The sequence below is a fragment of the Cornus florida genome, unplaced genomic scaffold, assembly GCF_030987335.1.
Source record: "Cornus florida cultivar Cherokee Brave unplaced genomic scaffold, ASM3098733v1 CherokeeBrave_3.0.0_Hap2_Chr05, whole genome shotgun sequence".
Lineage (NCBI taxonomy): Eukaryota > Viridiplantae > Streptophyta > Magnoliopsida > Cornales > Cornaceae > Cornus > Cornus florida.
In genome coordinates this window covers 97,595,507-97,667,595 of record NW_026775575.1, presented here as the reverse complement: position 1 = coordinate 97,667,595, position 72,089 = coordinate 97,595,507, and the positions used below count along the sequence as shown (strand labels likewise).

The window sequence follows — 72,089 nt, the reverse complement described above, 5'->3', positions numbered from 1 at the left end:
TTCTGGCAAAAAGTTTAGATCATATTTTAGAAAATGTTTGTCGGGGGCATGTGGGGCAGGGAAATGCATGCACTTAGCGATGAATTATGAGATGCTTTAAGAGACTCGACACCAACGTCGTCGATAAAAAAAATAGAGTGCCAAAGGATAAAGAAATCCTTTAAAACACAATATTATTCGAAAAGTCACAAGGTGGTATGCAACCCATTACAAATAACATATATTCCACATTCCTTTATGCAGCCTCCCTTAACTTTAGGATTTTCCTCCATATTGCTAGCTACTATTTCAGGGCTTTAGGTGTGCCACTCATAGGTATTTGTCTCACCTATTTGTAAAATAAAGGTAACAAATTGATATGAGGTATTTTATTGGATGAACATAACAATAAGGAGGTATAGCAGTCAATATTCATCATTCAACTAATTAATAATGTCAACAAGATGAAATAAATAATCTTATATATCATTAAAGATAAATCTTCCTCAAAAATGTTTCAACTTTTCAAAATTAAAGACAAACAATTGACAAGAATATTATGTTTATCATATAACCATAAATTCTCTCTTAAATCATAATTTTAAAATTTCAAGACAGGTCTTCTAAGACTCCTTGTGCAAGCAGATTACCAATGAACTTGTCAAGCTTCCTGGAGAAAAGGAGAAACCTGATGGCCGCTTGTAGGATTCACATATGAAAGATAAGCAAAACCCCCTATCAGGTAAGTTCAGATAAATCTTCATTCTTTTAGACTTAAAAAAAATATTGGAATGAGCACAACCATTCAGTAAAAAAAATATGTTATAGATCTATAAATACAATAAGATAGAATATTTGATACGTCTTTATAATTGTAAGAGCATTTGTTATATACATAAATAAAGTACCAATTATAACAAAAAATTATTAATAGAGCAAAGTAAATTAATTAATCATGGACATATAAAATGCAAAAAATATAAAAAATAAAAAAATTCGATCATTCTCCGGCAGATCGCCGACCTCCAACTAATTTTCAAAATAATTTATTTCAACCGACATCCACTTCTTCATATTTTCATCCGGTTATATATGTCTAGCACACACAATCCTTTTATAAATATTCCACAATTAAAACAACTTTCACAAAATAAAAATTTGTACCATAATATAACCAAGCATGAGAGAATATACATTGTCAACTAAAATTTTCATCATATAGCACGTGAGTATTTATCTTAATATATCAAATACTACTAAAGTGGGTTAGATATACTATCGATCTCTCTATAAGTCAACTCAAGTACTCTTTTTCGTCTAAAAATTACCTCTTCTATATAACAATAGTAAACACTTGCATAAGAAAATTCAATTGCATGAGATTTGGAGATGAACAATACACTACATAGATAAATTACGATTGTTGGTGAAAAACAAAAGTAAAAATACAAACAAATAAATAACTATCATATATATATATATATATGTATATATGTATATACACTTAAAATCAATTCAGAACACTAATATAAATGTGTGTTCATCTCTATTCTTTCTTTCTTCCTTTTTTTATTTTTTTTAATTACCCCAAAAAAAAAAAAAAAAAAAAAAATAGAGATGAACATTACTTAATTAATCCATTAACCAAAAAGGAGGAGGTATACAACCCATTACTAAGTGGAAGATTGAATTTGGCATGAACATTACTACCTTTAGAAGTTTTCTCCATTGCTAGCTACTATTTCAGGGCTTTAGTACACAATATATATATATATATATCGTTTTTTGATGAAAACATAAAAGTAATTATGCGAGTCCGTGATTGATGATAATAGTAGTGTTGATGGTAGTTCGTGATGATGTGAGGAGATCATTCCACGTTTGTCAGGGGTGCTAAGATCAGAAGCTGAGTGAAGCTCCAAGCTAGCACAAGGAATTCTCCGTAGAGGGGATTGAGAGAGAGAAGGCAGATTTGTTTAACACCCTATAGTAGCTCGAGCTCTAGAAGACCATTCTCTATGATTATGGTTGTGCCTTTGTATTTTCAACCTCTCTAAATGGTGAGAGTTAAGCCTTATTTATACTATTTTCATTTGGGTAAGGACCCTTAGTCATAAGAGCTAACTCCCTCTTTATCCAATGGTCGTTTTACTTAGGTAAGGACCATTGGTTACGATTGTTGCTCCTTCTTTATCCAATAGTAATTATGTGAGATATATAATTAGTGTATTATGTGGTCTCTTTTACTCGAGCTCAGCTATTGGGTATTAAACATTCTTTCCCCTTTGTGTAAACCTCAAAGTGAGGTGATTCCTTAAAACTCAGCCACCTAACCACTGATACTCAGATTCCCGCAACTGAAGATAGGGAAAGAGCCTTTCTCGGGATTCCGCCTTCTCGGCCCCGCGAGCTCTATTCTATCTCTGCGTCTCGAGGTCCTTACAGTTAAAGGGAGCTCAAGAGAAAAATGCCCGAGGTTACGCCTACATGAAGCAACCTCGGAAAAGAAGGAATGAGGGGGCCCATCCGACTGGAGCGGGGCGCGTCCACAGGAGAGGAAGGGTAGCGACCCCTTCCTCGGCCAGTGAGCTTAGTTATAGGACGAGTAGCTCGAGGATACTTGGTCCTTTCAGGAGCACGCCATATAAGTACTGGTCGGGTGTGCTTATTTTCAGAGATGGTGCAACTCAAGCAAACGTCGTGGCACGTATATCAACATTTTGCCCCCCTGCTCGAGGTGGCGAGGAAGGTGCTCGAGGCTGCGAGGAAGGTGCTCGAGGCTGCGAGGAGGGAGCTCGAGCAAAAGACTGAGGTAGAGAAGGGAATTCTTTAAAGATATAAGTGAGCTAATTGAGTTCCCTACGAAAGTATGAGAATGATCTCATTGAGGAAAGCTTATAAAATAGATGAGTTTACAAAGGTAAGCTAAATGAACTCTTTAAAGAAGTATGGAAATGAACTCATCGAGGAGGGTTCATAAGAGGGACAAGTTTTGTCTAACAGAAATGAATTTGCCAAGGAAGTCAAATTTGAGGAGATGAGCTTTCTCGAGGAGAGCTTATCAGAGATAGGCGTTTTACAAAAGCGAGTCATATAAAAGTGAGGAGATTTACACAAAGGGCGAGTTGATCAAAAGAAATGCTCTAAATTAACTTTATGAAAATGAGCTCATAAAGGGAAGCTCTCTAGAGGAAGGAGTCTTGTAGAGGGCGAGATGACTAAGAGGAATGCTCTTAATAAATTATCTTTATGAAGATGAGCTTGTTAGAGAACTCAACTTTGTGAAGAAATGAACTTATTGAGAGGAATTCGTAAAGAAGTCAGTTTTTGTAAATGAGGTAAAACGAATGGAACTCGATAGAGTGGTCAGCTTCATGAAGAATGGGTTAATCGAAGGGAGCTCCCCAGGGAGCTAGTTTTGTAAATGTGAGTTAACCGAGGGGAGCTCAGTGGAAAAATTGATCAGTTTATAAATGTGAGCTAAACGAGGGGAGTTCAATAGAAAAGTCAGTTTCATAAATGGAAGCTAGCCGAGGGGAGCTCGGTAAAAAGGTTAGCTTCATAAATGTGAGCTATCAGAGTGGAGCTCAGTAGAAAGATCAGCTTAATAAATGTGAGCTATCAGAGGGGAGCTCAGTAAAAAGATCAGTTTCATAGATGTAAGCTAACCAAGGGGAGCTCAATAGAAAAGTCAGTTTCATAAATGTGAGCTAACCTAACTTTGCGTTTCGAGGTCCTTATAGTTAAAGGGAGCTCGAGAGAAAAATGCCCGAGGTTACACCGTAGGAAGCAACCTCGGAAAAGAGGGGAGGAGGGGCCCATCCGACTGGAGCTGGGCGCGTCCACAGGAGAGGAAGGGTAGCGACCCCTTCCTCGGCCACTGAGTTCAGTTATAGGACGAGTAGCTCGAGGATACTTGGTCCTTTCAGGAGCACGTCAGATAAGTACTGGCCAAATGTGCTTATTTTCAGAGATTGTGCCCCTTGAGCAGACGTTGTAGCACTTATATCAACAATGATGAAACTTTCATGCTTAACAAACCAGGACTTGTGCATTGGAGTTCGGACACTACTATCACTACCACCATGGAATAGGCAATGGCAGAGCTCCTCCGCAACCCAAGCATCCTGGCTAAGGCCAAACATGAACTAGCTGAAACTATCGGATTGGAACGGACCGTCCAAGAGCAAGACCTCCCGCAACTTCCCTACCTCGAAGCCATTGTTAAAGAAACAATGCGGCTCCACCCAACAGCACCTCTTCTCCTCCCTCATCGTGCCGAGACAGACGTAGAGGTATGAGGCTATACCATTCCTAGACACACCCAAGTGCTGGTGAACTACTGGTCCATTGCACGGGACACTACTTATTGGGACGAGCCAACCCGGTTTGTGCCGGAGAGGTTCCTGGGCTCGGACATGGATTTTCAAGGGCGGGACTTCTCTTTCATACCGTTTGGCACAGGTCGCCGGATTCGCTCTGTTTTGGGTCTTGCTGTTAGGATGGTGAACTTGTTGTTGGCTTCACTTCTTCCCCAGTTTGATTGGAAGCTTCCTGGTGGGATGGTACCTGAGGAGATGGACATGAGGGACAAATTTGGAGTTGCTCTCCAGAAGGCTGATCCGCTGGTTGCCATTCCTGTTATCGTAGCTTGAAGCTTGAATGTATTTAGTTGTAATCTTGTGTCATCCTATCAGTCGCAATAAAACAGGTGTGCTTGCTGTGTGACAGTGAAGGGCATGATTTTGTTTTATTTAGTCTGTAATAATTTATAATAAAAAATGTTGTGAAAAATATATATATATATATATATATATATATATATGTATTATATATATATATATATATGTATTAGGGACATGAAGGATCCTTTGACCTTCAGAAAAAGAAAAGAAAAAGCATCCTTTGACTACATCTTTTTATTCTGCATTTTTTATTTTGTATAAACTATAAGGAAAATATACTTCGACCGATTAATTAAGCAGAATCAACTTACGTGGCTGTCCACGTGGCAATTTAGTTTGGCAACTTTCCTTCCCCCCTCTCTCTCTTTCTCTCTCTAATATCTCACTCACCCCACCCAAATTCGGCGAGAAGATGCGGGTGAAGTGATGAAGGCGGCGAGCATAAACCTCATCCTCGGCACCGATCCTTTAAAAATTGTTTGTTGACATCGCCGTGAAGAAAAGGGTGACGTGTGTTGGCTTCTTCATCATCAAATTTTTTTTTCTTTGATATCGGGAAATTAATTCATCGATCTTTTGTTCTTAGTCGGTGTTTTGCCGTGGTCTGTAGTTGTGAGTTGTCACTCTGTTGTTCTCCTCTTCGTCGCGAGTCACCGGCTTTGCTGCGATTGATGCTTGTAAATATCGTTTTCCCAAGAGCAGAGAAGACAACTTGGGCGAGGTTAGTAAACCCAAGTTGATCGGTGACTCCGTCTATGACCAGATCGGGAAGCGACATGATCGGCAACAAGCAAGTCTGAAAGAAAGACCATGAAGCATGTATGGTAATTATTTCGTTGCACATTATTTCATTAATATATATATATATATATATATATATATATATATATATATATATATATAGATTGAATTATTTTTTTTAAAAAATGGTATTTACTTACATTACATTATATTGGTTCTTTAAAAAAAAATGTTTATATGATGTCGAACAAACTACCTAATTGTATAAATTTCAATGGGATTATTCCAGAAAATTGGATCATCACATCAGGGACGCCGATATTTTAATCAAGTTCGGAGTCCTCCACGACGACGCCGTTCTGAGATCATCGTCGGGTTCGCCATTGCGGATTCTTCATTGATTGGTAGTGCGTGCACCTACGCACCACCACCGACGAGGAGGTTCTGTCTTTTGTCCCCGGTAAGCACAGACGATCTCGACGAGCTCTCTTTCTCTTTGCACTGTTATTGTTAGTATTCGTCTTTAGTTTCCCGACGATTGAAGTATCAGATTCCGGAAACAATCAAATAAACAAAACTCACTTAACTATTTTTGGGGTCTCAAAATCCTGTGGGTCAAATATTTTTAGAATTCAAGTTCGATCACCGCTCATTGGTTTCTTTATGCTGTTCATTTTCTCTAGATTTTCTTCTAGTGTTAGTTTTATCTATTATAACCGCAATTCATTCAATTGTCTATACATTTGTGGATTCAAAGTTGTCCTGCTTCGTCAGAATTTGAAGAAGAATAGTACGAAAGAAAAGAAAGAAAGAATAGAGCTTCTGTTATTTTCTCTTGATTCCAATCTGTGTCTATGTGTTTGTGAAACCGTTCTATGTTGGGCTTGTGCTGTGTCCACTGTGTGTGTTTTCTATTTACAAATATTGGGAAAAAATATATTGAGAGTATGTGTAATGCTACTTTTGCTTGTGATTGCTGATACCTTGATAGGCTTAAGGATCTCGATAGCGCAGCCATGGATGGGGTATGTGAATTTCATAAAGATTATGATATTAAATATGTTACTACTTTCCACTTATCAAAAAAAAAAAAAAAAATGTTACTACTTTCCTACTTTGTCATTACTATTGCTTTTTTGTTCTGTATACATGAAAAATGTCACTACATGCTTGATCCGTGGTGAGCATGAGTATAGTGTCAAATTTTCTTAAAAACAGAAGGTTTGATACTTTGAGATGTTGATAAAGTTTCCAAAGATTGTTTGTTGCAACTATTTTTAGATGGTTTATGTTTTATACTACTAAGCCAAAGAGGCCAGAAGTGAACAAGTATGGTTTATGTTATATACAAGACTTGTGTTATGCTGAGTATGTTGGTTATGTGTTGCGAATTGTTGGTTAACCTTTCAACATGTGTCAGCTAAGTGTTCAAAACTAATTATATTTGTTTTAAAATTTGGACATGTTCACAATATGTTTAACACGTTACCTTTGGAGAAGTGAACCGGTATGGTTTTTGGAGTGTACGCGAAGTGTTGGAGTCTGTCATAGACGTAACACGTTACCTTCTCAGAAGTGTCTGTGTTTATTAAATGCAAACTAATCTTCCTTTTCTTATTGGTGCATCATCACATTAGGTCTACATTGTATATGCTTATACCACCTAAGCCTACTTTCTCTTTTTTTATCATTTTTAAGTGTCATTCTGTATTTTATTACATCACTTTTCTCATTTTCAGCAACATGGATACGTTGTTTTTGTTTCTTTTGGCAGTACCTAATATTCTGCTATCTAATGATTGACGTATTGAGTTTTTTTTTTTCTAATGCTTGATATTCATTATTATGTAGTAGTATGCACTAGCATGTCTCCATTTTGTCCAACCTGCCCCATTCCTACTAGTTATATCATTGTCTCTCTCCCCATATTTTTGTGCTATAGATCCTAAATATCATGGAAGGTTATTTTGAGCAATCCTTTTATCCTAAATTTTTATAGCCATATTATTAGTTTCTAAGTCTGTTTAAAATTTACATTCTGTATATTCCGTCTTAATCTCACTAATTTTTAAGCCTTTAGCTTCTAATATCTTTCTCTATTTTCTAATTTTATTGCCGTGGCATCCTCAAGTATCCAATAATAATATATCATACTGTCATAGGTAAACTTGTACCATACGCCAGCAGGACAGCCAAGAATGATGTGATGATCAATATTTTGATTAATTCTGATTAGTGATTACATAACCCCAAAAGTCAACTCATTATAAATTAGTATAGGAAGATGAGGACATTCTTAATTTTAATAATAAGAATAACAAATCAAACTTCAGTGATAACTTCAAAATTGTTTAACAAGACCGAGTCTCCGAAGTCTCTTTAGTCATACAAATGCCTGCAGTTCACAGCCTAGAAATATTCTCACCCGCAGGACTGCCAAGAATGATGTGAGAATCATTATTTTACATAAACCAAAAGGTCAACTCTTGTAAATTAGTATAGCAAGATAAGGGCATTCATAAATTTAATAATAAAAATAATAACAAATCAAATTACAGTGATAACCTCAAAAAATTGTTTAAAAGACAATGGAGTCTCCCAAGTCGCTTTAGTCGCACACATACAAGCATGACACACAGCCTAGCACGCTAGGCAGTTGAGAGTAGAGTGATGGATTTCTTGAGCTTTCTACTGTGTTTTCTGTTCACCTGGACTCTGGTTCAAACCCTGCTATCAATTGGAAGGGGAAGTAAAACAAGTGCAAGAAGGCTACCACCGGGACCGGCATCATTGCCGATTATCGGAAACCTCCTCAAACTGGGAAATGAACCACACAAGTCCTTAGCAGAGCTCCCCAAAACTCACGGTCCTATCATGACTTTGAGACTAGGCCAAATAACCAGGGTTGTCATTTCTTCATCAACCATGGCAAGAGAAATCCTTCAAAAGCAAGACCTCTGCTTTTCCAATCGATTCATCCCAAACGCACTTCAAGCCCACAACCAGTGCCAGTTGTCAGTGATTTGGCTACCCGTTTCGACTCGCTGGCGGAATTTCCGTAACATCTTGAACTCGCATATATTTTCAGGTCAAAGACTGGACGCTAAGCAACAGCTATGGAATCAGAAAGTTGAAGAGCTCATCGCCTACATCAACAAGAGTTGCCAGGCAGGAGTTGCAGTAGATATAGGACGAGCGGCTTTCAGAACAACACTTAATCTTTTGTCAAATACCATGTTTTCTGAAGATTTGACTGACACAAGCTGTGACACGGCACAAGAATTTAAGGAACTAGTATGGAGTATCATGGAAGAGGCTGGTAAACCCAATCTGGTGGATTACTTCCCTATGCTTAGGAAGATTGATCCACAAGGTATAAGGCGTCGAATGACGATTCATTTTGGGAAGATGATTGGGCTTTTCAATCGTATGATCAACGAAAGATTGGAGTTGAGGAGACTGCAAGGTTGGATCACAAGAAATGATGTGTTAGATACTCTTCTCAATATCAGTGAATCTGACCCTGACGAGATTGATCGAGTTCACATTGAACGGATGTTGGTGGTATGTAAACTAAATCAGTCTGCAGTTGCTTTAATCTTGTTAGCTAATCTATATAAAGATTTGTTCTGTCATTGAATTTATATGTCCATTATAACTCTTAGGAGGGTGACCATGTCAATATATATGTAACGACTTCCTGACATATGTAGAAATGTTTCATTAGTAAGTAAAGTTTCCTGCTTACACAAACTATTTTACAGGATCTATTTATCGCAGGAACAGATACAACTTCAAGCACATTGGAATGGGCAATGGCAGAGATGCTACGCAACCCAGAGACACTGTTGAAAGCCAAAGCTGAGCTTGATCAGATCCTTGGAAAATGCAGCCTGGTAGAAGAATCAGACATTGCAAGTCTGCCATACTTGCAAGCTATCGTGAAAGAAACCCTCAGGCTACACCCACCAGCGCCGTTCTTAATCCCTCACAAAGTTGATGCCAATGTTGAAGTATGTGGTTACACAGTACCAAAGGATGCACAAGTGCTAGTAAATGCATGGGCTATCGGCCGCGATCCAAGCATATGGACAAACCCAAACTCACTTATGCCTGAGAGGTTCTTGGGGACAGAAATTGATGTCTGAGGCCATGATTTTGAACTAATTCCTTTTGGCGGTGGACGAAGAATATGTCCTGGATTGCCACTAGCGATAAGGATGGTTCACTTGATGTTGGGTTCACTCAAACTCATTTGACTGGAAGCTTGAAGATGGCATTTCTCCGGAGGACATGGAAATGGAGGAGAAGTTTGGCATCACCTTACGGAAGGCTCAACCTCTGCGTGCTGTCCCTGTTCATGTGTAAAAAATATTGCATGGATATTCAGGGGGAAGGAAAAAACAAAAAAAAAAAAAAAGAAAAAGAAGAAAGAAATTGCATGGGTCCCACACAGGAGGTATGGGTCCCATTTTCAAGGGCAAGTTTGGCTCGGTTGTGGTCTTAAATGTTCTCTCTATGGAATACGCAACTCATGAATCAATCAGATCATATTTCAGAAGTTTATCATGAGTTACTAGATGCACTATCTTAGGGCTTTTAGTACACCAAATACTTACTTTCTTTGATGAAAAAATTATTTGGCATAAACTTCACAATCCAAGTGGTAGTCACGATCGCTTGGTTCCATGTGCATAAGTTGATGATACCAAGACCTCCTTTAGATCTCAGGTTGCCAACCTCGTCAAATTATTGAACAGATAAAAAATGACTACACATTCGATTGTTAGATGACACCCTGCACTGTAAGTTTTGTCCACACGGAACCCCGCGTCATGGACTCCTATTTTTCTAAAAATGTATAAATATATTCCCTATGACTTTATGGTGAAATTTAGAATAAAATAATTTTGATATTTCAATTTTACCCTTTAATCCCTTCAATTTTGCCCTTCTCACATAACCACCACCACAATCACCCCTACAAACGCCACCACCTGGTGGCTGCCGAGTAGAATTTCATTATATTATCCCATTAGCTAAAACCCTAAAACATCAAAATCAGCTGGTAATTCGCATTACTGATGCAATCTAACAATTTACATAACATAATAACTCCGAAACTGAAACTAAACAATCTCTTAATATTCAATAAAATCTCTCCCTTAAGAAACTCAAACTGTAAATTCCATACGTTTCCAATAGCACAATTTTTGCCTAATTCAAACTCACAAAAGCAGCCTTACATTGAATCTATACATCTCTCAATTAAAACTTCAACATTCATGGTAGAAAGATTACTGATCCAATTTTTTTGGCTCATGAGCATTTGAGGGGGTATCACAAGGACTCTACACCAGCTAGATGTGCTATCAAGATTGATTTGAGGAAGGAATTTGATTCAGTTAAATGGGACTTCATCCTAAACTGCCTCAAACTTCTCAAATTTCCAGACAAATTCATCTCTCTCATCAATGCAAGTATCTCATCACCATCCTTCACCATTGCTCTTAATGGTGAATTCCAAGGCTTTTTCAGAGGCAATAGAGGCTCTCACCATTTCTCTTTGTTATAGTAATGGATGCATTGTCTCTAATTATCAAGAATTTTGTTGAGAAGGTACATATCTTCAAGTACCACTGGAGATGTGGTGCCCTAAAAATCACCCTTCTTTCTTATGCTGATGATTTAATGCTGTTTTGCCATGGAGACATCTCTTCTGTTTCAGTTCTCAAATGTGCTCTTGATCACTTTTGCTCAATGTCTGGTCTTGAGATCAATTTCTCCAAAAATTATGTTTTCCTCTCTGGAGTTGATCCACAAACTGAAGATGCTATTACATGTTTACTTGGTATTGGGTTGACAACTCTACCAGTAAAGTATCTTGGGGTCCCATTGATCTCCACCAACTTAAAATCCATACATTGCAACCTTTTGATTAAGAAGATAATTCAGAGTCTCACATTGGTCATCAAGGTCATTGTCTTATGCAGGGAGGCTTCAACTCATCAAAGCAATTCTTGTTTCAACCTAAATTTACTAGTCCAACATTTTCACACTGCCAAAATCAGTTATCAATGAGCTAAATGCCAATTTTAGATCCTTTCTTTGGTCTGGTCCGGAAATGAAGACTTCAGGAGCCAAAGTTGCTTGGAGCAAAGTTTGCAGGTCCAAAGAGTCAAGTGGTCTAGGTATGTATTCCTAACCTGGAATTAGCTAACAAAGCAGGAATTTTGAGATTCATATGGGAACTACAAACAAATAACTTAAGCAGACTATGGATCAGGTGGTGCAATACTCACCTGATTAAGTGCAGGAATTTGTGGACTTTGAGCATTCCTCATCAATGTTCTTGGAGCTGGAGAAAGATTCTTCAACTCAGGCACCCAGCTAGACTACTCATCAAGCACATCATTGGAGATGGCAATGGAACCTCATTTTGGTGGGACAATTGGGCTCCAGGTGGTCCTCTCTGCACTAGATTTCCAAATGCACTGCTTGATGAAGCAGGATGCAATTTTGACACCAGAGTCCAGTTTTTCATTGCAAACTCTATCTGGTTCTTTCCACCAGTTCTAACATCCTCAATCCCCTGAGCTGAGATTGCTGCCTCCTCCATACCCTGCTAGAAGTGACAAGAAGTTATGGACTGCATCACCCTCTGGTCTCTACAACTTAAAGCTCACAACCTCGCATCTTGCAGGTCATTCAACTCCATTAATACATTGGCATGATCTGGTATGGAACTCACCTACAATTCCATGCATGAAGTTTAATTTTTGGCTTGCAGTTTAATCCAGGCTTCCAACTTTGGATAGATGTCTCCATATGTAAACCTTTGTGCTCTTTGCCACTCCCATCAAGAATCACATGAGCATTTGTTCTTTAACTGTTGCTTTGTCTCCCCCATCTGGAATTTTATCAAAGATAAAGGTCACTTTTGCAACTCTATCACAAATTGGGGAAACCTAATCACATGGTCCAGCTTAAGATGGAAATCAAATTCTGTTTCCAACTTACTCCGCAAAGTCTGTCTTTCTTCAATGGTGTATCACACACGGGAAGAGAGAAACGACCGGATCTTCAAAGGGGAAGAAGTGTTCACAGAGGGCTGTGCTTAACCGAATCTGTTCCACCATTACTTCAATTCTGAAATTGAGTTTCCTCAAGGATTGCTCCACCTCAAGAAGAATCCTACACGAATGGAACCTGTCTCCTTCTTCTTGCCGTCCGCAGCCAACACCTCCAGACTAAGGAATCGCCGGTCTTCCACCGGAATCGCATCTTGTTCACCCGAATGGAGAACTAATAACCTAAATTAACGGCCAACCATTCGGTTGTTATGGTTATTTGTTCAATTCTAACGTGTTGGGCTCGGCCCTTGTTGCCTCTGGGCTTGTATTGTGACCAAATCGGGATGTTTGGCCAAAGGCCCACCTTTTGTAATTATCCGAGCCAAAAAAAAAACAAAAAAACTTCACATGCTAACTTGTTTGATCTGTTAGCAGAATGCTGTAAGGCAGATTTATGTTTCCACTTCTGGATATAGTTTGAGAGAAAGGCTGACACATTACTATCACATGCTAACTTGTTTGATCTGTTAGCACTTGCAGGTACTGTCCCCACTTCACACCCTCATTTTCTATGGTCCAAAATCCTCACATCTCAATTATTTCATTTCAATGTCAAGCTTATGCCTATTAATTGACTTTTTCCTGCTCTCTATCTCCTCTTATAAATACTATTTATTTTTTTATTTTTATTTTTTGATTAGGTAATTACTCACACATACATCATAAATTGTTTACTACAAAACTAGAATTGCTATCACGACGCAGAGGTTGGATATGTTACAAGACCTTCGTGACACAGTGATATAGTTTGTGGCATAATCCAAGCGAGTTAAACTATCCGGAAGGTTTGTATTCGGAACAAGTTCGAATTTGTTAGCGAATACAATGTTCTCTGTTGACATACTTGATCCGAAATTAAATTAAATTGAATAGCTTATATGGAAGATAATGGAGCTTGTCGGGAAGCCTAATGCGGCCGACTATTTGCCATTTATGAAAGCATTTGAGCCACAAGAAAATAACAAATTTGTTAGGAAACTGAAATAATAAGTTTAGAGCCTTACTAATTCTAAGAAGATAAAAAATTTAAAAAGTCCAATATATTAGGAAACAATAATTTTAGGAGCAATTTGGTTCAACTTTTGAAAAAAAGAAAAAATAATAATAATAATTTTAGGAACCTTCCAATAGAAATGTGCTTAGACAACCACTCTTATCTTATAATAATAATAATAATATCCTTCTATGCTTTTTTTTTTTTTTTTTTTTTTTGGGTCGGAGCCTAGAGAAATAAAGCAGTGTATGATTGATATTTTTCTTGCAACTTGAAAAAAAAATCTCAATGCTACAATCCACGGATGGTGAGATGTTTGGCCACAGTGGATTATTAAAGCTATGACCTTGATTGTACTGCGACGTTAATATGTTGCACTGTGATGTACCATGTGACAACACAATCTGTTTTAACTTTTAGTAAGTCACGAGACTCGGCACTGCAGAGCTCCTCATAGATATTTCTGCCACCGGCTACTGGTTCAAGCTCTTTAACTCTCTGCATTTGACAAAGTAATACAAGATATTCAACTCAAACATTCACACCCCACCACCAGCAGACAGCCAAGAATTATGTGATCATCACTATTTTAATCAATTGGTGATTTAAAGAATCAACTCATCATAATAAATTACTCCAGTATAGCAAGATGAGGACATTCATAATTCTAATAATAATAATAATAATAATAAAAAATTAAACAACGATAACTTCAAAAAATTGTTTAACAGACCGAATCTCCCAAATCTCTTTCTTTAGTCACACACATGGATGCACCACACACACAGCCTTGCAGACTAAAATATTCACGCATGACTGCCAAGAATGATGTGATAATCAATATTTTACACGAACCAAAAAGAGTCAACTCCTTACAAATAAGTATGGCAAGATGAGGGCACCGGCATTCATAAATTTAATAAAAATAATGACAAATCAAATTACAGCGATTAACTTTAAAACTGAATATCACAAGTCGCTTTAGTCACACACATACACGCACTACTCACCGCCTAGCACACTAGAGAGGAGATTGTAGAGAGATGGATTTCTTGAGCTTTCTACTGTGTTTTCTGTTCACCTTGACTCTGGTTCAAGTCCTTTCATCAATTGGAAGGGGAACCAAAAAAGGTGCAGGTAGGCTACCACCGGGACCCACACCATTGCCCATTATCGGAAACCTCCTCAAACTAGGAAATGAACCACACAAGTCCTTAGCAGTGCTCGCCAAAACTCACGGTCCTATCATGACTTTGAGACTAGGCCAAATAACCACAGTGGTCATTTCTTCATCAGCCATGGCAAGAGAAATCCTCCAAAAGCAAGACCTCCTCTTCTCCAACAGATCCATCCCGGATGCACTTCAAGCCCACAACCAAAGCCAGTTGTCAGTGGTTTGGCTACCCGTTTCGACTCGCTGGCGGAACCTTCGTAAAATCTTGAACTCACATATATTTTCAGGTCACAGACTAGACGCTAAGCAACAGTTACGGAGTCAGAAAGTTGAAGAGCTCATCGCCTACGTCCACAAGAGTTGCCAGGCAGGTGTTGCAGTAGATATAGGACGAGCGGCTTTCAGAACAACACTTAATCTTTTATCAAATACCATCTTTTCTGAAGATTTGACCGACACAAGCTCTGATACGGCACAAGAGTTTAAGGAACTAGTTTGGGGTATCATGGAAGAGGCTGGTAAACCCAATCTCGTGGATTACTTCCCTGTGCTTAGGAAGTTTGATCCACTAGGTATAAGGCATCGAATGACGATTCATTTTGGGAAGATGATTGAGCTTTTCAATCATATGATCAACGGAAGATTGAAGTTGAGGAGACTGCAAAGTTGTATCACAAACAATGATGTGCTAGATACCCTACTCAACATCAGCGAAACTAACCCTGATGAGATTGATCAAGTTCACATCGAACGGATGTTGTTGGTATGTAAACTAAACCATTCTGTAGTTGCTCTCATCTTAGCTAGTCCATATAAAGATTTGTTCAGTCCATTGAATTTTACAGTATGTAATGACTTCCTGACATATGTAGAAATGTTTCATTAGTAAGTAAAGTTTGCAGCTTACACAAACTATTTTACAGGATCTATTCGCAGCGGGAACCGAGACAACTTCAAGCACATTAGAATGGGCAATGGCGGAGATACTACACAACCCAGAGACTCTGTTGAAAGCCAAAGCTGAGCTTGATCAGATCCTTGGAAAAGGTAACCTGGTACAAGAATCAGACATTGCAAGTCTGCCATACTTGCAAGCTATCGTGAAAGAAACGTTCAGGCTACACCCACCAGTGCCATTCTTAATCCCTCGCAAAGTTGATGCCAATGTTGAAGTATGTGGTTACAAAGTACCAAAGGACGCACAGGTGCTTGTAAATGTGTGGGCTATTGGCCACGATCCAAGCACATGGATAAATCCAAACTCGTTTATGCCCGAGAGGTTCTTGGGGACAGAAATTGATGTCCGAGGCCATGACTTTGAGCTAATACCTTTCGGAGGTGGACGAAGAATATGTCCTGGGTTGCCACTAGCGATAAGGATGGTTCACTTGATGTTGGCTTCACTCATAAACTCGTTTGACTGGAAGCTTGAAGATGGCATTTTTCCAAAGGAAATGAATATGGAGGAGAAGTTTGGCATCACCTTACAGAGAGCTCAACCTCTGCGTGCTGTCCCTGTTCATGTGTAAAAATGTTGTTTCTTTTTAAGCATTGCCCACTGTCATTTAGAGACTTGGATGGTCTCACTTGTATATTTGAAGTACTACCAAGTGAATGTTGTGATTTTAAATGCTATCATATATCATAAGGATTTGAGGTGAAACCAATAAATAAAAGAAAATAAGGATTTTTACGTATAAATATATTTATTGGGTTATATTTACAGTATTATGTAGTCAAAGTACTATAGTTTCAAAAAAAATATATAGTTGACCAAATCAATGACATGGACATAAATTTTCACTATTTACGACAATTTTAATTTGTTGCCCAAAATGACCTTTTCACTTTTTGAATCAAATTACCCTACTGCTCCCTATTTCTTTTCCGGCACAAAATATACCCTAATTGCAGCCGCAAAAATACACATCAAATATAGCCAATTTACTCTAATACTCGATCACTAATTTCCACCGCCATTGGTAAGCTCTCCGCTCAGCAATCCAATCGCCACCCAGAATCTGTATCCGTAAACCACCGAATAGACCGAGCTCGTGACCAGAATCGCCAGAATTTGAAACGAGTGAGAGAATTCGAGCCAGAGAAAGGTCATGAATATCTGAATTGCTTGACTGAAGAGTTGGAAGGAGAGTTTTAGTCGCTGGAGGACGGTGAAGTAGGTCCGGAAAGTGTGGAGGAACCGAGAGAGGTAGAAGATGTAGGACCAAAAGAAGACCTGACCCGAGGAGCAGGTGCCGAGGGGGAAGCAGAGGAGCCACTAGAAGGGGGTCTTGGAGAGGCGCCAGAACCACCGGGTGTCGTAGATCTCGGCGGCGGCGGAGAGGAGGATGCGGCGAAGGTTGTGGCGGAGATGATGGCCATGGAGAGGCTATGGAGAGTCGGGACGGGTCCGAGGGGAACGGGTCGGGTGCGGCGGAGGATGAGGAGGAGGTGGAGGAGGGAGAGGATGATGTGGAGGGAGACGGAGGTGAAGAGGAAGGACCACGTGGAGCCCCATGATTGGGAGTGGCTCCAACGGAAGTTGACGATGGATGAGTGCTCCGATAAGAAATAGGTGAGGCTCTGTATCATCGTTGACCGTGTGGTGGTGGTGGTGTTCATTCCCATCACCGCCATGATGGGAATGAACAGACGGCGGAGATGTGTCCTCAGGTTATTTTTTTTTTTTCAAGAAATAGAAAATAGAGCAGCTTAAAAAAGACCCTATTATTTTTGGTGTTTATACGTCGACGGTGGTGGTTTAGTTTGTGTGTTCTCAGGAGAGAGAGATGGTGAACTGTGAAGGGTATTAGTGCCTGAAAAGAAACAGGGGCAGTAGGGTAATTTGGTTCAAAAAGTGAAAGGTCATTTTGGACAACAAAGTATAGTGAACAGTAAAAATTCATGTCCACATCATTAATTTGGTTAATTACATTTTTTTGAAACTATGGTATTTGACGACATGATACTATAAATACAACCCCATAAATATACCCCAATATATTAAGTCTTTACTACAATCTCCATCCTGTTAGGTGAATTTTGACTTCACCCTCAATTTTTTTCACTTCAAACACACGGGCTATAACAATTAGGGAATCATATTCCATCTCCTTCTCTAAATCTTGAGTAGCTCATCTTTCCTACTTGGCTAGCCCAGTGCGCTCCCACCATTATGGAGTCTCGGGAGGGTCAGATGTATCTCCGTATGGAGAGGTGATGTTTGGTTTCGAACCCGTGAATTCTGGGATCATCTTCCCTACTTCTAAGCATTAAACAGACCTGATGATGCCCCAGTAAACATCTTATTTGGTAGCCCCTGCATGCTTCCTTAAAAGTAAGCATTGTTCAATGTTCCTCAACCTCGTTGAGCCCAAATCTAATTGAGTTTCTATTTGGGAATCCACAAATCCTTATATAGAAAGGCTGTAAGGGAAGGATTTCAGTCAATGTTGCGGAAGAAAGGCAAGGGAAAGAGTGCAGTCAACGTAGACAGAGGATCCCAGGAAGAAACAGGAACACTTAAAGCCATGCACTGTAGGGGAAGACTGTTTCCACGGCTTTTAACTGCATTATAAAACCTCCTCATTTAGAAATCAAGCCTCTTGCCATCTTGCCACATTTTCAACCCTTTACTCTGCAGAAATCCTTAGTCGCCTTATGCCTCTTGGTCCAAATATAATAGAAACTCTCACAACCCCAACTTAATCCAGACTGCAAATGAAACATAGTTTGGTTTTGAAAGTTCCAAAATTTCTTTGATAGCAGACTTAATTCTTTCCAAAAGTATGAATTGACTGAACTAGAAAGAACCCATTCAATAAAGCAGTGTCATGAGACTGTTAAAACCGAAAAGGCGCATCTTCCTTGATCTAAATTTCAAACAAGAAATCCATAATTCTAGCAAAATGAACTTCCCTAGAAAAAAATACAGCATAACCGAATTTCTGCAAGAACATTGGGAATATGTTCTTGCAGTGATGAAGCGGAAGCGTTTACAATCGAAGAACTGTTTCACCCTAGAATCCACTAGGTCTGGGGGACAGAGAACTCGAACTATTATTAATGAATAGTTGTCCAACAATGGAGCATTACAACTATTATAACATTAAAAAACCTAAGCATTTAGCTACTAACAAACCACCTCTAAAAATAACAAAAAATTACAAATTAGTTCCAAAGCACAAAAGGAATCAAAATAAATTTAATGTGCAACAGCCCTAAACAAAAATCACGTGAAATTAGAAAACTGCCAAAAAATAAGAGCAACTAGAACTCTATTGAAACAGAACAATGCTCATACAGCTAAAAGTTTGACTTTGACTTTTCCTAAGACCAGTATAGCAAGTCAAAAACGCGTAAAATGGCATAAAAGACTAAGAGATGCCATAGATATCTTTTATCCTATTTCCCATTTAAAAAATACTTGGTTTTTGGTGAATTTTGATTCTTGTTCTATGTCAAGCCAATGCGATAACTACATTCTACAGCCAATGCCCCAAATTGGCATCTTAAACAATAAATCCCTGTTTCCCTTAAAATAGCATAGCCCATTGCTCGTAGGCCTAAATTACGCCCTAGTTTATCAAATTTCCAAGTGGGTAACCAGAAAGCCTTGTAAAAAAAATTGTTGTAAGGAAAAAAGTTCAGTCAACATTGCAGAAGAAAGGCATACAGGCAGAGGATCCCAGGAAGAACATATCCACTTCAAGCCAAATGTAATAAAATGCACAGTAAGAGAATACTGTTAAAAGGACTATCACCTGATATAGTAAGGTTCCGGTTTTGAAATCAAGCCTCTTGCTACAGTTCCGAATTTCAATATTTTCCCATTGAAAAATCCTTAATCGCCATATGCCAATTGACGGAGGTCTACTAGATGCTCTTAGTACTCCAACTTAAGCCATGACCTCAGCAAATGAAGCATAGTTTGGTTTTCAAGTCTCTAAAATACTAATATTCTCCAAAGATGAAACTACACAGAACCTGTTCAATCAATTACAGTATCATGAGACTCTTATAAAAAACTGCCACAAGGCCCATCTTCCTTGATCAATGTTTCAAACTGAGTACCCAGAATTTTAATCTAAACAATTAAAAATTAAAAAATATTCCTGATAGAAAGTACAGCATAACCAATCCCCAAGGACATTGGGAACATAACCCTTGAGTCAGCCAATTAAACATTGTTCTAATTCCAATGGTGTGTAGATCAATTGTAAGCAGAAATTTGCATTACTTGGATGCCAAGAGAACGAAAGAAAAAGCACCGAAAAGGTAAACAAAACTAACACTAGAATCAACCCACACATAGAAATGTGAGAGGGACCGTAACAGCAGATTCGGTGAGTACTGAAAAGGGTTCTCCTATGCTATTGCCCAGTAAAAAAATAACTACCCAAATGGTCAGGGTCTATGCACCAGAAAATGAAGCGTGATTTGCAAACTACAGAAAAGCCATAAACTTTGAAGTTCATTATACATATTAGACAAAGTTCCATTGAACATCAAGTTAGAGACGTGGACATTCGGCCATTTTGCACACCAACCAAGCAATATCACACATTCATTGATTTATTTTAGTTTCCAATAAAATACATAACAGATATACTTTGAATTTGCAGCAATTTCATCTTTACACATATCTCTTAGTATATCATGTATATAATGCACATGAATGTTTCGTCTTTAACATCAATCAATTTAAAAAAATGTGACATCTTCATATGTTTTAACCTAACAGCCAAATGAAGACCAACTGAACAAAGCTCAGATATAACAGATACACTGGTGCATGTATCTATGTATGTGTGGACTGTGGATATATATAAAATAAAAATTTACATATTTATTCTCTTTGTCTCAGTTTTCCCAGCAGCCAGACATGAGGTTACAGAAAATCCCTCTTCTTCCACAAACATATAAAATGGGCGTTCTTTATTTGTTGTGTATAAATCATTATTAAATAGGAGCAACGATAATGATATAAATAGAGAAGATAAAATTACACCAAAAACATTAAATAGCAGATACAAAGGGAAGCTTGATATATGATACTTCTCAGTGTCTCTTCTGTTAGAAAGATTGGAGAAGTTCTGGGTTGACCATTCGTAACAGCGTGATATTATAGGAAGCTTTGTATACAGTATAAATCACTTTGCTTCCGTCTTTCTATGATCTCAAGTAAATAGTCCCCAAAACAAAAAACAAAAAACAAAAAAATCAACCAAACACTCATGCAAAGTTCTGAAATAAAACCATTTTTTCTTCACAATTATATAGTGTAGTTGGTTATCGCATCAGTCTTTTACACTAAAGTTCTCCGGTTCGAGTCCAGGTGACTCAAGCATTTCTTTTAATGTCCTTCTAAGTTCAGGAAAATGCACATACAGTCACAATAATTACAATAATGAAGAGTATATACCATCTAAGCTAACGCCGAGTAGTGAATTCCACTTGCTGCCATTCCTGTCATACACTCACAATAATTACACTAATGAAGAGTTCATACGAGCTAATGCCGTGTTGTGAATTCCACTTGCTGCCATTCCTGTCATTGTAGCTTGAAGATTGAATATAATTAGTTGTCATTGTGTGATCCTATCTATTAAATTAAAACAGATATTGTCCTTCTGTAGTCTATTTTCTTTTAATTAGCTATAATCTTTTACAAATTACAATATTCTCTATATAATGATGTACAAAGACAGCAATTGCCAGGGTGTGAGATGTTTGGCCACAGATGACTGGGGGAAAAAAATTCTCTATTCTAATAAGGAGTAAATTGCTATGAAGACGGTAGCAATTTCTCAACTCACCGTTGATCCATTTTAATTCTTTGCAAATAGAGAGTTCATCTTCTATTACCGAATTAAAACATTTGATAACACGGTTTCATCCCTGATTCTTTAGGCCCGCATACGAACACCCATCATATACATGAATCAACAGGACACCTCAATCCATCTCATTAATTGATTAATATACATTATTTGCCATATACATGTAAAAGCATTTAACAACATATTATATAAAGATAAAATGTCAACTTCAATCCAATCAATTCCTACGTAGTGCATACAAATCCCAACAAATTCAACTCAGAGATTCGCAGCCAAGAATGATGTGATAATCAATATTTTAATCAATTCTGATTAGTGATTACATAAACCAAAAGAGTGAAACTCCTTATAAATTAGCGTAGCAAGATGATGACATTCATAATTTTAATAATAATAACACAAATCAAACTACAGTGGTAATTTTTAAAAATTGTTTAAACGAAGACCGTGTCTCCCAAGTCTCTCTCGTCACACACATGCACACATCACACACAGCCTAGCAAACTAGAGAGGTCTATAGTCACACGTATACATGATACATGCACTACACACAATCTAGCACACCAGAGAGTAGAGAGATGGATTTCTTAAGCTTACTACCGTGTTTTATGTTCTCCTGGACTCTGGTTCAAGCCCTGGTTTTAATTAAAAGGGGAAGCAGAACAAGTCCGGGAAGGCCGAGTCTCCTTATAAATTAGCATAGCAAGATGAAGACATTCATAACTTTAATAATAATAACACAAATCAAACTACAGTGCTAATTTTAAAAAATTGTTTAAACAGAGACCGAGTCTCCCAAGTCTCTCTCGTCACACACATGCACACACCACACACAGCCTAGCAAACTAGAGAGGTCTATAGTCACACGCATACATGAGACATGCACCATGTCACGCCTTGAAAATTCTAATAAAATTCTGGCTTTATACAAGTATATCAAAATACACTCAGGATCATAACAATAATGCCCTCTTTTTATACAAAGTCAATTTCCTCAAATATATAAAAAATTCTCCAAATAAAAAAATAAATCTTGCAACGCCTACTCTTCAGCCTAAGTCCGAATCAGCAATCCCCGTTCATCTTCAATACCTGAAACTGGGAAGGTGGTGAGACAAAAGTCCCAATAGGAAAAACCATAACAAGAATTTCATGGAGGTTTAATAAAACAGCTTCTCAAAATATACATACACAGGTAAATATATATAAACAAAATACATATGCATTTAATAAAAACAGTTAATAAAATCATTTGAAGCAAAATCACCCCAAGGCATTCAAGATATAGAGAACCCTACACTGAAAAAGATTAATTCCCCACTGATCATCAAAGCTTCAAGCTCCAAGACCTCTTCTGCAGACTCTCGGATCTGTCTGTTTCTCAAACTCTCGGCTCACTCTCTGCCTTCTTTCCCTGCCATCACCACTCTAATTTTTCTCTCTTCTTTGTCTCACCTTTATTCAGTGGCACAAACACACACTTAAATAAACAATTCCACCGACTTCACAAAGGAAAAAAATCCTCTCCATTCGCATCTCACTGGAAAGTGTCCAATGGTGGGCCCCTCGACTGATGTAGCAAAGGTGGTAAAATAGGTAAGTACTGTAGTTTTTCTTATACCATTTATGTACATACTTGTTTATAATACTCCGTAGCTTCCACCCTTTCTGTACATAAGTATTTGATTTTCAATTTCAAATTCCCCCCAAAACCAAAATTAAGATTGCCCCTAAAACTGATACTGATATATATATACAGATTCTGAAATTCTCTTTTCAAACATCCAAACTGAACTCCAAGGGAAAGGGAAACCAAGAAAGAAGGCAACCAAGACTTTAGACACATAAAGATAAAGATTTTTGAAGAGAAGGTCCCTATTCAGAAGTTCCGTTTGGAAAAATCACCATACATTCCGACGAGAAGCTGAAGTTCCGATCATCCCTTCCGACGAGAAGTTGAAGCTCCGATCATCAAATCCGGTGTAATTTATACATCTTCTTTATGCACTGTATTATTGCATCTTTCCAAAATTGTATTTGAGTTTCAGTTTTCAATTTCTCCCCAAAAGGAAAGTTGACCTTCCCCAAAACTCTGCTATATATACTATGTCTGAAATATCAAATAGGAAATCTCTCTCTGAAATTTGAAATCCGGTGAAGAAATTCTCCTCAAAACTTTGCTATTTATGTTTATGTGTAAAAAAATCTCTTGGTGAAGGTCAAAGAGGCATAGCAAACAAAAGGAGATCTAGTCAAAAAAATCACCATATATTCTAGTGATAAGCTAAAATTTACAAAAAGGAGGGATTCCCTAAAAATATTTCTAGCAGTCCGGCGAGAAGCTAAAGCTCCGATTATTATAAGTATTAGGTTATTATTTTGAATTTCTTGTAACTTTATTAATGATGATATATCAAAGTTTATTTTATATGGAGGCAATCTAATGGTGATTATTGGTAATCAAAAAATTTGAAGGCTACCTACTTTTTGTAACAGTATATTGATCAATTTATTATGGTCACAATTTATTTAAACATGTATCATGTATGAATTACATATTGCATTAACATATTTTCCTAACACGTTAAAAAAATTAATTTCCACAACTCAATTTCATAATTCCTATATTAATAATAAAAATCACTAATACTTTCAATTATATATGTAAGAAGATTTGCATATTTCATCACCTACTTTTTATAACAATATACAATACAAAAATTAGAGAGATCAAATTATTATTATCACAATTTTTTTTTTTAACTTGTATCATGTATGAATTGCATATAGGATCAACATATTTTTCTAACACGTTAAAAAAAATTAACTTCCACATCAAATTATTATTATCACAACTTTTTAAAATATGTATCATGTATGAATTGCATATAGCATCAACATATTTTCCTAACACGTTAAAAAAAAATAACTTCCACAACTCAATTTCACAATTCATAAATTAATAATAATAATCACAAATACTTTCAACATATATGTAGGAAGATTTGCATATTCCATCATTTACTTTTTGTAACAGTATACAATACAAAAGTTTGAGAGATCAAATTATTATTTTTACAATTTTTTTAAACATGTATCATGTATGAATTACATATAGCATCAACATATTTTCCTAAAACGTTAAAAAAATTAATTTCCACAACTCAATTCACTATTCCTAAATTATTAATAAGAATCACAAATACTTTCAACATATATGCACGAAGATTTGCATATTCCATCACCTACTTTTTGTAACAGCATACAATATAAAAGTTGGAGAGATCAAATTATTATTATCACAACTTTTTTAAACATGTATCACGTATGAATTTCATATAGCATCAACATAATTTCCTAACACATTAAAAAAATTAATTTCCACAACTCTAAAATCTATATAATTAGCCAATTATTTCAAAATCTTAAAATCTCAAATAAATTTATATTTAGATACTGAACTGTACCGATACATAATCATGTTTAAGATTTGTAATTTTACTGAAAAGGAATGGAATAAAATATTTTTGTATATAATAAATTGTTATACATATATTTGGATAGTGAACTGTAATTTGTATATATATTTTTGTATATATATAATGTATAATTATATGTTGTATGGAGATTTGTAATTTTACTGAAAATGAATGAAATAAAATATTTTTGTATATAATATATTGTTATACTTATATTTAGATAGTAAACTGTACCAATATATTTTTGTATATAAGATTTGTATATATATAATGTATAAATGTATGTTATATTGAGATTTGTAATTTTACTAGAAAGGAATTGAATAAAATATTTTTGTATATAATATATTTATATATATAAGATTTGTATAGATATTTTTGTATATATATAATGTATAAGTTCCATGAACTCCAACATCCCTTCATAGGCCACTTGCCATCTTTGCCACGTACACGTTCTCTTTACCATGTCGAAGGTGTGACCGCCATGGATGGACCAATGTGCGTGAAGGGTTTGAGAACAGGTTTAGATGTTTGATTTTAAAAAGATAAGTTTGAGAGAAAGAAAACGGAGGAGATAAATGGGTGGGAGAGGAATTGTATTGTACAAGTGTATTTATATATGGTATTTGTGTGTATAATATAAATTAACGTAGCTCAATAATTTTTTTACCTTCTGGCTGACTAGGCAATGACTAAATCATGGCGTGGCAAAACATGAATATGTGGCACCATTACAATCATTAGATTCGCACCGGATCAGTGAGATGTGCACGAGCAGATTCGCGTCCCTTCACAAAAGAAGAACCAGCCAATAAACCTAAGCAAAGTCCAAGTGGGTCTCAAATCATTACAACTTTTCCTCTCTCATCATTACATCCATCGAATTCTATGGAAAATGTATCTCAAGTAAGCCTAAGAAATTTTGGTCAAACAAATATTCAAAAAGTCAAGACTACCATCATAAGTGAACCCCGCCTGTCACCACCTCCATCACTTTTCTTTTCTCATCATTTCACCAACTGCTCCTTTATTTCTTTTCTTCACTCTTCCACCAGATCACACCCACGTGAACAACCTACCAATCCAAATGAAATTTGACCACAAACCTCTCAATGGACCCTACCAAAAATCATCACAATCCCAATCTTTTCTTCCTCTTTTCATGTCGGCACCGTATCATCACGCGCCTAGAGATTTGGCGCAGCGACAGGCCCGTGCAGCACCAAATCGTTGCTTCAGCTTGCGCAAGTGCCCTAATCAGCCACCACGACCTGCCCTTTCAAAGATACATACTGACTGGTTTCGGCCTCCCTTGGCCTCGTCAGGGGAACGGCTCCAGCTCCCGATCAGTTTGTGCAGGGATGGCCAACTTCCTTCTTCATAGTCAAATCCACGACCAGCAACAAGCTCCTCGCACTCAACCGAGTCGACCTGCCTGAACTCTGAAGAGGTTCCATCCTATGCTCCTGCACACCCCTTCCCTAGAACCCGTCAAACTCTACTCTTTGCCAACCAGCATGCATGTCTTCCATCCTCCAAGCGTCTTAAGAATCACTTCGTGACAATATACTCACTTCCCTTATAATATATATATATATATATATAAACATGTGATAAAAATCAAAACCCATGACAGATGAGACCCGCCAAAAACAACTTTTCCTTATTTCTTTCATTTCCAACTCGGCACTTGAATCCATCAGATCACACACACACACACACACACACATATATATATATATATATATATATAAACCATATAAAAAAAAAATTACAAATACACCTCCACGAACTCAAACTAAAATAATAATAATAAAAATAATAAAATAAAATCATAAATTAAAATCTAAAAAAATCCGGATTATCACACACTAGACACAATCTAGCACACCAGAGAGTAGAGAGATGGATTTCTTAAGCTTACTACTGTGTTTTATGTTCTCCTGGACTCTGGTTCAAGCCCTGGTTTTAATTAAAAGGGGAAGCAGAACAAGTCCGGGAAGGCTACCACCGGGACCGACACCATTGCCGATTATCGGAAACCTCCTCAAACTAGGAAATAAACCACACAAATCCTTAGCAGAGTTCGCCAAAACTCACGGTCCTATCATGACTTTGAGGCTCGGCCAAATAACCACAGTGGTTATTTCTTCTTCAACCATGGCCAGAGAGATCCTGCAAAAGCAAGACCTCTCCTTCTCCAACCGATCCATTCCAGACGCACTTCTTGCCCACAACCATGGCAACTTCTCAGTGGCTTGGATACCAGTTTCGACTCGCTGGCGGAACCTACGTAAAATCTTGAGCTCACATATATTTTCTGGTCAAAGACTGGATGCTAAGCAACAGCTACGGAGCCAGAAAGTTGAGGAGCTCATGGCCTACATCCACAACAGTTGCCGGGCAGGTGTTGCAGTAGATATTGGACGAGCAGCTTTCAGAACTTCGCTTAATCTATTATCAAATACCATTTTTTCTGAAGATTTGACTGAGGCAAGCGCTGATACAACCCAAGAGTTTAAGGAACTAGTTTGGGGTATCATGGAAGAGGCTGGTAAACCCAATATCGTGGATTACTTCCCTGTGCTTAGGAAGTTTGATCCACTAGGTATAAGGCGTCGATTGACGATTTATTTTGGGAAGATGATTGGGCTTTTCAATCGTATGATCAATGAAAGATTGGAGTTGAGGAGACTGCAAGGTTGTATCACAAGAAATGATGTGTTAGATACTCTTCTCAATATCAGTGAATCTAACCCTGATGAGATTGACCGAGTTCACATCGAACATATGTTTGTGGTATGTAAACTAAGCCAGTCTATTGTTGCTTTAATTTTATCCAATCTATATAAAGATTTGTTATGTCGTTGATCTTAGATGTCCATTGTAACTCTTAGGAGGGTGACCATGCCAATATGTAATGATTTCTTACTTCCTGACATATGTAGAAATGTTTCATTAGCCAGTAAAGTTTGAAACTTACACAAACTATTTTACAGGATGTATTTGCTGCGGGAACAGATACTACTTCAAGCACATTGGAATGGGCAATGGCAGAGATATTACGCAACCCAAAGACTGTTGAAAGCCAAAGCTGAGCTTGATCAGATCCTTGGAAAAGGCAGCCCAGTAGAAGAATCGGATGTTGCAAGACTGCCATACTTACAAGCTATTGTGAAAGAGACCTTCAGGTTACACCCAGCAGTGCCATTATTAATCCCTCGCAAAGTTGATGCCAACGTCGAAGTATGCGGTTACACAGTACCAAAGGATGCACAAGTGCTAGTAAATGCGTGGGCTATTGGCCGCGATCCAAAGCATATGGACCAACCCAAACTCGTTTATGCCCGAGAGGTTCTTGGGGACAGAAATTGATGTCCGGGGCCGTGACTTTGAACTAATTCCTTTTGGAAGTGGACGAAGAATATGCCCTGGGTTGCCACTAGCAATAAGGATGGTTCACTTGATGTTGGGTTCACTCATAAAATCATTTGACTGGGAGCTTGAAGATGGCATTGCTCCAGAGGACATGAACATGGAGGAGAAGTTTGGCATCACTTTACAGAAGGCTCAACCTCTGCTTGCTGTCCCGGTTCATGTATAATAATGTTGTTTCTTATAAGCAAAAATCACTATCATTTAGAGACTTGGGCTCTCTGTGGTAACTAGTGAGCACTGACCACTACCAAGTGAATGTTGTCATTTTAAATTCTATCGTGTAATAAAGATTTGAGGTTAAACCAATATATAAGAAATACTCCACAATAAAATGAAACAAATATATTCAGTCTTTATAGACCTATGATTAGTTCATCCTCCCTACTTCTGAGCATCATATAGACCTATGATGCCCCGGGTAAAAATCTTATTTGGTAACCCCTGCTTCTTTAATAGTAGCATTGTCTAATGTTCCTTGACCTCGTTCAGCCCAAATCTAATTAGATTTCCATTTGGTTTAGGAATCCAAAAATCCTTCTATAGAAAGGCAAGGGAAAGACTGCAGTTAATGTACGCAGCGGATCCCATAAAGAAACTGGAGCACTTCAAGCCAAGCACTGCGAAGAAGACTGTTTCCAGGGCTTTTAACTGAATTATAAAACCTCCTCATTTAGAATCAAGCCTCTTGCACAAGTTCAAAATGATTCCAGCCAACAAAATCAAATATAAATATATAAACAATTGTTTTATTATGTTTTTCTTTACAAAGATATGAACCAAAACATTAACCTACTCATTTTACACATGCCAATATTTTGTTCCACTACATTATGATTACTTTAGCCAATATCTCTACATTTTTCTGCCTAAAGTAATCATTTTACGTAGATGCTGATCCAAAAGTTTTTCCAAATAATGCTGATAGAGCTAAAAGTTTGATTTAGATTTTTCCTCAGACCAGTACAGCAAGTCAAAAGCACTTCAAATGACACAAAAGACATCTACCATTTCCCAGTAAAAAAATTCTATATTTTTGGTGAGTTTTGAATTTTATTCTCTATCAAGCCAATGTCCTTGTTAGAAATTGTCTCAAATTCCCAGTCTAGTTAAGACTAATCAAAATAAAATAAAATCCTAGTGTAGTTGGGTTTCCATTTCAGAGTTGTGTTTTGTAAAGGAATTTATTGTTAGACAAGTCTTGGACTCAGTGATCCTTGTCAAGAGGGAATTGATGGGTAGAGATAGTTGTGGATAAAGCAGCAAGAACAATGTTGGCGAGGGGACAGGCTTGTGGAGTGGTACATGGTGAAAAGATATGTACATAGTGTTGGTATTCTATCGTTGCAATATCTCATACACCTAATTAAATAAAGCCCTAGTTTATCAACTTTGGACATCCAGAAAGCCTTGTAAAAAAAGGTTGTATGGTAAAGAGCTTAGTCAACATCGGAAAAGAAGGCATACAATTAGAGTACCCCAGGAAGAAACATATCCACATCAAGCCAAATGTAATAAAATGCACAATAAGAGAATACTGTTAAAAGGATTATCACCTGATATAGTAAAGTTCCAGTTTTGAAATCAAGCCTCTTGCTACAGGTTCAAATTTCAACATTTTCCTATGTTTCAATCTTTAATCACCTTATGCCACTTGAAGGAGGTATACTAGATGCTCCTGGTACTCCAACTTAAGCCATGACCACAGCAAATGAAGCACAGTTTGGTTTACAAGTCTCTAAAATTTCTCTAGTGAAATACTAATATCCTCCAAACACCCCTGAAGCATACATTTCATAGCACTTTTACCCTTTATTTAAAAAGGTGTGCAAAAAACACCCCTATTCTTTTCAATTTGTGCGAAAACACCCTTCAATTAATATAATGCCTAGTTTACCCTTTTACTATTCCAAAAATGCCCCTACGCTCATTTTCTCTTTTCTCTTTTAACCCTTTTTCTTTCTCCAAAAGGACGGCGGAACTGGGGTTACCGTGGTGGAGGTGTCGGCACCGAAGGTGGAGGTGGTGATTATGATGCAGGATACAACATCATGCTCGGATTTCTGATGGCATTCACAACGACGATGTTGTCGTGGAGCGTGATTGACTTCGGTAAGGGCGTGGGTCTGCGATCTGAGGAAGAAGGCGACTGAGGACAGAGGTTAGCCCCGGCACTGACAGTGCCGACGAACAAGAAGGAACTCGACGATGATGTTTGGGCAGCGGTGGACCGGAGAAGGTTGAGGAGGTAGCAGAGGTGACCCACGTCGGCGGCGAGGACATTGGAGAGATTGAGCCCAGAGAGGTTCTTGTTAGATTCGGTGCTCTTCTGTGGACTTGGCGATTCGAGCTCACTAAAAAGGTTGTCGGTCAGAAATCTGATGTTTATGGGTTCGTTATGCTTGCACTTGAAATGGTTGCCGGTCTTGTTCGTCTTCATAGACTCGTTCTTCAATACTGGAAACCAGATCATAATCGGCCTTATTCGTCTTCAGAAAACCACAAGCACAACAAAAGTACTACATTCTGGTGCCATCACCACAACATGTGGCATCAATTTGTTAATGAATTTTCTGGGTTCTTGATTACAGTAGGCCAAATTGGTGAATTGGGTTGTCATATTCTCTTCTTCCGGTGAATTGGGCGTGGTGTATAGATTGTGGGTTTTTTTTGCTATCCTTTTTAGTCATTTCACAAAATATTAATTTTTTATATATATTATTAAATATGTAGCTAAGGGCATTTTAGTAATAAATGTGTGAGTAGGACCTATTTGTATAAATATCATAGTTTAGGAATTTTTTTACACGTGAGGGGTGTAACATGCATGTAAATATATTATAGAAGTGTTTTCTACACTTGACCTAAGATGAAACTCCAGTTACTCCACGGAACCTGTTCAATCAACTACGATATCATGTGACTCTTATAAATACTGCCATGAGACCTATCTTCCTTAACCCAAGTTTCAAACTAAGCACCCAGAATCCTAACCTAAAAAAAAAATTCTTGATAAAATACTGAAATACACCATAACCAATCCCCAAGAACATTGGGAACATAACCTTTGAGTCAACCAATTAATCATTTTTCTTATTCCAACGGTGTATAATCAGAAATTTTGTAATACTCGGATGCCAAAAGAATGAAAGAAAAGCACCGAAAAGGTCAAAATAACTATTATGGATAAGAAGTAAAGCTAACTCTAGAATTAACCCGCACATAAAAATGTGAGAGGGATCTTAAATTTAGATTCAGTGAGTACTGAAAAGGGTTTTCCCATGCTATTGCCCAATCAAAAAAAATTACTCAAATGGTCAGGTCTATGCAACAGAATTGTTGAATATGTGGCTCAAAACTGAGGTCATCCATTCCATCAGCATCTTGCATCGACAACTTGGGCTTCAAGTTTGAGTGCCCAGCAAGCCTAATTCATGATCATCAAGTCTTGTTTTTTTGTGTTGTCTCCAAGCAGCATTGTTTTGGTGACCATTATTGGCTATAAATAGCCATGTCTCTCATGTTTTATGATCATCCCAAAATCAATTGAGTGAATGTATCAGTATTATTTCAAAGTGAGAGAGTTTGGGTGTAACTGGGTTTTGGGTGTGAGCTACTTTGCCTTATATCTCTTTATTTTCGTAATAAAATATTGTTCTGTCTTCTTCCCGTGGATGTAGACATAGCCGAACCACGTAAATCCTTATCTCATTTGTATGTGCCATTTTATTTTTCTTGTCATTTATTTTTTCTCTTATTTTCATAATCCCCTATTCGTCCTTATTTCATAGCAAACTGGTATCAGAGCTCGGTTCGTGTATTGTGTACAAATACTGTTAACACATACGGTACTGTTCACAGATATTTTTCGGGTACTGTTCACAAATATAGTACTATTCACCGAGGAATTTGTGGGAGAGTTTTTTTGAGATGTCGACCAGATATGAAATTGAGAAATTTGATGGCAAAATTAGTTTCAGTCTTTGGCGCATTAAGATGTAGGCCATGTTGACGCAACAAGGTCTAAAGAAGATGTTGTTCGGGAAGGACAAGTTGCCAACAACTATGTCCGATAAAGACAAGGATGAGGTTGATGAAAAGGCGCGCAGTGCGATTATTTTGAATTTAGCTGATGAGGTGCTGCGTGAAGTGATTGATGAAGACACGGCGGCAAAGTTGTTGCTAAAATTGGAGAGTCTGTATATGACGAAGTCTCTCACCAACAAGCTTTACTTGAAACAGAGACTGTACACCATTCATATAAAGGAAGATATGCCTCTTAAGGAGCATATTGATAATTTCAATTCTATTATTATTGATTTGAAAAATACTGATATTAAAATTGACGACGAGGATCCCTTATTTTGTTGTGTTCTTTGCCTCCTTCCTATGAGCATTTTGTTACCAAATTACTCTATGGAAAAGACACTATTAGTATGGAGGATGTTAAATCCTCATTGAACTCTCATGAGTTGAGGAAAAAGGTGTCTGAGAATATTAGAGATGAACAGACCGAGGATCTATTTGTAAGAGGCAAAAGTGGGACAAAGGGTTCCGCTAGTAGAGGCAAATCTAGATCTCATAAAAATGTGGAATGTTACTACTGTCATGAGATAGGGCACATCATCAAGCACTGTCCCAAACTAAAGGCAAAGAATGGGAATGGCAAAGAAAAGGTTCAAGAAACAGTTTCTGTGGCAACTGCTACAACGAGTGATTCGGAAAGTGACGAATATGTTCTCATGACAGTTCAGGTATGTCATTTAATGACAGTTGGATTCTTGACAGTAGAGATTCTTTCTCTTCTTATAAAGAGGTGAAAGGTGGTTCAATTTTGACGGTGGACAGGAAAGTTTTCAAAATTTTAGGAATTGGAACAGTCAAGATCAAGACGTACAATGAGTTGGTGAGAACATTGTCAGATGTGCGACATGTACCGGATCTGAAGATGAATTTTATTTCAGTAGGTGTGCTAGACTCCAAAGGTTACATGGTTGTAACAGAAGGTGGAGTAATGATGGTCGTGATGGATTCTCTTGTGGTGCTACAGGGCACCAAGGTGAAAAATTTGTATCTTTTCTAAGGGAATACAGTAACAGGTGGAGCTTCTATAGGGTCTTCTACAGCTAACAGAAATCTGCGTTCAGGTCTTGGCAAAAGAAGAGTTAGAAAGATGAGTGACGATCCTAGTTTTCAAAAGGGTTGTGAGGGGACTACATAACATGGTGGGAGAATGAAATCCGTTTTTAGATGGCAACCAAAATTACAGCAGTCCTTACAGGGAGGCAGACCCATGAGGACAGATGTGATATTGACTTGCAATAATCTTGGTGGCAATGAGATAGTCCATTCGAGTGCCATTAAGATACATGGGAGGCAAGTAGTTAGTCACAACAGAGATGCGAGGAAAAGTCAAGGACGTCCTATTCTCTATAAGGGTGAGAAGATGACTTTTCGTTACTAGCTGGTGGTTTGTGGGCGGTTGGAGAAGGTTGCTGAAGGAGATGTCAAACTTGGAATTTTTAAGGTTGCTTTTGGAAAGCATTTAGAGTTTGACACAAATACTAGAGGTATGCTTGTGGCTGCGCAAGACATGCGTGGGTTGAAAAATGAGAGCCCGAGGGTTAAGTTTGAGGATGACTCAAACTTAACTAAAATTCTTAATTAAATTTGTTTTGTGGAGAAGACAGGTCGTTTGGCAGAGATATAGTGGCTCATTCGGAATTTTTCGCCAAGGTGGAGATTTGTTGAATATGTGGCTCAAAACTGAGGTCATCCATTCCATCAACATCTTGCATCAACAACTTGGGCTTCAAGTTTGAGTGCCCAGCAAGCCTAATTCATGATCATCAAGTCTTGTTTTTTGTGTTGTCTCCAAGCAGCATTGTTTTGGTGACCATTATTAGCTATAAATAGCCATGTCTCTCATGCTTGATGATCATCCTAGAATCAATTGAGTGAATGTATCAGTATTATTTCAAAGTGAGAGAGTTTGGGTGTAATTGGGTTTTGGGTGTGAGTCACTTTGCCTTGTATCTCTTTTTTTCCGTAGTGAAATACTGTTCTGTCTTCTCCCCGTGGATGTAAGTATAGCCGAACACGTAAATCCTTGTCTCATTTGTGTGTGCCGTTTTATTTTTCTTGTCATTTATTTTTTCTCTTGTTCTCATAAACTCCTATTCGTTCTTATTTCATAACAAGAATGAAGTGTGATTTGCGAACTACAGAAAAAAACTATAATCCTTGAAGTTCAATATAACAAAAAATGTTGCATTCAATGTCGTTCCATTGACCATAAAGTAAGCAAGATCACATATTCATTTCACTGATTTATTTTACCTATTTTTTTTCCTGGTTAGGAAACTCACACACACGGCCTCCACTGAGGTTTGAACCCCTAACCTTCCTTTGAAAAGGAAGAGTCTTGTACCGCTAGACCACAGGCCTGTTAGTAAGAGATACATAAGAAAACCTCTTTGAAATAAATAAGTAATTTATTTTACTTATTTATTATATACGTAAGAGATACACTTTGAATTTGCAGCAATTTCATGTTCACGCATTTATTTTAGTACATCGTATAGATAATGCACAAGAATATTTTATCTTTAACATCAAGCCATTTAAAAAACTGTGACATCTTCATATGGTTTAAACTAAATTAATATATCTAGTCGGTACCCAGTGCCCACTGTATCTATGTACGTGTGGACTGTGTATATAAAATAGTAAAAATTTACGTATTTATTCTCTCTGTCTCAGTTTTCCCAGCAACCAAACATAAGGTTACAGAAAATCCCTATTCTTCCACAAACATATAAAATAGGTGTTAAATTGAAAAGTATATATGTATATACGTATATTATTTATATATCATTATTAAATAGGAGCAATGAAAATGATATAAATAGAGAAGATAAAAGTACACCGAAAACATTAAAATAACAGAGATAAGGGTATATATATATAGTAACTCTTACAGTTTGAAAGATTGGGGAAGTTTCTGGGTTGACCATTCCTAACAGTCTGATATTATAGGAAGCTTTGTATAAATCACTTTGCTTCCGTATCTGGAGTGATTCGGACTCTCCCAAATAGTCCCCAAAACAAAAACAAAAACAAAAATTGACCAACCCTCCCGCCAGGTAAAAATAAAATAAAAATTCGAGTCCCAAAGCATAACTGGATGTGGATTTGTTTCCCGAAGCATAACTGGATGTGGATTTGTTTCCCGAAGCATGTATTATTTTGTTGTAATTGTAAAATTGGACTTCTGCTTATTTGTTCGTTGCTTTATATAATATTATCTATTAGGTAATACTGTTGCAAATTATTTTTATTCTTGTATTAAGAATGATTCTTAAAATAATGATGTGTAAAATTCAAAAATGCGACTGCCGTCCTTGACCATTTGTTGATCATATACATTTTGGCTAGAACTCGTGGACTTATTATTGTTAAGCATAACAGTCAAAATAAAGTTAGGGGGGGGCGGTATATTGTTTAGAAGATATATAAACTTTCAATTCATTTCTACCCATAATAATAATAATAATTGTCCCTCCATCATTTTTTCTATATTTTCTCATATACATTCCCATCTATCCTTCATTCATAATGGAATGTGTAATGGTGAATGTTTTTTCATTTTACTCAAAAATTTAGATGGTTGAGTAGTACTGCATATCTATTTATTTATACACATTTCAATTTTGATCCAAATTCGATGTGGGATAAGTCCCACTTGTAACAGATTGGATCCACATGACGGACCATCTTTGAAAATTCACCTTTTTTATTATTATTTTCTTTTTTATGTGTATCGAAAGAAATTTTAACAAAAGCGCACACATTCATAGTAACATCCCAACAAAATTAGTATTCCCTTCGTCCCAATTTAAATGTCCTTTATGAGGAGTAGTTATTTTTAAGGAAACATATATGACATGCATTGTCTTTCTGAAAAATTATTAACTTATCCCTTTAAGTTTTGAATATTCAAGTTTAAAATTTTAAACTTATATAAAAATATATTGTTTGAAAAAAAGAAAACGAATACTTATTTTGGAACAAATAAAAAACGAAAGTATGACACTTACGTTATAAGACAGAATACTTGTCGAAATTCATGGGAATTGAATATGTTTAGTTGTGATATCGCGTTATCACATCTATCTTTGGAATAAAACAGATATTGTCTTTCTGTAGTCTATTTTCTTTTTACCCGAATAATGGATACTGCTTATATTTAATTTGCTATAATTTTTTGTAATCTTATTATTATTATAAAATATTCAAGGATAGCAGTTGACTTGTGAGATGTTTGGCCACGGACACAGACACAGTGGATTATTAAAGCTATGTCCTTTGATTGTGGTGATTTGAATTCTAAATAAATTGATTTTGCCAGGCCAACAGAATATTCTCATATGGAGAAGTCAGAAGCTCAAACTTCAGTGAAAATATGTGTGTGAGTATTAACTAAAAAAAATAATAAAAAGGGATAACTCATATCATATTCCTCCAAAAATAAAAAGATAAAGAGGAAAATAATAATATTTAAGTAGTATTTTCATAATTTCGAAACTGCCCTCAACAATTAAAAGAAGGAAATTGTTATTCCACTCATATCAAATCTACTTAAAAAGATACGATAATATTTAATTATTATCATTTCTTTTTAAGTAGATTTAATTGTTATCATTTCTTTTCTTTTCACCTCCTTTTATCTTATTTAAACAATAATAATATATATATTTTTTTTCTCCAAAAAAATCTCAATGCTACAATCCCGGGATGGTGACATGCTTGGCCATAGTGGATTATTAAACCTAGATCCTTGATTGTAATGTAATATGTTGCTCTGATTTGATTTGTGAATTAATAATACTGGAACTTGGATATTGAAACTTCAAGTGGTTGATTTGGATAAAGATCCTCTTCAGGAAAGGAGAGGTTCTGTACACCCACCAATCATTAAGTTGGATTCCCTCATTAATAATAATGTCATATTAATGGTTGGTGGGTGTGTAGAACCTCTCATTTCCTGAAGAAAATCCTTGTTCAATTGATTTGATTGGTGATGTAGCATGTGATAACACAAGCTGTTTAAGTTTTAGTAAATCACGATACTCAATCTGGCACTGTTCCTCATAGACATTTCTGTCACCGGCAAATGGTTAAAGCTCTTTAACTCCCTCTCTCCGAGTCATGCAGATTGAAATTAATACTCAACTCTCTGCATTTAACAAATTTATCAAGTAATAATCATGGGCCAAAGCACAATATATTCAACTCAAACATTCACCCCACCCCGCCACCAGCAGACAGCCAAGAATGATATGATCATCACTATTTTAATAAATTGGTGATTACATAAACAACCAAAAGAGTCAACTCATCATAATAAATTACTCCAGTATAGCAAGAGGATATTTATAATTTTAATAAGAATAATGATGGGGATATCGATGAATTAACTCCAAATAAGTATTGAATCTGCTTTGTTTTTGTCCACCTTATCTACTTAAACAATTTTTAAAAATAATTATTTAGCATGTGATAAGAATGACCAATCACGTTTAATTCTATACTAATTCGGTGATTCCTTTTCGGTTATCCTATCATTACTCTTTTAATAATAATAATAACAAATTAAACTACGATGACTTCAAAAATTTGTTTAACAGACTGAATCTCCAAAATCTTTTTCTTTAGTCACACACATGGATGCATTACACATAAGTATAGCAAGATCGGAATTCATAAATTTAACTTGGATGCATTACACAAACCAAAAAGAGTTAACTCCTTACAAATAAGTATAGCAAGATCGGCATTCATAAATTTAATTAAAATAATGACAAATCAAATTACTGTGATAACTTCCTTGACCCATTTATACATTTTGTCTATAACTCATGGACTTATTATGGTTAAGTGTTAGCCCCTTGACGGTTGTCCAAGGGAAGACATGGGCATTTTAAGGCCATGCCATGTCTTGGGAATACTTTGGCTTTGGTTAAACAGCCATGAGGATTGCTCAAGGGGTTGTCAGCGTGCACAAGATGCTCAGCGTGCACACAAGATGCTTAAAAGGATGCTCGGCGTGCACTGGGGGTGCCCAGTGGCACTTTCGTAAATATGGCGAAAAGTGAAACATGGAGTTTTGACTCGGGATCTTTATGGGAGGTACCTTGAGTCCATAGAAGCTGGTTGGCGTAGACGGCACTCAATTTGGATGTCGGGAAAAGTCTGAAAGGCCATTATGACTCCTCAAGCATGGGTGATGTTTACTCCTGTCAGAGTGCTGGATTTCCTTAAGACTATATTAGGGGGGGTATGTTGAGCACATCGGTTGGGCTATGGCATGGCTTGCTTAGAGGGCTTAAACAACGTGCATGGGCACGTGTTGCACCACTCCAAGATGGTTGCACAAGTGGGGGAGCATCCAAGATATTGAAGGGCAAACAAGTGGGCACCGACACGCGCGCTGGTGTGCAGCGGCGCGCGTGCGGGCGTGCAGGTGGGCGCGCGGGCTGGCGTTCAACCTAGTGTGCGCAAGCATCTAGCTCGGCGTGCGCATGGGCATCCAGGTGGGCGTACAGCCACGGACGCATGAGGGTTCAAACATGGCGCGCGAAGAAGGGCACTAGTGTGTGCGCCGGCGTGCACTTTGGTGTGCACCCGAGCGTGCGCACGGGCGTGTATGGCTTGGTACGCCGTGCACTCAGAGACATATATATGTGGGTGCAGATTGGTGGACTTGGCTTGGGCTAGGTTCACAAGGTTGACTCAGATGTGACTAGAGCATGGACAACACAAAGTCATGGCTTGCGGTTACAAGAGGTGGTGGCTTAGTGGGCTCGGTCGGTTGGGGGAAGTTACTAGCACTTCCCACTCATCATGGGAAGTGGGGGAGTGCTGAGTAACCTCCCAAACATGTGGCACAATTCTGAGAGGACCAACACACAGGCGGTTCAGGGTGGTTTCCTCCACTATGCAGAATGTAACTTCTTGTGGTTATGTGGCATGAGCAGAACATGCCAACAAGTCTAGCAGTTGGGCTTGTCAACTGCATTATAGTGCTGGCTCATTTAGAGGGTGCCAGCACGACCCTAGGTGGATGGGGGTGTCATCCATCATCTTAGTGGGCACTTATGGACGGTTTTGAGAGTGGCCTATATAATGCTAAGGTGGGCTTTATAGAGGGAACAGAGAAGAGGGTGTGAGCCTTGGTTGTTCCTTGTACGAACTCATGTTCCTTTGTAATATGTTTAATATGAGCAAAGGTTGGGGCTTGTCCCAGTAACTGTGTGTGCCTTCTTTACATTTCTATACTGTGTGTATTGTGTTGTTGTGTTGGCTGAGACTTGGTGGCCCCAAGTGCCATTGTAGAGGCAAAAATTCGTGGTGTAATTTAGCCCTGTGACAATTGGTATCAGAGCCCCATTCTACGATGGCTGGAGGTAATACTCGTGAAAGAGTTTCCCGTTTGGAAGAGTTCGTGGGTTTTCCTACAGAAATAGAGGTACAAGATGGTGCAGAGAGCCTTGTTGTTCGAATTGAAAACTTGGCTTCTGAAGCGGAGATCTTGAAGACTGATCCTGATGGGTTTGGTGACTTCATGCAGGCCACCAATGAGCAATTGACCCGTATCTCTGAAGATGTTGAGTCGCTGACTGACGTCTTCAAGAAGAACCTGAAAGACCTTGAAGATGAAGTGTCCTTAGTGAAGAGGGCCATTCATGGGAGTTCCAGAGGCGGTGGTGATCATCTTTCGCAGAAGATCAAGGTGCCGGATCCCAAGTCTTTCAGTGGTACCCGAAATGCCAAAGAGTTGGAGAATTTCCTATGGGACATGGAGCAGTACTTCAAGGCTGCTCGGATCCCTGATGGCGAGAAGGTGACCATTACAAGCATGTATCTGTCTGGTGATGCAAAGCTATGGTGGCGCACACGGACAGAGGACGATGCTTCTGCGAGTAGGCCTCGGATTGAAGTTTGGGAGACCCTCAAGAAGGAATTGAAGGACCAGTTCTTGCCCCAGAACACTGCATGGATTGCAAGGGAATCTCTGAAGAAATTGAAGCACACAGGTACCGTTCGTGACTATGTGAAGGACTTTAGTTCCTTGATGCTGGACATTCGAAATATGTCAGAGGAGGACAAGCTGTTCAATTTCATGTCCGGATTGCAACCATGGGCTCAGGCAGAACTCCGTAGGCAAGGTGTGAGGGACCTTCCTACTGCCATGACAGCGGCAGATTGTCTTGTAGATTTCAAGATGACTGGGTCTACTACACAAGACAAGAAGAAGTCCAAGAAGGGGAAGAAAGACAAAGGCCAGTCCTTCAGGTTCAAGGACAAAAAGAAGGATAAAGGCGGTGGCTTTGTCAAGGCCAAGACAGATTACAATAACAAAGGGAGTAGTAGTGGGACTAAGCCCAACTACGGTTGTTTCATCTGTAATGGTCCCCATCGTGTTAGGGACTGTCCCAAGAGGGAGAAGCTGAGTGCTATCGTCGCTGATTCAAAAGGAGACTCAGACTCGGAATCTGGTCCAACCCGAGTTAATCCTCTGCAAATGTTGAATGCTCTTACTGAAGAACAGTCCATGGAGTTGAAAGGGCTCATGTTCATTCAGGTGACGCTGAACGGCAAGGAAGTTTTGGCAATGGTGGACACGGGGGCCACTCATAACTTCATTGCGCAGAGGGAAGTAAGTAACTTTAATTTAAAATTAATTCCACAAGCTAATAAGATGAAAGCTGTGAATTCTGAAGCCAAGCCTGTTTTAGGCATGGCCACCACTTCTATGAAAGTTGGTTATTGGGAGGGCGTAATTAGTTTTATGGCTGTTTCCTTAGATGATTTTGATCTAATTCTTGGAATTGAGTTTCTTACGAAAGCCAGAGTAGTAGTTGTGCCATATTTGGGAGGAATTTTTATTTGGGACAGGAGTTGTCCATGTTTTATTCCATCAGTGGCTCTTTATGGGCACCAAAAGAAGGAAGATCGTAAATATGGCTGTATCGAAATAATCTCTGCATTGCAAGTGAAAACAGGTTTGAAGAGGGGAGACTCTACCTTTCTTGCAGCAATGATAGAGATCAAACCGGACCAGTTTGTTGAAGTTCCGGATTCTGTTGCTGAAATTCTAGAGGAATTTGCAGAAGTTATGCCACCAGAACTACCCAAGCAATTGCCCCCTCGACGTGCTGTTGATCACAAGATAGAGTTGGAGCCGGGTGCAAGGGCTCCTGCTCAGGCCCCATACCGGATGGCGCCTTCAGAACTGGCTGAACTGCGTAGACAGTTGGATGAGTTGCTGGAGTCTGGCTATATTCAACCATCCAAGGCACCGTATAGCGCGCCAGTGTTGTTCCAAAGGAAGCAGGATGGCTCAATGCGGATGTGTGTGGACTATAGGGCTCTGAATAAAGTGACTGTGAAGAACAAGTATCCAGTGCCCAATGCCGCTGATTTATTTGACAGGTTGTCAAGGGCATCCTACTTTACTAAGCTGGATTTACGTGCAGGCTACTGGCAGGTGCGTATAGCAGAAGGAGATGAACCCAAAACTGCATGTGTAACTCGTTATGGGTCTTATGAATTTCTTGTAATGCCGTTTGGGCTAACTAATGCCCCGGCAACCTTCTGCAACTTAATGAATAATATGTTTTATGACTACATCGATCGCTTTGTTGTTGTTTATTTGGATGACATTGTAGTCTATAGTGAGTCATTGAGAGATCACTTAGAACACTTGAGATTGGTTTTCTCAAAACTTAAGGAGTTTCAGTTATTTGTCAAAAAGGAGAAGTGTGAGTTTTGTCGCCAAGAAGTGATGTTTTTGGGGCATTGGATCAGTAAGGGCCATGTCAGAATGGATGAGAGAAAGGTGAAAGCCATCCTTGATTGGTCTGCACCTACCAAAGTGACAGAGTTGAGATCTTTTCTAGGGTTGGCAAACTACTACAGAAAGTTTATAAAGGGGTATTCCAAGAAGGTTAGTCCTTTAACGAACTTGCTAAAGAAGGACAAACAGTGGGTTTGGTCTGAGGAGTGCCAGAATGCTTTTGAGATGCTTAAGCAGGCAGTGTCTACAGAACCGGTCTTGAGACTGCCTAACTTTGGTTTGCCATTTGAAGTGCATACTGATGCCTCTGATAGAGCAATTGGTGGGGTTCTAGTCCAAGAAGGACACCCATGTGCCTTTGAAAGCAGGAAGCTTAAGGATGCTGAACAGAGGTATACAACTCACGAGAAGGAGATGACTGCAGTGATATATTGTCTTGACGCATGGAAGCACTATCTGTTGGGTACCAATTTACAGTGGTGACTGATAATGTGGCCAATACCTACTTCAAGACACAGAAAAAGCTTACTCCAAAGCAAGCTCGTTGGCAAGAGTTTCTTGGGGAGTTCAATTTTGTGTGGGTTCACAGACCTGGAAAGCAGAATCAGGTTGCTGATGCCTTGAGTAGGAAAGAAGTGCAGGAGTATGTGGCGTCGTTGACAACGGTGTATACTGATTTCCTTGACATAATCAAAGAGCAATCTCAGTCCGACAATGCCTATCAAAAACTAAAGCAACAGGTTACTGATGGTGAAGTTAGAAAGTACTGGATTGAAGATAATCTACTCTACGCCAGAGGAAGTAGATTATATGTTCTTGTTGGAGGTTTGAGACGGGAACTAATGCGGGAAATGTATGATCCTCAGTGGGCTGGACATCCAGGGGTGGATAGAATGCTGGCGTTGATATCCAGATCATATTATTGCCCCAAGATGGAGGATGACATAGAGTTATATGTCAAGACTTGCTTGGTCTGTCAGAAAGACAAGCATGAGAGGAAGAAGTAGGCAAGGCTACTGCAACCCTTGCCTATACCAGAGCATCCATGGCAGTCAGTTTCAATGGACTTCATTTCTGGTTTTCCTAAGGTGGAAGGTATGAGATCTATTTTTGTGGTTGTAGATAGATTCTCTAAGTATGCAATTTTTATTGCTACACCACATGCATGCCCAGCGGAAGTTGCTGCTGGTTTATTTCATAAGTTTGTGGTGAAATATTTTGGCTTGCCCGAAGATATTGTTAGTGATCGTGACACTAGATTTACGGGAAGGTTCTGGACAGTGCTATTTGGCTTGATGGGCTCTGAATTGAAGTTCTCCACAGCAAACCATCCTCAGACTGACGGACAGACTGAAAGGATGAACCAGTTATTGGAAGAATATCTGAGGCACTATGTCACTGCAAGTCAGAAAAATTGGCTGGAGTTGCTAGACACTGCATAATTCTCTTATAATTTGCACAGGTCTTCAGCAACAGGAATGAGTCCCTTTGAGTTGGCAACGGGGCAACAACCTCGCACACCACAGGAGGTGGCAGTGCAGAGGACTGGTGGAAAATGCCCTGCAGCATACCGATATGCCCGTTCCATGCAAGAGATGGTGGAGGAGGCACATGACAGCCTTGCCAAGGCTGCGAGAAGGATGAAAAAGTATGCAGATAAAGGGAGAAGGCCATTAGAGTTCCAAGTGGGAGACAAGGTTTTGTTGAAGTTGACTCCACAGATTTGGAAGAAGATAAGCAGCAAGACTGTTCACAGAGGGTTGATTCAGAAGTATGATGGTCCATTTGAAGTTGTGAAGAAAGTGGGGAATGTTGCTTACAGATTACAGTTACCTGAGAGACTGAAGGTCCATCCTACTTTTCATATGAGTTTCCTCAAGCCTTTTCATGAGGACACTGGAGATACATCAAGACAGTAGGCTAAGAGAGCCCCACCTGTTATTCGGTTGCAGTTTAACAAGGAGGTGGAAAAGATTTTGTCTCACCGGACCCAGGGTCAGAGTAAGAAAAATCGCAGAACTGATTACTTGGTGCAATGGAAAGGATGCAGTGAAGCAGAGGCGAGTTGGGAAAGGGATGTGACATTATGGCAGTTTGAGAAATAGGTAAGGGAGTACTTGGACAGGTCGAGGAGGGCGTCGACTTCTTCTGGTGGGGGTGGTTTGTTAGCCCCTTGACGGTTGTCCAAGGGAAGACATGGGTATTTTAAGGCCATGCCATGTCTTGGGAATACTTTGGCTTTCGTTAGACAGCCATGAGGATTGCTCAGGGGGTTTTCAGCGTGCACAAGATGCTCAATATGCACACAAGATGCTTAAAAGGATGCTCGGCGTGCACTGGGGGTGCCCAGTGGCACTTTCGTAAATATGGCGAAAAGTGAAACTTGGAGTTTTGACTCAGGATCTTTATGGGAGGTACCTTGAGTCCATAGAAGCTGGTTGGCGCAGACAGCACTCAATTTGGATGTCGGGAAAGGTCTGAAAGGCCATTATGACTCCTCAAGCATGGGTGATGTTTACTCCTGTCAGAGTGCTGGATTTCCTTAAGACTATATTAGGGGGGTCTGTTGAGCACATCGGTTGGGCTATGGCATGGCTTGCTTAGAGGGCTTAGCCAACGTGCATGGGCACGTTTTGCACCACTCCAAGATGGTTGCACAAGTGGGGAGCATCCAAGATATTGAAGGGCAAATAAGTGGGCACCGACACACGCGCTGGTGTGCAGCAACGCGCGTGCGGGTGGGCGCGCGGGTTGGCGTCCAACCTAGTGTGCGCAAGCATCTAGCTCGGCGTGCGCATGGGCGTCCAGGTGGGCGTATAGCCACGGACGCATGAGGGTTCAAACATGGCATGCGAAGAAGGGAACTAGTTTGTGCGCCGGCGTGAACTTTGGTGTGCACCCGAGCGTACGCACGGGCGTGCATGGCTTGGCACGCCGTGCACTCAGAGACATATATATGTGGGTGCAGATTGGTGGACTTGGCTTGGGCTAGGTTCACAAGGTTGACTTAGATGTGGCTAGAGCATGGACAACACAAAGTCATGGCTTGCGGTTACAAGAGGTGGTGGCTTAGTGGGCTCGGTCGGTTGGGGGAAGTTACTAGCACTTCCCACTCATCATGGGAAGTGGGGGAGTGCCGAGTAACCTCCCAAACATGTGGCACAATTCTGAGAGGACCAACACACAAGCGGTTCAGGGTGGTTTCCTCCACTATGCAAAATGTAACTTCTTGTGGTTATGTGGCATGAGCAGAACATGCCAACAAGTCTAGCAGTTGGGCTTGTCAACTGCATTCTAGTGCTGGCTCATTTAGAGGGTGCCAGCACGACCCTAGGTGGATGGGGGTGTCATCCATCATCTTAGTGGGCAGTTATGGGCGGTTTTAAGAGTGGCCTATATAATGCTAAGGTGGGCTTTGTAGAGGGAACAGAGAAGAGGGTGTGAGCCTTGGTTGTTCCTTGTACGAACTCATGTTCCTTTGTAATATGTTTAATATGAGCAAAGGTTGGGGCTTGTCCCTGTAACTGTGTGTGCCTTCTTTACATTTCTATACTGTGTGTATTGTGTTGTTGTGTTGGCTGAGACTTGGTGGCCCCAAGTGCCATTGCAGAGGCAAAAATTCGTGGTGTAATTTAGTCCTGTGACATTAAGCATAGCCCAGTCAGAAAAATCAATGGGAGTATATTGGTAAAAGTATATAAAATCTCTCAATTTCTTTCAACACAGAAAAAAAAAAAAAAAAAAAAAAAAAAAAACAGTTCCTCCATCATTCTTTCTGTTATTTCATTTAATCAAACAAAAAGTGAATAAGATAGTTTTTCAAAAAACGTCATTGGTCCCTTCCCTTCTTGCATCCATTTTTTCATCCCTTCAACAAAGAAAACATAAGTTTTGCCCCCACCAAGGCTGATCCACCTTTGCAATTGGAAAGCTTCATAATGGAATGGTTCCACATGAGGGACAACTTTGGAAATTCACCTTTTTATTATTATTATTTTTATAGGGTAAAATGCATAAAATCCCCTAAACTATACTTTCTCTCCCTAAAAACTCCATTCTATTTTTACAATTAACCCCTGAACTATCTAAAATTTTGATTGATTTTTGCAGTTAAATAGGCGCGTGGTATCACATGCCAGGTCTTTAAATTTATAATGACGAAGCTACCCTTATTACCATTATAAGCTATTAAATGTATAAAATCAAAATTTCCAAATTGATACAATTCCTAAAAAGGAAAAAATAAAAATGAAAAAATCAAATTGAAACCACCAACAAATTCAACCTCAAATCGTGTATGTTGGAACCCAATATTCATTCTCTATCAAATCGCCATCTCTTTTATGTATCTTCATCGTTTGATTCTCTGCAAGCCACTCAACAATCACAAACCAAACCCTAAATTTCATTCACAAACCCTAATTTTTGTTCTATAGCTCAAATTTCTTCTATTTATGGCGAGAAATGAAAGTTTTGTTGAACACTGGCTGTCAAGGAAGTTGGGTTTCTACAAATCGAGAAGCCGATAGGATTTCGACAGTTTGATGTGAGAGACAAAACAATCTGATGGAAGCGTCAGCGTGGAAGTAGGTCGAGACGTTGAACAGCGAAACGAATATAAGATGAATTGGGGTATAGTGCGGCAAGGGATGGTGTTGAGGAGGAGGTGGTAGTTGTTCTCATCGCCGTTGATCTTCTGTGACCGTTACTGGAAGAATGCATTAAGGTACTAATTGGTCATCTCCTCCTCCTCCTGCAGTGTATTTCTTCTCACACAAACACAATCACTGCTCACCATCAATGGTGGAGTAATCGATGAACAAACCAATTAATGGCTTCACTCGCGCGGCGCTGCCGCATTGGTCGCGTTTGGTAAATGAGATGGGGAGAGGTGTTGCGTGGTAGAATTAGGTTTTGTTCTTTTTTTTTATTTTTTATTTTTTATTTTGGAAGGTGAGAAATAAGGTTAGTGATAAGGTGATGTGTTGTCTAATCCTTATTGGCATTTAAGTTTTTTTTTTTTTTTTTTTTTTTTTTTTTTTTTTTTTTTTTTTTTTTACACCTCAGCAACAGAAGTTAATAAAAAATCTAAACAGGCCTTTTAACTGAAGGGTAAATTAGTAACTTTCTTTTTCCGGTGCCGAAGACCCAACTGTTGTCCTTAAATGCAACTTTATCATAATTTAGGGAGGTATTTGTTAATTCAGAGAGATTTTGTGCAATTAAGTGAAAGCTCAGGGAGTTTTATGCACTTTATCCATTTTTATATATCTAAAGAAGTTTAAACAAAAGAACATACACCCACAATAACTTCCCAACAAAATTAGTATACTTAACCTCTCTCTTGAAAAGAAAAACTCATACCGACTAATGCTCAACGGTAAATTCCACTTGTCGACGTTCTTGGGGATTGAATATATTTAGTTGTGATATTGTGTTATCACATCTATGGAATAAAACAGATATTTGTGTTTCTGTAGTCTATTTTCTTTTTACCTGAATTGATACTGCTTATATAATTCCAAAAAAGTAAAAAAAAAAAAAAAAAAATCAAATTGAAACCACCACCAAATTCAACCCCAAATCGTGTCTGTTGGAACCCAATATTCATTCTCTACCAAATCGCCATCTCTTTTATGTATCTTCACCGTTTGATTCTCTGCAAGCCACTCAACAATCACAAACCAAACCCTAAATTTCATTCACAAACCCTAATTTTTGTTCTATAGCTCAAATTTCTTCTATTTATGGCGAGAAATGAAAGTTTTGTTGAACACTAGCTGTCAAGGAAGTTGGGTTTCTACAAATCGAGAAGCCGATAGGATTTCGACAGTTTGATGTGAGAGACGAAACAATCTGATGGAAGCGTCAGCGTGGAAGTAGGTCGAGACATTGAACAACGAGACGAATATAAGATGAATTGGGGTATAGTGCGGCAAGGGATGGTGTTGAGGAGGAGGTGGTAGTTGTTCTCATCGCCGTTGATCCTCTGTGACCGTTACTGGAAGAATGCATTGAGGTACTAATTGGTCATATCCTCCTCCTCCTGCAGTGTATTTCTTCTCACGCAAACACAATCACTGCTCACCATCAATGGTGGAGTAATCGATGAACAAACCAATTAATGGCTTCACTCGCGCGGCGCTGCCGCATTGGTCGCGTTTGGTAAATGAGATGGGGAGAGGTGTTGCGTGGTAGAATTAGGTTTTGTTCATTTTTTTTATTTTTTTATTTTTATTTTTTATTTTTATTTTTTTTTCGGAAGGTGAGAAATAAGGTTAGTGATAAGGTGATGTGTTGTCTAATCCTTATTGGCATTTAAGTTTTTTTTTTTTTTTTTTTTTTTTTTTTTTTTTTTTTACACCTCAACAACAGAAGTTAATAAAGAATCTAAACAGGCCTTTTAACTGAAGGGTAAATTAGTAACTTTCTTTTTCCGGTGCCGAAGACCCAACTGTTGTCCTTAAATGCAACTTTATCGTAATTTAGGGAGGTATTTGTTAATTCAGAGAGATTTTGTGCAATTAAGTGAAAGCTCAGGGAGTTTTATGCACTTTACCCATTTTTATATATCTAAAGAAGTTTAAACAAAAGCACATACACCCACAATAACTTCCCAACAAAATTAGTATACTTAACCTCTCTCTTGAAAAGAAAAACTCATACCGACTAATGCTCAACGGTAAATTCCACTTGTCGACGTTCCTGGGGATTGAATATATTTAGTTGTGATATTGTGTTATCACATCTATGGAATAAAACAGATATTTGTGTTTCTGTAGTCTATTTTCTTTTTACCTGAATTGATACTGCTTATATAATTCCAAAAAAGTAAAAAAAAAAAAAAAAAAATCAAATTGAAACCACCACCAAATTCAACCCCAAATCGTGTCTGTTGGAACCCAATATTCATTCTCTACCAAATCGCCATCTCTTTTATGTATCTTCACCGTTTGATTCTCTGCAAGCCACTCAACAATCACAAACCAAACCCTAAATTTCATTCACAAACCCTAATTTTTGTTCTATAGCTTAAATTTCTTTGATTTATGGCGAGAAATGAAAGTTTTGTTGAACACTGGTTGTCAAGGAAGTTGGGTTTCTACAAATCGAGAAGCTGATAGGATTTTGACAATTTGATGTGAGAGACGAAACAATCTGATGGAAGCGTCAGCGTGGAAGAGGTCGAGACGTTGTACAACGAGACGAATATAAGATGAATTGGGGTATAGTGCGGCAAGAGATGGTGTTGAGGAGGAGGTGGTCGTTGTTCTCATCGCCGTTGATCCTTTGTGACCATTACTGGAGGAACGCATTAAGGTACTAATTGGTCATCTCCTCCTCCTCATGCAGTGTATTTCTTCTCACACAAACACAATCACTGCTCACCATCAATGGCGGAGTAATCGACGAACAAATCAATTAATGGCTTCACTCGCGCGGCACTACCGCACTGGTCGCGTTTGGTAAATGAGATGGGGAGAGGTGTTGCGTGGTAGAATTAGGTTTAGTTCATTTTTTTTTTTTTTTTTGGGAAGGTGAGAAATTAAAATAAGGTTAGTGATAAGGTGATGTGTTGTCCAATCCTTATTGGCCTTTAAGTTTTTTTTTTTTTTTTTTTTTTTTTTTTTTTTTTTTTTTTTTTACACCTCAACAACAAAAGTTAATAAAGAATCCAAACAGACCCTTCAACTGAAGGGTAAATTAGTAACTTTCTTTTTTCGGTGCCGAAGACCCAACTGTTGTCCTTAAATGCAACTTTATCATAATTTAGGGAGGTATTTGTTAATTCAGAGAGATTTTGTGCAATTAAATGAAAGCTCAGGATGTTTTATGCACTTTACCCATTTTTATATATCTAAATTCTAAATAAATTGATTTTGCCAGGCCAACAGAATATTCTCTATTATAATAAACCAGATATATTCCAAATATAGTTAGCAATGCATTTGTGTGTGTGTGTGTGTGTGTGTGTGTGTGTGTGTGTGTGTGAAGATCTCCGTGATTTCTGGGATAGTGACTTGCTGCAGTAAACTTAATACAAAACTAGTTTTTGTTGCGCGTACATGAGAATTATCACATGTTATAAGATAACGGATCACCCAATTAAATAGTCAGATTACCACCGATCTTTCTGTGAAAATTTAAAATGAAAAAGAGTCACAGTGAACTTAATAGGAAACTTGTTTTTAGTGTGTGTCCATGAGATTTAACACGCGTTAGAATATAATGGTCACCGAACTAAATAGTAGTGAATAGAATATGTGAGTTAAACATAGCAAAAGAGTAATCAATAGAGCGCCTTCTAATTGTAAATTTGCATTCTCAACCATTGGAAGGAAAGCACAAGTTAGGTAACTGGATCAAATTGCCGAAGATGAGAGAGTCTTCTCACCATAAATTAATAGGAATTAGGACTCCTATGTCCATATATATATATATATATATATATTCATTATTTCACATACAAAAGTTCAAACAAATGTTATAAATCTACAAAGAATACAAAATTTGAATACTCAACCTCTTTTGTGAGAAGATATTATTATTATTATTATTATTATTATTATTATTTTCATGTGTCGTCTTATGCATTTAATTGGACAAGACTCCTATTACATAAATGTGTGAAAATTTTAATTTAATTGTGCTGCACCATTGTAATACAATTTAATATGATGGATGGGTACTGTATCATGTAAATGTGTTACATGTGTTGCAGATTTGATGTAACTTGTTTCAAATTTTAGCTTTCCTAAATTATTTTTAAATTTTTTAAAAAAGAATTGAATCAATAAAGGAGATTGTTGTTATAGTTGGATGAATAAGTTTGTAATTTTTTAAGGGGAACAATAAATTAAACCCATCTCTCCTTTACAAGTTAGATAATTTCACTTGAACAAAATCATTTGAAATCTTAAAAGGGAATCTTGTCCCACATTGAATTGAAACAAATGAAAAAGTGATTGAATACAATATGAATTGAGTAACTTTACATGATAACTTAAAATTTTGAATCGAGTTGAGAAACACACAGATTCATTACAGTTAATATCAAAACCAGACTCAATTCATGATATGATATGAGGCCAAGTGTCTTCGAGTAATCAAACTGACGTAACAGGTTGATTGTTTCCCTCTTGCATCTTCCAAAAGGCAAAAAGATCTCTGAGAGTTGTTTCTGGGATCCGAAAGAGAGCAATGCCACGTGGAGGTAGAAAGCCCAAGGGTCGCTTCACAATTTAGAATCAGGTTGATTTTTATTTTGTTTATGCAAAAAAAATTCAGTTGCTACAATGATATGATGGGGTTCGCGGTGGTGGAGGAACTGGATCGAAAAAAAGAGGGATTCTAGTTGGAAGATATCGGATCGTTACTCTTAAGATCCCTTATTCAGATAACTAGAATTCCGATAACTATAAAGAACTTTAAAAGCAGGTCCGATTACTTGAGAGCCTTGGTGGGGTTAGAGAAATGATGAGCCCAAAATGAGATAGAGGTTGTGGGGCCCACACCCTCCACAAGGTACATCCTTCTCGTTCTCCTGGGGTCTGCACATCCTTTTCCAAGTTGTTCCAATTACTCAGCTGTATTCTCCCACCTGTTTCTATAGTTGCCATACCTCCAATTCACAAAAATCGAATGAAGACTCTTAACTAAACAAGTCAAGCTAAGCTATCCAATTCAGTTATGACTCAGAAATTCCAAAAAGGCTGCTCATTGTTGGACCATCTAAAGAGGTTAAATTTGATTTTGTCACTTGGGAATTTAATGCAAGCAGACAGCTGTGTCCAGATGAGGCTTTTTACCAGAGATATTTTCATATGAGCTCTGACAATTAATAATCCTGCCAAAGGAGAAGATAATTCAAATCAAATATTCACAGCCAAGAATGATGTGATAATCAATATTTTTAATCAATTCTGATAGGAGATAACATAAAAACTTAAAAAAAAAAAAAAGTCAACTCCTTATGAATCAGTATAGCAAGATGTGGATATTCATAATTTTAAAAACAATAATAACAAATCAAAACTACAGTGATAGCTTCAAAATATTGTATAAACAAAAGACCGAACCTCCCGAGTCTATTTAGCCGCACACATACACGCACTACACACAGCCTTGCAAACTAGAGAGCTCTATTAGTAACACACATACACGCACTATACACAGTCTAGCAGACAAGAGGGTAGAGAGATGGATTTCTTGAGCTTGCTACTGTGTTTTCTGTTCTCCTGGACTCTGGTTCAAGCCCTGCTTTCAATTAAAAGGGGGAGCAGAACAAGTGCGGGAAGGCTACCACCAGGACCTACACCGTTGCCGATTATCGGAAACCTCCTCAAACTAGGAAATAAACCACACAAGTCCTTAGCAGAGCTCGCCAAAAATCACGGTCCTATCATGACTTTGAGACTAGGCCAAATAACCACAGTGGTCATTTCTTCATCAACCATGGCCAGAGAAATCCTCCAAAAGCAAGACCTCTCCTTCTCCAACCGATTCATCCCAGACGCACTTCTAGCCCACAACCATGGCCTGTTCTCAGTGGCTTGGATACCCGTTTCAACTCGCTGGCGGAACCTCCGTAAAATCATGAGCTCACATTTATTTTCAGGTCAAAGACTGGATGCTAAGCAACAGCTACGGAGTCAGAAAGTTAAGGAGCTAATGGCCTACATCCACAAGAGTTGCCAGGCCGGTGCTGCAGTAGATGTAGGACGAGCAGCTTTCAGAACAACGCTAAATCTAATATCAAATACCATCTTTTCTGCAGATTTGACTGACACAAGCTCTGATACGGCACAAGAGTTTAAAGAACTAGTTTGGGGTATCATGGAAGAGGCTGGTAAACCCAATCTGGCGGATTACTTCCCTGTGCTTAGGAAGTTTGATCCACTAGGTATAAGGTGCCGATTGACGATTCATTTTGAGAAGATGATTGGGATTTTCAATCATATGATCAACCAAAGATTGGAGTTGAGGAGACTGCAAGGTTGTATCACAAGAAATGATGTGTTAGACACTCTTCTCAATATCAGTGAATCTAACCCTAACGAGATTGATCAAGTCCACATCGACCATATGTTGGTGGTATGTAAACTAAACCAGTCTGGTTTGCTTTGATCTTATCTAATCGATAGAAATATTTGTTCTGTCGTTGAACTTAGATGTCCATTGTAACTCTTCAGAGGGTGACCATACCAATAGGTAATGATTTCTTACTTCTTGACTTATGTAGAAATGTTTCATTAGCCAGTAAAGTTTGCAACTTACACAAACTATTTTACAGGATCTATTTGCCGCGGGAACAGATACTACTTCAAGCACTTTGGAATGGGCAATGGCAGAGATACTACACAACCCAAAGACACTGTTGAAAGCCAAAGCTGAGCTAGATCAGATCCTTGGAAAAGGCAGCCCAGTAGAAGAATCAGACATTGCAAGACTGCCATACTTACAAGCTATCGTGAAAGAGACCTTCAGGCTACACCCAGCTGTGCCATTCTTAATCCCTCGCAAAGTTGATGCCAATGTTGAGGTATGTGGTTACACAGTACCAAAGGATGCACAAGTGCTAGTAAATGCGTGGGCTATTGGCCGCGATCCAAGCATATGGACCAATCCAAACTCGTTTATGCCCGAGAGGTTCTTGGGGACAGAAATTGATGTCCGGGGCCATGACTTTGAGATAATTCCTTTTGGAGGTGGACGAAGAATATGTCCTGGGTTGCCATTAGCAATAAGGATGGTTCACTTGATGATGGGTTCGCTCATAAACTCGTTTGACTGGAAGCTTGAAGACGGCGTTGCTCCAGAGGACATGAACATGGAGGAGAAGTTTGGTATTACTTTACAGAAGGCTCAACCTCTGCGTGCTGTCCCGGTTCATGTATAATAACATGTATAATAATGTTGTTTCTCATAAGCAAAAACCACTATCATTTGCAGACTTGGGTTCTCTGTGGTAACTTGTGATCACTAACAAGTGAATGTTGTGATTTTAAATTCTATCAAGTCATAAAGATTTGAGGTGAAACCAATAAATATAAGAAATACTCCACAATATAATGAAACCAATATATTATGTCTTTACTACAATCTCCATCCGGCTGGGTGAATTCTGACTTGACCCTGTGTTTTTTCACATTCAATGTGAAAATTATAACTATTAGGAAAAATCATATTCCATCATCTTCTCTAAATGCTGAGTAGCTCATCCTCCCTACTTCTGAGCATCATATAGACCTATGATGCCCCGGGTAATCATCTTATTTGGTAACCCCTGATTCCTTAAAAGTAGCATTGTCTAATGTTCCTTGACCTCCTTGAGCCCTGGTAATCTAAAAATCCTTATATAGAAAGGTTGTAAGGGAAAAATTTCAGTCAATGTTGCTCGAGAAAGGCAAGGGAAGGAGTGCAGTCAATGTGCGCAGCGGATCCCATTAAGAAACAGGAGCACTTCAAGCCATGCATTGCAGGGGAAGACTGTTTCAGGGATTTTAACTGAATTATAAAACCTCCTCGTTTAGAATCAGGCCTCTTGCCACATTTGCAATACTTTACTCTGCAGAAATCGTTAGTCCTCTGCAGAAATCAATGCTGCCGCGGCCCCCCCCCCCCCCCCCCCCCCCCGGCGCAAAAAATAAATAAATAAAAAAAAAAATTTCCATGATTGCAAACGAAGCATAGTTTGGTTTTGAAGTTTCTAAAATTTCAAAGTGTGTATTGATGAAACTAGAAAGAACCCATTCAATAATTTACAGTGTCATGCAACAGTTAGAACCATTACCAAAAGGGGCATTTTCTTTAACCCAAATTTCAAACAAAAAATCCATAATTCTAGCAATATGATCATCCCTAAAAGAAAATACAATTTAATAAAATTCCTACAAGAACATTGGAAATATGTTCTTCCAGTGACAAAACAGAAGTGTTCACAACAAATGAACTGTTAAACCCTAGAATCCACCAGGTTTGGGGGACAGAGAACTCGAATTACTATTAATGAATAGTTGTCCAACAATGGAGCATTACAACTATTTCTAGCATTAAAAAACACAAGAATTTAGCTACACTAGCAAACCACCTCTAAAATCACCACAAAAAATAAAAAATAAAAAAATAAAGTCCCTAAGCAAAAGAATAAAAAAATTAAAAATCAAAATCAAAATAAATTTAATCCATCCCGATCCTAATAAAAAATCACGTGAAATTAGAAAACTTCCAAAAACAACTAAAATAAATTAAAACTCTATTGAAACAGCCCAATCTTGGATTTCAAAATGGCTTGGTTGTGCGGTAGAACTCATCTTGCGCTTCTCGTGCATATCTAATAGTCCTGTAACTCCTTCTGGATTGAAAGTTAAGGCCGTTTGAAGTTTGAACTAATTTCCCATAGTTTTCAAAATGATTCCAACCAACAAAATCAAATATAAAGATATAAACAAGTGTTTTATCTTTCCTTTTTTTTGGGTAAGTTTTTTATCATGTTTTTCTTAACAAATATATGAACTAATTTCCTGTAGTTTTCAAAATGATTCCAACCAACAAAATCAAATATAAAGATAGAAACAAGTGTTTTACCATGTTTTTCATCACAAAGATATGAACCAAAACACTAACCTAGTCATTTTACACATGCCAATACTTTTTTCCACTACATAATGGTTACTTTTGCCAATTTCTCGACATTTTTCTGCCTAAAGTAATCATTCTACGTTTCAAGTTTGGACTAATTTCCTACTTATCAAAAAAAGAAAAAAAAAAAGGGTTTGGACTAATTTCCTACAGTTTTTTTACACATGCCAATACTATTTTTCACTACATTATGGTTACTTTTGCCAATTTTTCTACATTTTTCTGCCTAAAGTAATCATTCTATGTTTCAAGTTTGGACTAATTTCCCACAGTTTTCAAAATGATTCCAACCAACAAAATAAAATATAAATATAGAAACAGTTGTTTTATCACATTTTTCTTCAACACTTTTGATTGGACATGTACTGAAAAAACATATCCAATCATTCAATGATATTGTATTATTACTTTAAAATGAATTAAAGGCCTATATAACATCTTATTAGATAAAAACATTACTTTACTCTAGAAAATAAAATAAAATATTTAATAAAATGAATATTTAGCTATGTCCGTGTGTCCTTTGTTTGGAAATTTGACACATCCGACACACGTACCCGAGTCCATGTAACATAGCACATGCCGATACTTTTTCCACTACGTTATGGTTACTTTTGCCATTTTCTCTACATTTTTCTGCCTAAAGTAATCATCCTAGGTTAGATGCTGATCCAAAAGTTTTTCAAAGGACAAATCATGCTGATACAGCTAAAAGTTTGACACAGATTTTTCCTAAGACCAGTAAGCAAGTAAAAGACACTTCAAATGGCAAAAAAGACTTATTTTAGCCTATTTACCATTCAAAGAATTCTGGGTTTTGGTGAATTTTGACTTTTGTTCTCTACCATGCCAATACCCCCGTTAGAAATTGTCTCAAATTCCTAGTCTAGTTAGACTTATCAAAAAAAAATTCCTAGTCTAGTTAGGTTTCCATTTCAGAGTTGTGTTTTGTGAAGGAATTTCTTGTTAGACAAGTCTTGGACTTTGTAATCCTTGTCAAAAGGGAGTTGATGGGTAGAAGTGTTTATCGGTAGAGCAGCAAGAACATTGATGGCAAGGAGACATGCTCGTGAAGTGGTAAATGGTGAAAAAATATGTACAAGAACATTGATGGCAAGGAGACGCGTTCGTGAAGTGGTAAATGGTGAAAAAGTATGTACACAGTGTTGGTATTCTATCGTTGTAACATTTCTATAGAATCATAGCAAAATATATTCTCCTCTGTGGGGCGTTGATGTAGGCTGGTTTGTATCGAACCACGTTATATTTTGTGTTTGTGTGTGATGGTTTATTGTCTCACATTGGATCAATGCTCGTGAGCTAAGCCCAAGAGACCCAAATTGGCATCTTAAACTATAATCTCTGTTTCCCTTAAAGAAGCATTGTCCAATGTTCGTACATCTAAATTAAGCCCTAGTTTATCAAATTTCCATGTGGGTATCCACAAAGCCTTCTGAAAAAAGGTTGTAAGGAAAAGAGTTCAGTCAACATTGCAGAAGGAAGGCATACAATCAGAGTAAGAAACATATCCACTGCAAGCCAAATGTAATAAAATGCACAGTTAGACAATACTGTTAAAAAGATTATCACCTGATATAGTAAAGTTCCGGTTTTGAAATCAAACCTGTTGCTACAGTTTCAAATATTTTCCTATGCAAAAATCCTTAATCACCTTATGCCATTTGATGGGGGTATACTAAATGCTCTTTGTACTCCAATTGAAGCCATGACCACAGAAAATGAAGCACAGTTCAGCTTTGAAGTCTCTGAAATTATCCGGTAAAAATATTAATATTCTCCAAAGACGAAACTACACAGAACATGTTCAACCAAATATAAATAAGTATCACGAGACACTTATAAACACCGCACAAGGCCCATCTTCCTTAACCCAAGTTTCAAACTGAGTACCTCCTGATAAATACAGCATAAGCCAATTAATCATTTTTCTTATTCCAATAGTGTATAGATCAATTATAAGCAGAAATTTTGCATTACTCAGATGACAAGAGAATCAAAAGAAAAGCACCGAAAAGGTGAAAAGAACTACTCAGGAGAAGAAGAAAAGCTAACACTAGAATCAACCCGCACATAGAAATGTGAGAGGGATCTTAACAGCAGATTCAGTGAGTACTGAAAAGGGTTCTCCTATGCTATTGCCCAATCAAAATAAAATAATAAAAATTACCCAAATGGTCAGGGTCCATGCACCATAAAATGAAGTATGATTTGCAAACTACATAAAAAGCCACAAACTTTGAAGGTCTTATACATATCAGACAAATAATGTTACATTCAATGTCGCTTCATTGGACATCAAGTAAGCAAGATCACATATTGATTGATTTATTTTAGTTTTTTTTTATTAAATACATAACAGATACACTTTGAATTTGCAGCAAATTCCTCTTTACACATATTTTAGTATATCCTATAGATAATGCACAAGAATGTTTTTTCTTTAACATCAAGCCATTTTAAAAATTTTGACATCTTCACATATTTTAACCTAAATTAATACTATATCACGCCTGCACCTGCTTTAGCCCACGCCTCTCAGCCAAATTAAGAACTCAGAGCATGGAGTGCATCCACTACAGGACTGTCAGCAGAATTAATAAATAAACTGGGGACTGTGGATGTAACATAAAAATTTGCGCATTTATTCTGTCTCAATTTTCTCAGCAACCAAACATACGGTTACAGAAAATCCGTCTTCTTCCACAAACATATAAAATGGGTGTTCTTTATTTGTTGTGTAAATTGATACTTATATATATGTAGATATCACCGAAAACACTTAATTAGCAGATACAAGGGAAGCTAGATATATGGTACCTGTTAAAGATTGGGGAAGTTCTGGGTTGGCCATTCGTAACAGCATGATGTTATAGGAAGCTGTGTAGAGAGTATTTTAATCCCTATGCTTCCGTCTTTCTATGATAAAGATAAATATCCAAAACAGAATAATTGTAACCAAATTACTCAGCATAGACAACAAAGGTGTCGTGGTGTAGTTGGTTATCACGTCAGTCTAACACACTGAAGGTCTTCGGTTCAAGTCCGGGCGACGCCATTTTTGCCAATAAATCATCCCTTTTATTATTATTAATTTTTATTTTTATATGGACTTGTAGTTCTGGAATAAAAACAAAGTGCTCCTCCACCTTTAGTCACTTCAAAGCTCAAAATATGATTTATTTAAATAAAACCTGACCTTTTTATACCTTGTTATCAAGATTCAGGTTGTTATCTCTAGCTTCATTCATGGCTGTTTATAGCCATTTCAGAGATTATGCAACTTCTATAATGAACTTGGGTTCACATGGTTTGTCCAATGTACATTGAATGGCTACATGATATTTAATCATTTAAAGTAACATTTTGAAGTACATTTTCTTGGTCCAAAATGAGTCGCATTAAGGAACTCATGATAAACATTGACACAAAATTTTAACAATAATCTGTTATTGTGGCTGCCTTAATTTTAAGTGACCACCTTCTTGTTCAATAGGAATGACAGACTACACAACACATGCTTCCTCCTTTCATTTCCTTCTCAATCTCATAAAAAATAGGAATTTTTTATTTGTTTTATAACCTGTTTGGCAAATTAGGGAGAGTGGGGATTCGAACCCCGGCACATCCGATTGGTGAGTTGATGAATTTCATTTACTTCCTTTAAAATTTGTCAATATCCCACATAATCCTAACCCTTTACGTCTCATAATTTTATACTTACACTTCTATTGTAAAATTTACAATAATGATAATAACATCTTTATAAAAAGAAATGTTGAAATTGTCTTTAAAAAAAATAAAATAAAATTGTGTAAGGAAAAACTTACCTAAAATATAGACAGGTTCAGCTTTAAAAGTTAGAAATTAACTCTATTGAGGTAAAATTGGTTACTGTTTGAAGTGTTTTAAAATAAAAGCAGCAAAAGAAGGATTAAAATCTACCTCAAGGCTTGGGCTAAACAATTGGGCCAAATGGACCACTCAATATCAGAGCACCCATTTTCACAGCCCGTTGACTCAACTGATGGGCTACTCCGGGCCATCAGACTTTTACCACCCAAGAGACATTAATGGACTTTTACTGAAAAGTAAGTGAAACAAAAAAATACAATGGGGCATATTTAGATTTCATGTACATTCAAAGTGAACTTAGTAAATGTCTACGTATTGGCATTAGCAGGAATTCGGTAGGTAAATTTTTAAAGTATCGCTTTCAAATAGTATTCCTGACTTAATTAGTGCGTATATTATGGAACCGATACACGTGCGCAAAAAAAAAAAAAAAAAAAAAAAACACTTAGTAAATGTCCACAATAGTATAAGCATGTTTGGCCAAAAAAAAAAATTTCTTGGAATTTTGGTCTTACAAAAAAGACTTTAAAATGAAGGAATTGACAACAAAAAAAATGGATTTGCAAACTCCACATCTCGTTGATTACAAATTTGTACCATTTGTCACTCATTACATGTTCCTTTTCTTTAAATAAATAATAACCCACTCTTATATTTAATCATTTTTCATCTCATTTTATGTAATAGCCATTAAAGTCAGGTTATGTCATTGCCACTTGTCACTTAATCATGAATTATTTCGGTAGTAAACTCACTTATCTATTTTTACTTTTTTCGAAAAATTAAGATCTCACGATCTATTTTGAAAAATAGATGAGACACACCACTAAGCTATAAGACTTTTAGTGGTTGAAGGCTATGCTTGTGTGCAAATAATTATGACTAAAGAACGTAAATTGATATCAAGAAAATAGAAAAAGGTATAAGATTTCCATGTGCATATACAATTTTATGCGACTGGGTTTCAAAAGTAGAACCCAATAATTATGATTTGCATATGCTACACAAAAAAAATGTTGAAAAGCTTGTTTCTTGCTTTTCCTTTAATTTCTGAATCCGTAATTCACACAACTAAAAACTTATTAGTAATACCCACCCACATGGATTCAAACAAAAGTACAGACCAATAATCCATACTCCAAATTCAAACCAGAGCAATACTTATTAAAAATGCACAAAATTCAAAATTTTTAAAGTGTGAAAATCAAAAGAACCCCAAATGCCGCAGCCATCAACCCATAAGCAACCATTCCTTGTGTTGCAGAGTCCTTTTCAGGTACAGGCGTAGGTGCTGGAGCCATTGAATCATATACCATTATGGCAAGCTTCTGCTTCCCCACCTCACAGTGCTGCCCCATACCGCAAATGTACCATTTCAGTCCCCCAGCCTTGAGGGTGATGACATCATTTCCGCTGGTCAGAGCCTCGTTGGGCGGAGGCACAATGCATTGTTGGAAGCCAGTTCCGTTCACCTTGAACACGTTGTGGGATCCCTTCTCGTATTTGAAAACTACATTAAGAAAGTTAATTCGTATCAATGGTCAGGATTGAATAGTATTAAGCGAAAAAGCATAAATTAGTATACCATAGTATATTACGATGTACCTAGTGTGTCTCCGACCATAAACATTTTTCCTTTGGCCCAAGCTTGGTAATCGACGTCGGTTTTCCAACCGTCATTGTCTCCAACAATGAATTCCGTTGCAAGAATTGGAGCGATGAGTGCAAAGATGGTGATGATGATGATATGAGTAGAGGCCATTGCAACTTTTTAGGGTTTATTAATGGCTCCTACCTTTTATCAGTTGGTTTTCTCACGGTTGCTTATGGAAGTAACTGCCACAAAGGGATGTATTTATAGAATTGAAATACCAAGGAGACAGCATAGGACCGGCCACGGACTGCCCAAAGTTGTTTGTGACAATATTTTAAACTTCTGTAAAACCAAGGGAATGTACGGAATATTTTCATGAGGTCCTGAAAAATGTGGCTGATTTATCTATGTGTGTTTTTACAAATATATATTTATGGCTGTGAAATTAATGCATAGAGTTCTAGGTTTTTGGTTCTAGTTATGGAGTTTTAACATTAGTGAACCAATTGGCATTTGGTGATGATCACACTCACACCTACACTTTGGCCGAAATCGCTGGCGGCTAAAGTTTGGAGTATGTAACATTGTTGGAGATATTCTTTTGGCTGTTACTTTTGACTTCATGCGTCAATGAATAAAAAACTGAATTAGAAAATCTGTCCTCCTTGAATTGGTGCTTTACAATCATCGCGATTTCAATCGCTACTGATATTGTTTTTATGATCGAGTTTTTGAGGGTCTGTTTGGAAGTCACAGTTATTTTGTGTTATTCTTTTGACTTAAATCAGAAATAACATTTATGTTTTGGGGTGTGAAATCTTATTTGGTATCATATAATTGTTGTAATTTTTGAAAGTAAAAATATGAAAACATGTTCCGTAAAAAGATGTTACAAATATGAAAAATAAAATAGGAGTTAAAAAAGTCACTTCAGATTTTTATTTATTTATTTATTTTAAAGTATTATTCAATGATACTTTTGTCATAATGCGAAAGTATTTCTTTTTTAAAAACGTTTCGGTATTAATCAAATCACAACAAATATTATCAAACACACTATTTATTTTTGTTTCGCTACATTATACTGTCTGAAACAAAAAAAATACAAAGCAAAATTTTTAGTAAGGACATATTTTAATTATCTAAGAAAGTTGGTAACATAGAATCTAGTCCCCGATCAATGGTTAGTAAGTTATACCAAAAAGATTCAATTTCAGTTCGTAAGGTGATTTGATATATCCTTAATCTGAATCACTTTAATTTTATTTCGATTTAAGTGAGAAATAAAAAATGAGATGATTTTCTTATAATTATTGAGATGATGCAATGACAAAATCACAGGCAAAAAATTATTTAGTATCAGCCGAAATTTCAGAATTTAAGAGTTAGAAAAGAAAAAAAAAAAAAAAAATCAAAATTATTTGTAGAAAACTAAAGAAGTACGATAAAATGACTGCTGCTTAGGTAATAAACAGGATGCGAGCCTTAGAAAAAGCATCACAATCAAAGTCATTTTCTATTTTGAAAAAGTCTGATTTTATTCTTTAATTTTTTTAGAATAAAAAAAGGTTTTCCTTGGATGAATAATAATCTGGTTGAACAAAGCAATTTTAGAAATATTTTGAGAATATATTACGTGCGTATTGGTTGGGACCATGAATGAAGAGGTGGTGTCGAACTATATAATAATTTGTCATTTTGGAGTAACAAATTGGAGCACTTAAAATGAAAACGATGGCGTTTGAAGTGAGTTACGTCACTTACACCATTCAAGAGATGGCTTACACTGAAATAGACGGAACTTTGGGCTGTTACCAGTAGAGCATTGGTCATCTGTAAGGGCCTTTTAATTAAATATTTGGATGCTATTAGGCTTGGGCTTCTCTTGTTACTTTCATTTGATGTAAGTGTGGTTGGGTTGTCATAGATCCGTAATGGGTTTAGCAGTCCATTCGGCCCATATTAGGTCTGTACATACATTTTTTTTTTCTTTTTTGGGTTAAGTGCAAAAAAAAAAACCTTGATATATAAGATTTGTGCAAAATTAGTTTTTATTTTTTGAAAATGTGCATGTTAGTTCATAAAATTCAAAAAATGTGCAAATAAGTCATCTGACCACTTTTTGACAAAAACTAAATATGAAAACCCTATTTTACCCTTTTGATTCTCATTTTGCCCCTCACCCATATGGGCATATAAACCCCATACCACCAACGGGCCAGTGGCCTACCTGTATCAGCTTCTTACCTCCTAAAAAAAGGTTAGGGGTTCAAGTCTTAAAAGACACATGTGTGTGTGAGTATCAATTAAAAAAAAAAAAAAAACATATAAACTCCATACCCATTTCCTCCACTCAGCTTCGTTCCATTTGGGCATACCCATATCTAATGGGTTAACCCCGTTTTTATTTGGTATCCTCCACTCAGCTTTGTTCCATTTAGGAACCATGACCATTCCCATTCAAGCTTCGGACTAATCTACTTGTTGGAATGGAAAGTTTGTCTGTCGTTTGCCCAGACGAAAAGGCGTAGGTGATGGTCGGCTAACAGTTGACAACTATTTCCCTGCATAGAGGAAAGGCCCTTTTGATTGACTTTGACAAACTTGCTAACCCTAAAATCTCTCTGTCAACTACTATTCAAACAAAATAAAAACCTAATTCCAATACAAAAAATCAAGAATCCAATCCGATAATTTTGCGTTAAGATAGATAAAGTCAAAAACCTTCATTGTTTACTCCAATACAAACTTCATGAAAGGAAAAAAAAAAAAAAAATCAAATTTGGCATCCAAAAAAACCAATGGATGAATCACAGTTGAAGATCAGAGGAAAAAAAAAGGTCGGATCTAAGTGTTCGTCGTCATCTTTGGCATATGCATCGTTCTGGTTCACTTTGTGTTGAATGATATGTGGCTCTTTTTTCATGGATTTTTTGCCTTGTTCATTTATCTTCTTCACCAATTCCTATCATTGTTGGAGTTGGAGGTGGACCATGGAAAGGGAAAAAGAGAGAGGAAGCCAGATCAGAAAGGCCGTCGTGCTGTTGATCTTGCACCCTACGATAACTATCTTGCTCTGATTTATTCTAAATCTGGTCCATTCGTTGAAATATGGGTGATGATGGAAGAAGGGTGTTGGACAAAACATTTAACAGTTGAACTCCTTTTAAAGCACAAATCGCCTCTTGGGTTTTGGAAGAACGGTCAGCTTACTGTGGAAACTATTTGTGATGGTCATGTGGGCTTATATGATCCAGAGACTCGTGAAATTAAGATCTTGTTGGATCCCAGTTCTAGGTCAAGGTCTTGATTTACAAGGAGAGTCTAGTTGTAGTTAGGAGCAGAAATGGATTCTGGCGGAAGTGGTCTAGGGGGAGAAGGCGGTGGCCATGGTGAGGAAGAAGTGGGACTGTTTGGTTTCAGTTTTTGTTATATCCAGTTTTAGATTTCTTTAGTTTAGCTTATTCCGATTTTGTTCAAATTGAGGTTTATTTTATTCTTATCCTAAACAAATACAATTTTACACAAATTGGACAAAAGAGTCATTTTACATCGCCTGTATTTATAGTTATTAATTTATTCAACTGAAGTGAGGGTATTATCATCATTTTATACCACACAAGGACCTACTTGCGCCAAATTGATAGTATCGGAGGGCTTTATACTACACAAGGACCTTTCTGCACTATATCGATAGTAGATGGGAATTTTTTGCACTTAACCCTTTTTTTCTTTCTCATATATCAATATATATACTTTGCTTTTATCCTTTATCAAATGACCTTAATAAATAAATTTTTATTAAAAATCAATATTCATAACATTATTTTACATTGTAATATTTCACGTTATCTTGGCATTTTTCTTATTATTTAACTTTTGACAAAGTGCAAAAATAACCTTATTATATACATACAAAAGGTGCAAATACTCCTTGGTGTTAAAAAAAAAAATCTACATTTTTTCAAATTCAGTAAATAAAAATATTTTGCCAATTTGAAAATTGAAATACTTAAAATGCTCTTAAGATAAATTAAAAATAAAAAAATTAATTACATAAAACACGGGTATTTCGGAATTTTAATTATAAAAAAATGGGTCAAAAATGAAGGTAAAGGAGTAATTTACACATATTTACGAAAGGTATTTTATTATTATTTTTTTTCACTTTACCAACTTTTAAACGAACTCAGATGCTCCATAATAATGGAAGATGCTATTTTATTTTTTGGAAGTTAAAACAATTACGCACACATCATATCTCAACCAAGATTCGAACCCCGACCTCTCTGATGATACCGCTGGCCAATTAGTCCTCTGGTGATGCTAAGTTTTCTTGACCTTGTTATAATCCTTGAATACTTAGAATCAATGCCACAAATTATACATACCATTCATCTAAAATTAAACTTCATATCCATTTATATAAAATCTTGCAACCTTATCCAATATCACACAAAGCAGAAACTCCAATTTTACTAACAGAACAACAGTAAATCGATCATTCCACTTCAACAATACAAACCAACAATTAAACCTGACAAATCCAAGCCAAAACAACATAAAGTGACTTACAAAAAACTGAAAAGACTACTACAAAGCACAACAATCAAAAGAATGCCACACGTTTCAGTCATCCCTCCTTGACATTCACAGCAGCTAGTTTTAGCGAAGGCCGTGTGGCTGACATTGGAGATGTAGATTGAGGCAGAACAGTTATGACCAACTTTTGATTTCCTACTGCACAATGATTAGCAACACCACAAATGTACCATTTTCTCCCCGGAGTGGCAAGGGTGATCACATCACTTCCGGTGGTCAAAGCCTCACTGAGAGGTGGCTTTATGCACTCTTGGAAGCCAGTTCCATTGACTTTGAAGACATTATGCACTCCTACAGGATAGTTAAAAACTGCAACAGAAATATTTATGTTATCAAACAATATTTTCACAATCTATATTAATTTTGCAGTTTTCTTAATGAACAAAATCAAAATAGCAAGCAATGTTAGAGAATTACGAACTAGTAGAGATAGAGTATTGAAAAAGCTTAAGTACCTAGTTTGTCTCTGACCACAAACTTCTTTCCCTCGGCCCAAGCTTGATAATTGAAGTAAGGGGTCCAACCATTGTCATCCCCAACGACAAATTTCATTGCAGACTCATATGCTGGAGATGTAGATTGAGGCAGAACAGTTATGATGAGCTTCTGATTTCCAACCGCACAATGCTTGGCAACATCACAAATATACCATTTTCTCCCCGGGGTGGCAAGGGTGATCACATCACTTCCGGTGGTCAGAGCCTCACTAAGAGGTGGCTTGATGCACTCTTGGAAGCCAGCTCCATTGACTTTGAAGACATTGTGAGCTCCTACCGGATAGTTGAAAGCTGCATCCGAAAAATTTATGTCATCAAACAATATTTTCACAATCTAGAATTTTGCAGTTTCTTAACAAGCAAAATCAAAATAGCAAGCAATGTTATAGAGAATTACGAACTAGTAGAGATAGAGTATTGAAAGAGCTGAAGTACCTAGTTTGTCTCCGATCACAAACTCCTTTCCCTTAGCCCAGGCTTGGTAATTGAAGTAAGGGGTCCAACCATTGTCATCCCCAACAATAAATTCCTTTGCGAAAATAGAAGTGAAAAGTATTGCAAGGATGGTAATGACAATGATGTGGGCCATTACGACTTTTTTGACTCGATTTTAGTAGTTGAATTTCTTGAAGGTAGCTCACTGAAGTGCAGAATTAGCTAAAAAATGATGCCTATTTATAGAATTCTAATGCCAAGAAGAAAGAACATGCATGGCCGACTTATGGCATTGTAATGCCTCTACCGTGGCCAAAATGCTGACATCCAAATTAAATTATGCATGTATTTAGAGCTATTCGTTTTGGCAATATATATACTATGACTGGGTCATTGTATAACTAAAACTCTGAATTTAGAGAATCTGTCCTCCTTGATTGTGTCGTAGAATTATTGAGATAATGTTTATATATATTATCAACTTAAATAAATCAAGAATAGTGCTTGTAGTAAAGTTTTAAAATAATAATAATAACAATCGTACCTGATTAGTGATTCATGATTAAACATTACAGTACTTTTGAGAATTTCTAGAAGATCTATTGATAATCATGTTAAAATCTATTTTTACAAAATATAGTGCTTAATTAAGACCATAGAATAATTTTTATTTTAAAAAAATTCCAACGTACAAATGACACTGACATTGCTTTTCGAAATTAAGAATCAGATAAGTGTGAGTGTGGCAAATGTTAGTAACCCTTCCAGAGATTGAGACTTGGTCTAAGTTTATATTTTATTAATTGAAAGATTTGATCATAAATGGAACACATCACCCATAGCTTACCTATTCAACTCAAGCATGCTGTATATCAATAAGAAAATCTATTAAAAAAAAAAAAAATTGGAATGGATACTCTATGTTACATGCTCCCACTTCCACTGTAGAACTAGCAACGGCTACAACAACCTCGCTGGTTTCTGATGTTCAGCTTTCACTCGTTGACATATCAAACACTTTGCTACAAATTTTGCAATTTCACGCTTTATATTGTTCTACCAGTAGTATTCCTTCAAATCCCTGTACATTTTAGTACTCCCTAGATGCAAAGCATAATAAGAACTTTAGGTTTCATCTAAAATATCTTTTTTCAAAGAAACATCATTTGGAACACAGATTCGACTTTTAAAATATAAAGACGTCCCTGTGAGTCGTACGCAACGAAAATTACTTAGAAAGTTTTTGTTTGTTTTGTGAAACAGATCTGTGTCCTTAACGACTTTACTTATTTTATATTTTAGCAATTAAACAGTTAATCACATGCAGATAAAATAAAGTAAAGTATAAAGTTAGAGATGACACCAGGATTTTAGCAAGCAAACCCTGTTTGGTTTTAAATAAATAATTCACAGGTAGAAATCAAGAATATTACAATTAATTAAATAGAGAATTTAGGTTCGTACCTGATTGATGATTAAATCGCAAATACCTTTAGAATATCCATATAATCCTCTGTGAATTCCTGCAAAACATTAGAGCGTTTTACCCCCTTCTGAGAGTTGTCGATACGATAGGTCTGAATAAGGGTTTTAAAACCTTTATATATATAACAACAACAGGAGAGGGGGGGGGGGGGGGGGACGGCTTCTCTACAAATAAACATACCTAAGTCTCCCTTCATATCATGGAAACTTAGATATCAATGGTTAGAAATAAATCACACCAAATAAGTTGGAAAACCACACTCCAATGATATAAAACCATACTCCCAATTAGACCACCAAATTAGAAAGTATAACCCAATTCATCAAGTATCAATAATCACGTTGCAATCCTATTTTAGAAAACGTAGTACATAGGACCATAAAATAATTTTTATTATTTAAATATATATATATAAATTCCAACAATCTCCCACTTGGTCCATGCACTCTAAGTTTTATAAAATGACACTATGGATTGCAACATACTTTATAAAAGTCGAGTGGCCACTCATTTTTATTTAGAAAACACAATTATCGAAATTGATGGATTAAAACTTTAGAACACTCTCCTCCATAAATTTCCTCAATAGTAGATCATGAATGCGTAGACAAGTAATATATTAGTCTAAACAGTTCCATGGTCTCAAAACTGATTCCATCTAGGATTCAAGCAAATATAGTGGTTCTACTGTATTTCATGAGATGTGCAAACTGCATGGGGTCTAAACGTACACCTCACCATCCGTCCTACTTCATACCATCGCGGTATGTCACCTGAACATATTACAGCGAACCGCCAACCTTCTGTTCAGTGTGAGGGTTTACCGATATGGAGCCAATCCCATATCTAGCCCAAGCTATCCATCCTACTTCATACCATCGCGATATGTCACCTAAACATATTAAAGCAAACCGCTAACCTTCTGTTCAGTGTGAGGGTTTACCGATATGGAGTCAATCCCATATCTAGCCCAAGTTATCCTTATGGAGTGTGAAAAAACTCCCACATGCAAAATTTAATATTTATGTTTGGATTTACTAATGTGGTGTCAATCTCACATCTAATCCAAACAAGCTCATGAGTGAAATACCACTCCTAGACAAATCTTACATTTGGATTTATCGATATGGCGTCAATCTCATATCTAGCCTAAACAACTGTATGAGTGAATTATCACTCTCAGACAACCTTTAATAATTATTTTGGATTTATCGATGTGGTACCAATCTCACATCTAACCTAAACAACCTCATGAGTGAAATATCACTCTAGGCAAATATAATAGTACGTGCATAAACCATATATATCAAGATAATAATAATTATGCATCATAACTTTATTTTGGATGCAAATAACTGTCACCATAAGGCATAAACTGGAGTAAAAATAACTGTCACCACAAGTCGTAAAGAAACTAACTATAATGTAGCATATACAAAAGAAATACAAGCCATCATACCATAATGACTCTCGAACACCTATCCGAATCACGTGCTCTTTAAATACTTTATTATCTTCGGCTGAAGACTTTAGTAAAAGGATTTGCAACAATCTTTCTGTAACCATATAGGAAAATCTTAATGACACTTCAACCCTAACCTTCTCATGCTGGAAAATGTACTTTATGTCAATGGGCTTACTACGCTTAATTACCCTTAAATTGTTTCATATATTTAATTAATATAAGCCTTTAGAGAAAGTCTAAGTATTCCTGTAGCGTGTTCTCTATGGATCCTAATGCCAAGAACATACTTTGCATACTCATGTCAATTCTTTACATAAAATTCTTAATATCATGTATCACATGAATGTTATTGTTACCTTGCAAAATATCAACAAATAGGATAAGGAAAACAAAATGACTCCCACTGAACTTAAGGTATATGCATTCATCCATAACATTCTCTTTGAACTTACAATTAGTAACCACTGTATCAAAATTTTGGATACTACTGCTGTAAAACTTATTTAAGCCATAAATGAGTGATAATAAAAGAATCACTCTTAAAGAGTTCTTTAATGAAACCGGAAAATAATCTCAAAGAAAACAACACTTCACTTTTGCTTAAGCACTTGACCACCAATTTTGTCTTATATCCACCAGACACCTCAAAATCACCAACTACAGTATACTTCCAAGCTCTAGAAGATCTCCTAAGCTAAACTGGCTTAGGAACTAGATTAGAAACTAAAAGAAAAGCCTACAAAGAAGAAATAACTAAATGAGTGGGAATAATTGAAAGAGTGGGAATTAGAGCTTTAACTGAAACCACTATAGAAAGTGGAATAAAGTCTGAAATAAATAGAATAGATGCTGAAAATACTTTTCTGCAAAAGAAACTACAATATCTTAAACTCTCACTGGATTCGCCACTCTCATTAAATATTCATGACATATTCCAATAATCTCCATAGGTCTACAGGATAGTAAAATCTCAAATTCTTTAATCTTTTAAGATGTCTAATAAAATAATCATTGGTAATGTGAGTATTAAGCTCTTTAATATCTTCATTATATAACTCTATCTCTATAAGACATCCCCACACTTTCTTTTCTGTAACTTTATTTTGCCCAGGAGAACTAGGAATGGTGTACTGTGGCACAATGCCCTACTCTTTAAGTATGTACTGAAAGTACTACAATTTACACCCTCCTTACCATTCTCCCAATAAAACTTACCACCTTTGTCCGATTTTAAAACCATAATCTTTATACCAACTACTTTCAACTTTAGTCTAGAAGTTTTTACACACATCAAGTGTTTCGGACTTCTGGTGGATTAATTATACAATCATACATTGAGAACTTATCAATGAAGACAATGAAATACCTTTGTCGCTACAATAAAAATGGACCACAAATTTCGGTATAAATATAGTCCAAAAAACCAAATAATCGACTAACCTTAAAATTGCGTTTCTTAGCATCTATCCTTTGACACAACCAACGCATAAAATTTGTGGCAGCCCAATAATCGCATCCTTGACCAAGCGTTTAAGTCTCTTTGGAGAGACATTCCCCCATATCCTATGCATAGCACAGATGAATCCCCTCTAAGCAAATCACGATTTTATTCGGAAGATATCGAGTCTATAGAAAAATAAGAAACAAGTAGGATCACACCCGAATCCATCCACCATGTCTATATCTATACTTTTACCAGGTTATGCTCAACTATTGATATGGGAATTTTCTTTTCCTACTTTGGTTTTCTTTTCCACCACAATAATCTTTTCTTTTGATGTCCTTTTATTTCTACAGAACTAACATTTATCATTCTATGATCAATGTCTTTTCATGTATTGTTCTGCCTTTCTTTATTAGCCTTACACACTTTCTTGCTGCCTAGTTTCTTCTTAAAACTATTCTTACTATCACCGCAAGATACGCTGACTCAGTTTTAACACCATTGAGTCGTTTCCATTCAATAACACAAAATGCTAACAGCTGGTTAATGCCACATTTAACTTCTTGTGAATTATAATTCATCTTGAAAAGCTGGAAAAACCTAAGCAGAGAATAGATCATCATGCGGACTAATTAACTTATTAGCAAATATGATTCTCTACTACCTCAGATCATTAACCAGCTTGCACATCTTATAGATGTACTCCCTCACTGAACCATTACCATC

General features: G+C 37.2%; 4 protein-coding genes, 2 long non-coding RNA genes, 1 other non-coding gene and 3 pseudogenes across 7 annotated transcripts; 6 read left to right on the top strand and 4 right to left on the bottom strand.

The window, feature by feature from the left end:
- Positions 1-5,871: 5,871 nt before the first annotated feature.
- On the top strand, positions 5,872-9,971 carry LOC132307835 (geraniol 8-hydroxylase-like; annotated as a pseudogene).
- A 558-nt stretch (positions 9,972-10,529) lies between these two features.
- LOC132307836 (uncharacterized) lies at positions 10,530-12,952 on the bottom strand. The gene is made up of 2 exons (XR_009482324.1): positions 12,157-12,952; positions 10,530-12,027 (listed from the first exon to the last, which is right to left on the bottom strand). It is a non-coding gene; the product is annotated as an uncharacterized LOC132307836 (long non-coding RNA).
- A 1,358-nt stretch (positions 12,953-14,310) lies between these two features.
- Positions 14,311-16,407, top strand: LOC132307834 (geraniol 8-hydroxylase-like). Its single transcript, XM_059805706.1, has 2 exons — positions 14,311-15,469; positions 15,630-16,407. Exons 1-2 carry the CDS (start codon positions 14,576-14,578, stop codon positions 16,233-16,235), a joined length of 1,500 nt encoding a protein of 499 aa, XP_059661689.1. The 5' UTR covers positions 14,311-14,575; the 3' UTR covers positions 16,236-16,407.
- A 262-nt stretch (positions 16,408-16,669) lies between these two features.
- Positions 16,670-17,523, bottom strand: LOC132309810 (elongation of fatty acids protein 3-like; annotated as a pseudogene).
- Positions 17,524-26,828: 9,305 nt separating this feature from the next.
- Positions 26,829-28,782, top strand: LOC132307833 (geraniol 8-hydroxylase-like; annotated as a pseudogene).
- An 11,141-nt stretch (positions 28,783-39,923) lies between these two features.
- LOC132309809 (uncharacterized) lies at positions 39,924-43,333 on the top strand. Its single transcript, XM_059808083.1, has 3 exons — positions 39,924-42,086; positions 42,285-42,759; positions 42,804-43,333. The coding sequence occupies exons 1-3, from the start codon at positions 39,924-39,926 to the stop codon at positions 43,331-43,333; spliced, it is 3,168 nt and encodes a 1,055-aa protein (XP_059664066.1).
- Positions 43,334-51,248: 7,915 nt separating this feature from the next.
- On the bottom strand, positions 51,249-58,915 carry LOC132307832 (uncharacterized). The gene is made up of 3 exons (XR_009482323.1): positions 58,806-58,915; positions 57,558-57,881; positions 51,249-52,173 (listed from the first exon to the last, which is right to left on the bottom strand). It is a non-coding gene; the product is annotated as an uncharacterized LOC132307832 (long non-coding RNA).
- Positions 52,374-54,383, top strand: LOC132307831 (geraniol 8-hydroxylase-like). The gene is made up of 2 exons (XM_059805705.1): positions 52,374-53,420; positions 53,620-54,383. The coding sequence occupies exons 1-2, from the start codon at positions 52,527-52,529 to the stop codon at positions 54,223-54,225; spliced, it is 1,500 nt and encodes a 499-aa protein (XP_059661688.1). The 5' UTR covers positions 52,374-52,526; the 3' UTR covers positions 54,226-54,383.
- A 54-nt stretch (positions 58,916-58,969) lies between the features above and the next one.
- Positions 58,970-59,043, top strand: TRNAV-AAC (transfer RNA valine (anticodon AAC)). Its single transcript has one exon. It is a non-coding gene; the product is annotated as a tRNA-Val (tRNA).
- Positions 59,044-61,030: 1,987 nt separating this feature from the next.
- Positions 61,031-67,122, bottom strand: LOC132309808 (blue copper protein-like). The gene is made up of 5 exons (XM_059808082.1): positions 66,969-67,122; positions 66,492-66,824; positions 66,117-66,345; positions 61,446-61,558; positions 61,031-61,350 (listed from the first exon to the last, which is right to left on the bottom strand). Exons 1-5 carry the CDS (start codon positions 67,120-67,122, stop codon positions 61,031-61,033), a joined length of 1,149 nt encoding a protein of 382 aa, XP_059664065.1.
- Positions 67,123-72,089: the final 4,967 nt, after the last annotated feature.

Coding starts and splice junctions, on each gene's coding strand:
- LOC132309808 (XM_059808082.1), bottom strand. CDS start 67,122: ATGGCCCACATCATTGTCATTACCATCCTTGCAATACTTTTCACTTCT. Junction 66,346..66,491: donor TGTGGTCAGAGACAAACTAG/GTACTTAAGCTT, acceptor TTTCTGTTGCAG/TTTTTAACTATCCTGTAGGA. Junction 61,559..66,116: donor TCTACATCTCCAATGTCAGC/CACACGGCCTTC, acceptor CTTTGCACTCAT/CGCTCCAATTCTTGCAACGG.
- LOC132309809 (XM_059808083.1), top strand. CDS start 39,924: ATGGCTGGAGGTAATACTCGTGAAAGAGTTTCCCGTTTGGAAGAGTTC. Junction 42,087..42,284: donor ATGGGTCTTATGAATTTCTT/GTAATGCCGTTT, acceptor TTTGTCAAAAAG/GAGAAGTGTGAGTTTTGTCG. Junction 42,760..42,803: donor GATGACTGCAGTGATATATT/GTCTTGACGCAT, acceptor ACCAATTTACAG/TGGTGACTGATAATGTGGCC.
- LOC132307834 (XM_059805706.1), top strand. CDS start 14,576: ATGGATTTCTTGAGCTTTCTACTGTGTTTTCTGTTCACCTTGACTCTG. Junction 15,470..15,629: donor ACATCGAACGGATGTTGTTG/GTATGTAAACTA, acceptor ACTATTTTACAG/GATCTATTCGCAGCGGGAAC.
- LOC132307831 (XM_059805705.1), top strand. CDS start 52,527: ATGGATTTCTTGAGCTTGCTACTGTGTTTTCTGTTCTCCTGGACTCTG. Junction 53,421..53,619: donor ACATCGACCATATGTTGGTG/GTATGTAAACTA, acceptor ACTATTTTACAG/GATCTATTTGCCGCGGGAAC.